The 72,089-nt window shown below is 38.8% G+C and overlaps 4 protein-coding genes across 4 annotated transcripts; 2 read left to right on the top strand and 2 right to left on the bottom strand.

Moving 5' to 3' along the window:
* Nucleotides 1-28,487: 28,487 nt before the first annotated feature.
* Nucleotides 28,488-31,451, bottom strand: LOC138881427 (uncharacterized). Its single transcript, XM_070161651.1, has 7 exons — nt 31,173-31,451; nt 30,799-30,908; nt 30,099-30,660; nt 29,618-29,817; nt 28,840-29,253; nt 28,579-28,795; nt 28,488-28,508 (listed from the first exon to the last, which is right to left on the bottom strand). Exons 1-7 carry the CDS (start codon nt 31,449-31,451, stop codon nt 28,488-28,490), a joined length of 1,803 nt encoding a protein of 600 aa, XP_070017752.1.
* A 5,950-nt stretch (nt 31,452-37,401) lies between these two features.
* On the bottom strand, nt 37,402-38,522 carry LOC104246922 (probable calcium-binding protein CML15). Its single transcript, XM_009802831.2, has one exon. It carries the CDS (start codon nt 38,224-38,226, stop codon nt 37,744-37,746), a length of 483 nt encoding a protein of 160 aa, XP_009801133.1. The 5' UTR covers nt 38,227-38,522; the 3' UTR covers nt 37,402-37,743.
* A 4,682-nt stretch (nt 38,523-43,204) lies between these two features.
* LOC138881426 (uncharacterized) lies at nt 43,205-46,170 on the top strand. Its single transcript, XM_070161650.1, has 5 exons — nt 43,205-43,862; nt 44,051-44,208; nt 44,374-44,601; nt 45,355-45,567; nt 45,727-46,170. Exons 1-5 carry the CDS (start codon nt 43,205-43,207, stop codon nt 46,168-46,170), a joined length of 1,701 nt encoding a protein of 566 aa, XP_070017751.1.
* An 8,940-nt stretch (nt 46,171-55,110) lies between these two features.
* LOC138881425 (uncharacterized) lies at nt 55,111-61,071 on the top strand. Its single transcript, XM_070161649.1, has 3 exons — nt 55,111-55,818; nt 56,205-56,432; nt 60,190-61,071. The coding sequence occupies exons 1-3, from the start codon at nt 55,111-55,113 to the stop codon at nt 61,069-61,071; spliced, it is 1,818 nt and encodes a 605-aa protein (XP_070017750.1).
* Nucleotides 61,072-72,089: the final 11,018 nt, after the last annotated feature.

Genomic DNA, 72,089 nt, shown 5'->3' with positions numbered 1-72,089 from the left:
ACATCCCAAATAAGAGAAGGATTTGGAAATCTGTTCCTGGAAGTTGGTTCACCTCATATTGTTGGACTTTGAGTCTAAATTAGGCTTCTTGGTTGTATCTTAATTTTTGATGTAATTTCACCTTTTCTTAATTCATTCTGGTCTGTACTATGTTGTAATAACTTATGGGGTTCTAGTGAAAAGGAGAGGGTCACTTATGTATGCATACGGGTAGACATCATGATCTTAGGTATTTATTCCTGCAATCACAACTTGTTTTACTTTTGCATTTCATATAGAGATCCTGACTATAGGATTCTGCAATTCTATATTTCATATAGAAATCCTGAGTATAGGATTCTGCACTTATGCATTTCATATATAAATTATGCCTATAGGTTTTCCGCACTTCTGCATATATAGAGATCATGTCTATAGGTTTTCTTCACTTCCGCGTATCATATAGATAACCCGTTTATAGAATTCTGCATTTTACATCTATCATTAGGCAAACAGTCATAGGTTAAATAATAATCAATTGCATTCTAGATACAATGTCTATAGGATGCCTGCACTTTCATAATCGTTTTAAAACCAACAACGCCTAGAAATCATGCCTATAAGAGTAACCTTTGAATCTGATTCGCTTATGTCATCTGCAAGTTTAAAATCAGTTGCAATGTTGTCTAAAATCTACGGAACTTTTGTTTTTTATAATCAGTAAGTTTTCTTCAAAATCAAAGCAAGCAATGTTTGATATCATGCCTATTGGTCTCACTTAGGCAAAACATTAGGTAATTAATTAACTGCATCAATCTTTGATAAATTACAACCAGGGAAGGCTAATTCGGACTCCTCATCTGAGAAATATGTGATGAATCAGCCTATCACACGCTTTAATTTGATTTCAGACCATAACCAGTACATGCAAGACATGCTAAACAATCTGTCTTTAAATGAGGAGGCCTATTTAAGCCCTTTAAACTGTTATGTGTTATCCCATACCTGCCTTATATGTTTTGATTGTCGCCCTAGAATTTTGTCCTTTTAAAACTCGGAAAACCAAATCTCCCTTCCCTTTAGGACTAGTAGTCCCAAATGCCTCTGGGGCTGATAGGATTGGGGCGGGTACTGGCATGCAATAAGTAACAATACTATTCTGCGCTTAATACCTTAACGGAGTGGGAAAGGGTAGATATGGATATGATGACCGGTGCGCTAATACCACGTGCAACCCCTCTTCTGAGGAGCGTTTGTCGGGTATTGCATTGATGTGATCCATATTGTTTGTAAACTAGGACCCCCTTTTCTTTTATGTTTTATTGTCCAAACTATTTCTCCTTTCCTTATTCTCTCCAAACTTTCAATTTGCTTGCAATAATATGCGAAAATTCCCTTTTATTTGAGGCCCGTAATTGCTTACTTGATTATGTGAAGTCACAATTGTAACATGGCCGGGAACCACACTAGTGGATCTTGAGGGGTGCCTAAAACTTTTCCCTCGAGATAATTTCTAGCCCTAACCTGAACTCTGGTCCTTCAAACTCAAACCCTTCTTAGTGTCCTAATGCACTTAATCATTAGGTGGCAACTCTTCAAGTTCCAAAACCCAATTCCCAAAAGGGAACGAGTTGTCCTCCTAAATGTCACAAGCCCGATTTCGCAAGAAAAAGGGGGCGCAACACCCGTGTAAGCTCTCTTCTAACCAAAGGAAGAAGCTCAAGCAGGATAGTTTGGATTTCTATTGGGATGAGTCGTACTTGTTCAAGATTTGCACAGATGGTGTGATCCGAAGGTGTATCCCAGAGGAAGAGCAATTGAGTATCTTGGAGACTTGTCATTCCTCTCCCTATGGTGGCCATCATAGCGGAGCGAGGATGGCTTCTAAAGTTCTTAGTTTGTGGGTTTTATTGGCCAAATTTGTTCAAAGATGTGGGTGATTTTGTAAACAGATGCGACAAATGCCAAAGCGCGGGTGGAATTTCGAAGAAAGATGAGATGCCTCTCAATACCATCCTCGAGGTTGATATTTTTGATGTATAGGGAATTGATTTCATGGGCCCATTCGTTAGCTCTTATGGGAACACTTACATTCTTGTGGCAGTGGACTATATTTCAAAGTGGGTTGAAGCCATGGCTTTTCCCAACAATGAGGCCCGGATTCTCAAGAAAAATATTTTTACAAGGTTTGGTACTCCTCGTGCAATCATAAGTGATGAGGGGTTTCATTTTTGCAATAGAGCTTTCGACACCTTGTTTTCATAGTATGGTGTCAATCACAAAGTTTCTACCCCCTATCATCCTCAAGCAAGTGGTCAAGTGGAAATCTCCAACAGGGAAATCAAAAGCATATTGTCAAAGATGGTCAATGCTAATAGGACCGATTGGTCGAAGAAGTTGGATGATACTCTATGGCCTTATAGAACAACTTTCAAGACTCCGATTGGTATGCCTCCGTATTGGTAGGTGTTTGGGAAAGCCTGCCATCTACCGGTTGAGTTAGAGTACAAGGCCATGTGGGCTTTGAGGAAGCTAAATCTTGAGTGGGATATTGCAGTCAGTCTTAGTGTGGAGCAGCTTAATGAACTTGATGAATTCTGATTCCATGCCTACTCCAGTTCATCCTTGTATAAGAACAAGATGAAGTACCTTCATGATAAATATGCTCGTGGAAAGGAGTTCAAAGTAGGAGATTTGGTTCTCTTGTTCAACTCCCGGTTACGTCTGTTTCCGGGAAAGCTCAAATCAAAATGGAGTGGACCGTTTGAAGTGGTGTGTGTGACCCCGTTTGGTGCTCTTGATTTAAATAATAAAAATGGCAAAGTTTTCATAGTTAATGGGCACCGAGTCAAGCATTATCTTGGAAAAATTGATGACAACCACGTGGTGGCGCTTCTTCATTTTAAATGATGTAATGGTAACCTGCGTCGTGTTGCGACGTTAAATCAGGCGCTTCTTGGGAGGAAACCCATGTGTTTTTCTAATTATTTTTATTTTGATTTTCATTATAGTGTAGGATTGATTTTTGGGCTGACTGGTTGTGAGATGTTACAGGGTTGTGCTGACGCAGTGCAAGACATAGTGGAAAAATGCATAGGTCTCTGAAGTTGCCAGTCCGGCCGCACTACATTCTGTGTGGGCCGCACTGGTGAGGGTAAAATGCAGCCTCTATGAAGTTTGCCACTATGGATGCACTACATTTTGTGCGATCTGCAGTGGACCTCTACGGCCGCAGTCCATTTTGTGCGGACCGCAGAGTGTTGCCTTCTCAAGCTTGAACAAAACAGTGCAGTGTGGACCGCGGTCCATTTTGTGCGGTCCGCACTGGTTGGTGAGACTGGGCCCCAGGTCCTTTTCTATAAATAGGACATGAGGCCCCCTTTTACCCTTTTCGAACTTTCAATTCTCGGAAGCATATAAATATTGTTCATCACTCTTTTCCCTCGTAACTAACTGCTTGAAACCGTAGTTCTTCATTTCATCTTATTATCTGATACTATTATCTTCCTTTTAGTTGTTTAATTTTGTTAATTCCTTTTACTTTTTGTTTTAACTGCTTCCCCTTCTATGCTTAGCATATGTTTCTTCAATTTGTTAGGTTAGAGTAGTTAATTTTTTCATTAAAGTAAGCCTAGGTAGTTATAATCACTGGAAAATCACTTAGGGACATTAATTAGGGGCAAAATTGTGCTTAAAATCAAAAATCATGAAACCCTAACTTAGTGCCGATATTAGTCACTCGGTGCGGACCGTAGTCATTTCTGTGCGGTTCGCGGTGCCCCTCTACGGTCCGAAGTACCATTTTGTGCGGTCTGCACTGATGAACTTCTGGGAAGCTGAACCTTGGGCAGTGCGGCCGCACTATATTTTGTGCGGACCGCACTGGCCCCTATGCGGCCGCACTACCATTTTGTGCGGTAATCCATGGTGCTCTTTGAAAGTAATTGAAAGAGTTCTTTGATGTGTTGAGTCAACTCTTGATGCTCTTGTGTCGCACTTAATCCATGGTGTTTTAAAGGGTAAATGTTGTTAATGATTCATTTGTATTGAGGGCAATTGTTAGTCCCAATTGATGCTAGTTGAGGTTGCTTTATGACAGCTGAAAATTTCTTGGATTTTCCCATAAGGGGTGGGTCTTATTTTGTTTGCTTGAGTACAAGCAAAAGCTTAAGTTTGGGGGAGTTGATAACTAGGGATTTTGATGCATTTTATACTCCTTCTTGCTCATGCTTTGATTAGAAACTCATACAAAATAGTCCCAAAAGGCTCATAAGTTGTGCCTGATTGCAGGTTTGATCAACAAAGTGACAAGATGTCAAAGATCAGCTCAAAAGGAGTGAAACTTGCACAAGTACCAAAGACAAGACAAGCTCAGGAAAAATAGGTCCAGTGCGGCCGCACACCACATTGTGCGGTCTGCACTAGAAAGTTCAGAGAGCAGGTATTCAGGCTAAAAGGCAATGCGACCGCACTAGATTTAGTGCGGTCCGCACTGGAGTCCATGTGGCGTACTATCATTCTGTGCGGTTTGCAGATCCAGGATTCAGAGAAGTTGTAGTTTGGAGCTTACAAGCCAATGCGGTCCGCAGTCCATTTTGTGCGGACCCCACTAGAAGTCACCGCAGTCGCAGTTCATTATGTGCGGTCCGCGGAGCCTGAGTTCAGAGAGCTGGATTTTGGAGCCAAGAGTCCTAAAGCGGCCGCATTCCATTCTGTGCGGTCCGCACTAACCCCGTAGGGGCATTTTTGTCCAGATTTTTTAGGTAAGTATAAATAGATCTTTTTCCATTTTTAGGTCATCAGATGTCGTAATAGCATAGTTGCGCTCGTGGGTTGACTTTTCTTAGTTATTTTGGGCAACTTTAACTACATTTCATTATTGAATCTTTGTATTTAGCTTAGAAATTAATTAATATGTGTTTATCTTCATCTATTTCTTGTTTTTCTTCTTTGAATATGAGTAGCTAGACCTCATAGCTAGGGTTGTGGCTCAACCCTAGTGTGGGTAATTGATAGGTCTTGTATTTTAGGGCTAAAATGAATATGGGTGTTTTATATTTGGGTCAATTTCATGGTTAATTGCTGAATTAGTGGTTGTAAACACTAGTTTGTATTTAGTTGACTAGGGCTCTTCTTGAAAAAGAGAGCCTAAGACTCCGAAATTGATCCAACAAGAAATTGGGGCGTACTCAAGAGATTGATATCCCCAATTAAAGGGTTAAACCTCGAGAGAGTAATACCCGACTTGAACTCTAAGTTGCTTATGTAAATTTGCATACCCAATTGGTCTTGAGAAAGTCAATTGGGCAAAATCACTTGAACCACTGAGAGGTGTAGAGTGGGTAAAGTAGTGCAACGGTTATATCATACTTCCCAATCATGTCAATTGTGCCTTAGACTCAAGTACCCGTCAATTGACCACCTATGCGGATGTCATTACCCTAGTACCCTTTAAACTATTTAAATAACCCGTAGCATTTAACTCTTAGCTTAATTTACAATTTGTAGTTTGTTAAAAGTAGAATTATAAAGAAAACCCCAAAAATGATGAGAAGTGTAATTTGGAACTCTACGCAATCCTAAGTTAAATAGATACACCACTCCAATTCTAGCTCTCTGTGGAAATCGATCCCGACCCAAAATTGGGTAAACGCTACTCCAACCCTCTCTCGCTACATAATTAGTAGTGCGGAGTAGGCCGTGATCAGAACATCATCGCTCCTGACCTGGCGGAGCGGGTAACCTTCTACAAGAAGTATTTTATGTATGTTTATATGTATCCCTTTACTTTGGGCCCGTTCTCGTTGAGCTGGGATCTTAACTCCGTTATCTTAGAGTTTTGCCTCCATTACCAAGTCTATTTGGCACAGGTGAGCCCTTCTGCATGGCGTAATATTGCTTGTCTTTTGCGTCTATGCTAGGAGATGGGAAAAGAGCTATCCCTGGCTAGACTGAGGAACCTTTATTCCCCCAAGATTTTCTGTGGGAAATGATAAACTTTAGTAAACGTGGTCACCATGCTTTGCTAATCAGCTTGGACAATGAAAACGACTGTGGATGGATGAAGCGGTTCGTTGCGGTCACCACCAGGGACATCATCCCTGCCACGACTCCATCCTTGCCTGAATCATGGAACTGCACTCGCAAGTTCATCGTCTGTCTTTCCTTATAGTTAAAGATTGTTCCATGCTATTACTGATCCTTCTTCTTTCACTATTTCAGCAACTCAGTTGACACCACCAAGGGTTGAAGGACTGGACCAATGGGTCTCAAAAATTTGGATGTCACTACACCGAGACCCGTAAGCGAAAAAAACTGGCCTTAAATACGGGTGAAAGGCCAAAATTCATGGTAGGTTGAACTTATCTTGTTTTTACCTTTCGTAAAGGAAAATTGGTTAACGTTTTCAGGTCTTCCGAAGGGATCTGTTATCGTAATCGAGGGGAACATTTTGGCTGATCCTGATGACGCAGTGAGGTTGTTGTAGGAGGCTTTCACCCAAACAGGTGATACCGGGCCTATTTTTGGTGAAAGTGCTTCTTCTCGGAGTCTCCGGCCAGAGAACAAACAACAAAAAAGGCGGTGTTCCTCCATGGCCGAGGGCAAAAATAAAAAGGCAAAGAGTGTCGCGCCCGAGCCATCCGCAGGCGCAGTGGTGATAAGCACCGCGCCCGAGCCATCCATAGACACTGTGATGATTTATGATAATGTAGGAGCTAGTGTATGAGGGAGCTTCTCTACATAGAAGATGACGACCATTATCAGCTCAACAAAATGCTCAATCTACTGAGCTAGTTACTCCAACCGAGGACGACGCCACGGCGCTCTAGGGAATATGATGTTGTGGAAGATACTAACTCTCGCTTCTGAGTCCCAGTTGCAATTTCCGGTACCGTGAGGCTGGGTATCGGGTCTCTCCCATCTTTTGTTTATGAGCAACCAACAATTAGCACTGCTTTTGCCGTAGTTGTTTCTCAACCTACAACGCCATCAACTTCATCTCCATCTTCGCCAACTTCAGCTTCGCCACCAGCAACTGCTACATCATCTACACCGATCGTAGTCACCCGAGAGGAGGATGTCCCACTTCCTAGTCCCCAGTTCATGGGAACTTGGGGCATAATTACTATGCCCCCTCCGAATATCCTTAGAGGAGGAGGAGTGTTTCCCTCTCGGTTTCTACTAGATGCTATCTATTGTCTCGGCCGGTGTAAATTGCTAATTATATTAAGCCTCTACCTTCAGAAATTGATAGGAATAAAATACAATCTCTCTCAAGAGAGTGTTTGTTGAATAATGCCATGTACAACGTAGAGGCAGTACAATCTTTGTTTCCTCTAATGTTTCTTCTATCTTTATTATGGCAGGGTTTTTAGTTTCTACTTCTATTTTGTAGGCTAATTTCCTTGCTACCGAAAGTCTTTAGAGGTTGATCCTTTATAAGGAAAAACTTACCTCCGAGCAGGATCAATTGTTAGCCGAACAGGATCAAGTTGTTGCTCGCCTCCCAGTACTGGAAGCACAAGCTGCTGAGTTGGAGGCTCGATTGCAGAAAAGCTAGCAAGAGGTAGTGACCCTCAGCCAATAGGCCGCCCTGTTAAGGGTACAATTTGACGAAGCTATGGCAAAGTAGGTCGAGGTCTAGAATGTCGTTCTTGCTGCATCCGATCGCGAGGCTGCTTCTACTGAAAGATTGAATAATTTGGAGTCTTCTTGAACTACAAAGCTGAAGAAGTAACTGCTATTGAGGAAAAGTATACCTGATTGGAAGAGAGGCATAAGAGTGTCATGGAGCACAATAAAAGTTTTTAACTCCACTGTCTGTGACCTTGATGTCAGTCTCTAGGCTACTAAATTTGAGCGGTATTACCTTTCGACCGAGGTTGACTTCCTTAAGGAATAACTTCAGCACCGAGCGACTTACCTCATTGTTGAAAAAACATATTTTATGTATAGCATGAGGAGAAAAACCTTGGAAGAAACCAAAGCGGACATCATTAACTTTGATGCCGAAATCTCCAAGGCCTGTGAGCTGGAGTCAATTGCCCGAAGGAGGCTGCCAAGCTAACTTGATGCTAATGACTCTTCTAGTTCTAGTTTCGAGTTCTCGAGAACTGAAGAAGAACCTGAAGGGGGTGATGATGAAGGCCAAGATCTTGAACCGTCGGCGGATCCGCCTACTTCTCCTGGGGGTGCATATGCTTCTCTCCCTCCGAAATTTGGGGATGCAATAGCTTAGATTTTGCTTTCTTTTCACTTTTCTCTTCTTTTCCATACTTTTTACTCGTGCTGCTTGGCACGTTTGCTATATATAGAAGTATTTTTTCGTTTAAGTATTGTGCAAGTTTTTCTTTTTGCATACTTTTTTCAGTATTGTGCAAGTTTTACTTTTTGCGTCGAGTTATGTAATGCTTCGGGTGTAATTTACCCTGATAGCATTTGAATTCCGAGCATAAGTTCTTCTGGAATCAACCCTTTACCATGAGGGACATCTGTTTATGGTGCTCTTGAAGAGGACATCTCCTGTTTATTACGGCACTAGCATTTGAAGTACTTGTTTAACATTCAAATGATAAAATTAATTCATCGATAGGACAGGATAAAAATAAAAGTACTTTACTTTATTCCTTCCATTTTCAAAAGTACATAAGCATTCGTTGTGCTAAAAAGAAATTGCCATTGCTTGTACAACTTGTTTCTATAGGGTTGGCTGCGCAGTCCCCGGTCATGATGATATAACATTATTTTTGAATTTTGTAGTCTCGGTCGATGTGGCAGTCATTATTTCTGTATTCTCATATCATTCCCTCAGAGTTTGAATGCGGAAAATGCAAATTTGAACGCTGAAGGTTTTACTCCTTTGAAGATTCCACTAGTGAATCATTGGATAATTTTTAGTTCAATAGCAAGCTTCACTTCCCCTTAGAAACTTTGCTATTGAGCCAAAGACTATCTAACAACCCCCACAGTTTCTTGCACTCGTGAACGGTGGGGAAACCTTTGGCCCGATAGCAAACTTTGCTACCAGCAAAAAACTATCTATCTGCTCCGTAGTGGCTCGTAGCTGGCATGCCTTGTTATATAGAGGTATTATTTCTATTGACGAAGCTTCCTTTGTAGTGTGCTTTTTGTTGGTGCCTCGTTAAAAACCTTGCCACAAAAATCCAAATAGGACAAAAACTGGACGAAGAGAAAACGAGTGCAGCACATACTTTCAGTATAGGTGATGCTCATCAACATTAGTACCTTGTAAGGTGTACCACATTCCAGTTGCTTGACAACTTTTCTCCGTCTTGATACCCTTTCCTAATGATAGTCGAAACTCGGTATGGGCCTTCCCACGTTGGGCCTAGCTTTCCTACATTGAGCTCTGGGGTGTTCTGAGTTTCAAGTCTCCTACTTTGAAATAACGGAGGTTGGATCTTAGATTGTAACATCTATCCATTCTCTGTTTTTTGGTTGTCATCCGTATATGCGCCAAGTCCATGCATTCGTCGAGCAGCTCCAATTTGACCAACAAAGCTTCGTTATTTTTTCTTCGTCCGCCCGTATATCTCAAGGTAGGTTCCCCTACTTCTACCGGGGTCAAGGATTTTTCTCCGTATATAAGAGAGAAAGGAGTCTCCATCGTGCTTGATTTTCCCATTGTTCGATACACCCATAATACTCTTGGTAGTTCTTTGGGCCATTTGCCTTTGGCAGTTTCCAATCTCTTTTTGAGATTTTAGATAATCACCTTGTTTATTGAATCTACTTGACCGTTTGCACTGGAGTGATAAGGTGACGATGCGATCCTTTTGATTTTCAAGTCTTCAAGGAATTTTGTGACCTTTGCGCTTAAAAGTTATGGCGCGTTGTCGCAGGATATCTATTTTGATATCCCAAATCTACAAATTATACTTTCCTACAAGAAATCTACCATTTTTCATTTGCCGATTTTCTGGTAAGGACTTGCTTCAACCCACTTAAAAAATAGTCAGTTAAAATCAAAATCTTACCTTTCCGAGTGCCGATTGTAGCAAACTGACTATATCCATTCCCCAATTCATAAATGGTCAGGGCGACAAAATCGAGTGCAGTAATTTTGCCGGTTGATGTACCAACGGTGTGTGGCATTGACCAAATATCGGGCCAACTGGCCTTAGAAAGATTTTCTATACAATGGACCTCCCTTGAAGTCGTATCGAGCTGCTTTAGCGGGCAGCGCCCAAGATGCCTTGGGATCTTCAGGTAGTTTTTCGTGCTCGAGATAGTCAATGATCTCATATCTTCAGTCCTAGACCAAATTGTTCGCATTTACTTCATAATAGTTGTATGCGTCTAATACCGAATGCGTAATCTGCACGACCATACTAGTGTCTGATCTGTTCATTTTTGTGGATGATCCCAAACTGGCTAGTGCATCTACCTTCTCATTTTCTTCTCTCGGGATATGGGTAATTAACCATTCCCTGAACCGTGCGAGCTAGCATGGATTTTCACTACATATTGTTTCATGCGTTCCACTTTGGCTTCGAAGATACCGTAGACCTGATTTACTACCAATTAGGAATCGCATTTGATTTCTATGAACTCGGAATCTAGTCCTTGGGCCAGCTCGAGTCCTGCAATAAAAGCTTCATACTCTACTTCATTGTTAGTTAGAGGAACGGTTCTTGTGGCCTGCCTTAGGGTCTCCTCCGAGGGCATGATTAGCACTATGCCGAGCCCTGACCCTTTCAAATTGGAAGCTCCTTTCGTGAATAAAATACAAACTTCTGATGTCGATTCTAACACCATCACTACTTCTTTGGTAGCCAAAGGTAACAGTCCTGGACTAAGATCGGCCACAAAGTTGCTCAAATTTGCTCATTTCAACTACCCACTTGTCCATCCTACCTAAAAGTTCAGGTTTAAGGAGGATATTCTATAGGGGAAAAGTGGTCACCACGGCTATCGGATGACATTGGAAATAAGGCCTAACCTTTCAAGCGGCGACTAAGAGAGCTAAGGCCCAATTTTTTCAGATGTAGGTAGCGAGATTCTGCTCCCGTTAAAATTTTACTACCGTAATAGAAAGGAGATTGTGTACCTTCTTTCTCACAAACTAATATGACACTTACCTCTATCTCCGAGACCGCTAAGTAGATCAGTAGTTGTTTGCCTTCATCCGGTGTTGATTGTAGTGGAGACTCGACAAATACCTTTTAAAATCCTGCTTACATTCCAGATTTCATTCGAAGTTGTTCTTCTCTTTTAGGAGTGAAAAGAAGTGATGGCATTTTTTTCCGAAAACCGGGAAATAAATATGCTTAAAGTGGCCAGTCATCCTATCAACCTTTGAGCCTCTTTCACGCTTGATAGCTGGTCAGGGATGTCTTCGATGGCTTTAATTTTATCGGGGCTGACTTCGATACCCCTTTACAACACCAGGAATCCCAAGAACTTACCAGAGCTGACTCCGAATGCACACTTCTCGGGGTTAAGCTTCATGTTGTATTTTCTTAGGATGTCAAAGGTTTCTTGCAATTGTTTAAGATGATCGACTGCATTCATAGACTAAACCAATATATCATCTATGTAAACTTCCATGGTTTTCCCTATTTGTTTCTCAAACATTTTTTTTAAGAGCTGTTGATAAGTGGCTCTAGCGTTCTTTAGCCCGAAAGTCAGCATTATAACAATATGTACCGATGTTCATTATGAATTAAGTTTTTCCTAATCCTTCGGGGTCATCTTGATTTGGTTGTACCTGGAGTAAGCATCGAGGAAACTGATTAACTCGTGTCTGGTCATTGCATCGATCATTTTATTAATGTTTGTCAATGGGAACGAGTCTTTGGGGCACACCTTATTTAGATCCTTATAGTCTAGGCACATGCGAAATTTATTATTCTTCTTTGGAACGACTAATACGTTATCTATCAAGTTAGGATACTTACCTCTCAGATTGAACCGATATCAAGCAAATAAGTTACCTCTTCATTGACGAATTTGTTTTTGACCTCGGCAATAGGACATTGTTTCTGCCTTACCGGAGGGATGTTAGGATGCAAGCTTAATTTGTGTACAGCCACTTCTAGTGGGATACCTGTCATATTCGTATGTGACCATGCAAAATAGTCAATGTTAAATTTAAAAAATTCGATAAATCCAGACATGAGCTTAGGGTTTAGTCATGTCTCCGAGTGGAACTTCCTCTCCAAGAACTTTTCGAATAACGCGACTTGCTTAAGTTCTTCTGCGGTGGATTTTGTTCTGTTCTTCTAGTACCTAGAAATATCTTGGAACCTGATAAGATTCCACGACTCCTCTCCCTGGTTGACTTTACTCAGCTTGGGAGCAGGCATCGGTTCTTGTAATTGTTATGATGTGTGCTCCTTCCCTTTGTTACTAGAAACTGAGGTTGTGTTTATCACTCTTGCTGTCGGTTGGTTACCTCTTATTTGTTTAATTCCCTTGGGAGTTGGGAATTTCAGTAATTAATGATATTTTGATGGCACAACCTTCATTTGGGGAAACCACGGTCTCCCAGGATAATATTATAGCCCATATCACCATCTACTACCTCTAAAAGGGTCGTCTTCATCACCCTATCGGCATTCGTGGGCAGCAGGATCTCTCATTGGGTTGTCACGCTTACCAAATTTAAGTCGACAAGAAGTTTTCTGGCCAGACTAATACTTCCAGTCAGCATGGTTTCTGTAGCATTCTCCACTGGATAATATTGGCCGAACTTCTTGGGCCCACCAAAACACGTTTAATTTTAAAATCTAAGACATTTAAAGAGATTACTGAGGCATCATTGTGTGGCAGCGGTAGTTCAATATGCATCTTCCTCCATGAAATTAATGTCTTCCTCAACGACATCCCGAAGTCTCTTACTATGGATTACTGACACCTTTATCTTTTTTTCTGCCGAAAATGTCACACTATTAATCTCGTTCCCCGTGAAAATCATGTTGATCACTAAACGTGGAGGATATTCTCCTACTTTCGAAGGTTCCACGTTATCACAATTGCGGACGTAATTGTTTTTAGTCTAGTCACTTAAGACTTCACTGAGATGGCTATTTTTCAGCAATGTTTCCACCTTCTCACGCAAATGCCGGTAGTCTCTAGTCTGGAGACCGTTGGTCCCATGATATTCGTACACAAATTAGGATCCCTCTACTGGGATTGAATCTCATTGGTTTCGAGAACCATGCTTCTTTAATGTTCCTCATAGCCAATACCAGCTCCACTATGCTGACGTTGAAGTTGTATTCGAGAATCAGGCCGCGATCAGCTCTCCTATCGGTAGCGAATCTATCAGCCGACCGGAAACTTCTGCCATAGCTTTCGGCCCTCTCATAAGAAAAAAATCGACCTCTTGAAGACCATCGATCTGTGCCAATTTCATCATATGACTTCTCATTGTTCTTCTCCCCGGTCCCAACCCTTAGTTGATGTTGGTAAATCAAGATTATCATCCTTAATAATTATCTTCGACTTGTACCGGTTGTGAACATCCGCCCACATCGTTGCCTAGAACTCAACCAGACTTTCTTTTAATTTTCAGGAAGCGTTGGAACTTCTCAGATTCATCCCTTTAGTAAATGCCTCAGCTGCCCATTCGTCCAGTACAGCCAGGAGCACCATCCTTTCTTTTTGAAACTTGGTCACGAACTCTCGCAGTAATCCGGACTCTCCTTGTGCAATCATGAATATGTCGGCCTTTCAGGCATGTACCTTTCTGGCCACGGCATTGTCTTTGATAAAAGAATCTGCGAGCATCTCGAAGGAGTCTATCAAGTGCTCGGGCAAAATTAAATACCATGTCAGGGCCCCCTTCGTGAGGGTCTCCCTGAATTTCTTCAATGAGACAAACTCAATCTCGTGCGGAGCTAAATCGTTTCCCTTCACGGCTGTCGTATAAGTGGTGATGTGTTCTTGAGGATCCGAAGTCCCATCATATTTTGGTACGTCTAACATTTGAACCACTTTGGGATCAATTCTGGTGTCGCGCTTGGTTTGAACGACAACTAGGTGCATTTCTTTGAGTCTTGTCCTTTCAACACCGGTGGTGCATCCAGAATTTGATCCATTCGGGAATTTATTTCCCTCATAAACCGCATGAGTTCGGTTTTAACGGGATCATTCTTATTTTTATTACCGAATCCGCTACCGTTGCCCCGGCCCTATCGAAGCCGACTTCTCCCCTCGGGGTGTTATTGTCAACCCTTTGCTTTGTTTGGTTTGCGAGAGTTCCAAGAGGAATTGGACCTCGTCCATTCACATTGTTGGAAGCACCTAACAATGCATGCCTCAACTCCGTCATGACCTAATCCTGTCGCGAGAGGTGGCCCATGGATTTTTGTTGCTCCCTCAGGATCCTTACTGTTTCAGCAATATGCTCTTCTTCAGCATCATCAGGAGTTGCCTCTCGAACATGTCGTGGATATTGCCCATCATGGACCAGCGTGGTCCACGGTGGGATCAACCCAATTACACAACTGTCTAGGCCCCACGGTGGGTGCCAAACTATTTACTCGTAAAATGGTACAGTTGAATTTATACGTAGTTTATAGACAAGTGAATCGATTTGATCCAAAAAATGATAAATAAATTAAACAAGAATGTAAGACTTAGCATTGAAATCAAGGTAAGACAACTGAAACCTTGTTTCCGAGAGCAGATCTCATGGAGGCAGCGGTAACAATATTAATAAGCAAGAAGACAAAATATTATTGAGCTTTAAACAGTGTATATCAAAAGTTTGTCAGAAAACTTATCCCCTTACAATGGTTGTTGAGCTCACTATTTATAGTTGCACCTAGTGAATAAGGTCCTGGGATCAAGTCCCTCTTAAATGAAAATTATGAGGGCCATTGAAAAATGTGTAACGGAAGACAGTGAATATCATATTCTCTATAATGGACTACGTATTTAATGCTATAGATGTATTGGGAAAATTTGAGTTTACATATTAAAGTAATTGGAAGATGACCTGTCATGACACGTAGACTGGTCAAAAGAGTTATGATTGGCAAAGAGGCACGAGTTGCAATAGATACGAGTAGAGGCACATAAAGAGACATGAGCAGTGATTCAGAAGACTCAACGATCGTACCCATTTAATCCAAAAATCAAGGAGAATGAATCTGACAGCACAAGAGAGTATAGATATAGTATTTAATAAGCATTAAATACTAAAAATGTTAGGGAATCTGTATTGAATCCCAATGATTATGTAACGTAGCATTTAATGCCTTTAATTGTCTATAATGGCCTTATTATGACAAAGGCATAACGTATAACTTGGAGATAGCTATAAAAGGAAGAGAATGGATCATTTTGTAAGGACATAAAATACTATCTGAATACATTGGTTTACTTTGTTTTCTTCTAATTATCTTATTGGCAAAATCACTTTCCTTTATTCATTCTTTGATTATCAGTAACCCGAGTTCTTCTAAATTAAGGCTTTAACCAAAATTTCACTTTTTGGTTAAATAAATTGGTTCTGTTACCGGGAATCTGATAATCTATTCTTTCTTAGCCTAACCTTTTTTGTTGCATCAACTATGTCGAACAGCAATGACAACACCCAAGGAAACTAACAACTCCAGAAGAATCCATAGGATGACCACATCCCAATCCCTTCTCCACAAAGCTCCCCTCGACGATCTCGTGAGGGCACTCCTGATGGATCTCATGCAAATGGAAATGCTCAATTTGAAAATGTTGAAGCTATTGATGAAGCTTTGCAAAAGCTAATCGCTCAACAAGTCAACAAAGCTCTTGAGGTTTTTGTTAATCAATTACCTGCCGCACCACCCACACCTACTCCAAATAACAACACTTTGGAGAACCCTCGTTCTAGGCTTGCTAATTCAGGCAGTGGTGGAACCCCCACTGAATCACGAGAAGGAGAACCAGGTAACTTAGTTAATTCTGATTTACAAAATTTAGTACTAACATTGCAGAAACAGCTCAAAGAGCAAAGTGACCGCATAGAGCAAATATCCGGGGTACCGCCCGTAATCAAAGGGATAGATATGGATAAATATTCGCAACAACCCTGGAAGCCAAGTGTTGCTCCCCTCCCAATTCCGAAGAAATTCAAAATGCCCGATATTCCAAAATACGATGGAACAACTGATCCAAAAGACCACGTGACTGCATTCACAACAGGCGTAAAATGCAACGACTTGACAAAATAGGAGATCGAATCAGTATTGGTCAAGAAATTCGGTAAAACACTCACTAAGGGTGCATTAACATGATATTCTCTTTTACCCGAAAATTCTATAAATTCTTTTGCTGAGCTTGCAGATTCTTTCATCAAAGCACACTCGGGAGCTCAAAAAGTCGAAAAAAGAATGGAAGATATTTTCAAAATCAAGCAAGGGGACTCAGAATTACTTAGAGAGTTGGTGGACAGATTCCAACATGAAAGAATGACATTACCGCGTGTACCTGACAATTGGGCAGCTATATCCTTCACAAGTAATTTGAATGAAAAAAGCTCAGAAGCTACGAGGCGTCTCAAGGAAAGTCTTCATGAATTCCCAGCTACAACATGGAATGATATTTACAACAAGTATAGCACGAAGCTGAGGATAGAGGAATATATTATCTCACGATCTCAAAAAGAAGAAAAAGTAAGTTCGAGACAGGCGGAAATCGAAAAAAGGTCCAGTAAAAACAGGTAGGAACCATACATGGGATCAGCGGGAAAAGACTGACGGTCAAAACATGAAAATCAAAGGTACAATCACAGATCGAGGAATAGAGAGTCGGGCTCGTCATCAAGATTTGAGAATGATCGAAACACGCGTGAGTTACGAGATGATGATAGAAACTTAAAAGTGAGGTTTGGCGGTTATAATTTCAATGTGAGCACTTCCGAACTTGTAGATGGCCAAAAGAGATGAGATCGAATCCAAATAGGCGCAATCCTGATCATTGGTGCGAATTTTAGAACGATCACGGGCATAAAACGACTGACTGTAGGTTTTTACGAAGTGAAGTTGATCATTTATTAAAACAGGGTTATCTCACTGAGTTATTCAGTGAGAAAGGTAAGTAAGCATACATGAAGAATAGGCAGGAGCCCCCTAAACCACCTTCTCCCAAAAGGACCATCAACGGTATAAGTGGAGGTGAAGGCATCAATGGTGTGACGTACACAGCAGCCAATAAAATTTCCAAAGTCCCCAAGGGAAATGGGTGTGACATGTCTTAGAGGAAGAAAGCATTACATTTGATAATGCAGATGTGGATGGCGTATTATCTCCTCGTAATGATGCACTGGTAATATCTCTAATTGTACATGATACTAATGTAAAACGAGTTTTGATTGATCCAGGTAGTTCCGTGAACATTATTCTATTAAGAGTATTACGTGAGATACAAGCTAAAGATAAATTAGTACCAAAGGCGCATACTCTATCTGGATACAACAATTCCAGTGTCGTGACAAAAGGAGAGGTAATGATTACTACATTCGCATAAGGAGTTGTCAAAGATACAAAGTTTCAGGTAGTACATATGGAGATGGCTTACAATATGATCCTTGGGAGACCATGGATCCACGAGATGGATGTCGTTCCGTCAACCTTGCATCAAGTTATTAAATTTCCATCAACATGGGGAATATGTCAAATTTGTGGGGGCACATACATCCAGGAACATTAACTCTGTAGTGGTTTCAAGTACGAGAAATGAAGAAAAATAGCAATCACAGAATCCAGTTGAGGGTACCACAACACAAACCTCAACTGAACAAGGGCGAACAGATGTGGACTCAAGGCCAGATACCATTCAAGAACCAAAGGAAAACTAAAATATCAAGACAACAATTGAAGAACTAGAGGTCGTGGTGTTATTTGCACAATGGCCTGATAGGAAAGTCTACGTAGGGGCCAATCTAAGCCAGGACATGAAAGGTAAGTTGATTGAATTTTTGAAAACTAACGTGGATTGTTTTGCTTGGTCCCACTCTGATATGACAGGAATACCACCGGAGGTATTGACTCACAAATTAAATGAAGACCCATCATATCCACCTGTCAAACAAAAGAGGAGAAAGCAAGGAACTTTCAAAAATCAGGTGATTCAAGATGAGGTTCAAAAATTACTAAAGATTGGGTCTATTCGTGAGGTAAAGTATCCTAATTGGTTAGCCAATACTGTTGTGGTACCGAAGAAGAATGGTAAGTGGCGAGTTTGTGTAGATTACACAGACCTTAACAAAGCCTGCCCTAAAGATTCTTTTCTACTACCACATATAGATCAACTTATTGATGCTACTACAGGACATGAATTATTAAGTTTTTTAGATGCGTATTCAGGATACAATCCGATCAAAATGGATCCGATAGATGAAGAAAAAACTTCCTTCATAACTGACAGGGGGACTTACTGTTATAAAGTAATGCCTTTTGGTCTCAAAAATGTTGGCGCAACATATCAAAGACTAGCGACTAAAATGTTTCAAGAACATTTAGGGAAAACTATGGAAGTCTATATAGACGACATGCTCATCAAAACTCAACATTCAAGGGACCATATATCACACTTGTCTGATGCATTTCAGACTTTGCAAAAATTTAATATGAAATTAAATCCTGAGAAGTGTGCATTCTGTGTTGCATCAGGTAAGTTTTTAGGTTTTCTTGTCTCTAACCGTGGTATTGAAGTGAATCCCACATAGATTAAGGCCATTGAAGAAATCCCTGACTTACTTACAAGTAAGAAAGAAGTGCAGAGGTTGACAGGAAGAATTGCAGCCTTGGGAAGATTCATTTCTAAATCATCAGAAAAGTGCTTTAAATTCTTTTCAGCTCTTAAAAAGCAAGATCATTTCGAATGGAATGAGGAATGTCAACAAGCACTCAAAAATTTGAAGACGTGCTTATCAAATCCGCCACTGCTCGCAAAACTAAAGGTTGGGGAAAGACTGCTCATCCACCTTGTCGTCTCAGAAGTAGCGGTAAGTGCTGTTTTAGTCCGAGAGGACCAAGGTAAACAATCTCCGATCTATTATGTCAGCAAATCTTTATTAGATGCGGAGACACAGTATCCTCAATTAGAAAAGCTTGCACTTGCATTAATCATGGCATCTAGAAAATTAAGGCCTTATTTTCAATGTCATCGTATTGATGTAGTAACTGCTTATCCATTACGCAATATATTACACAAGCATGAGTTATCAGGTAGGTTAGCCAAGTGGGCAATAGAATTAAGCAAATATGACATCGCATACCAGCCTAGAACCGCAATAAAATCTCAAGTGTTAGCAGATTTTGTGGCTGATTTTAGCCAAGGAATGCAATTGAAAGCAGAAAAAGAATTGCAAGTGTTCAATGGCTCTAATCCGGGAATTTGGACCTTATTCGCTGATGGTTCCTCTAATGTGAAAGGTGCAGGCTTGGATATTTTTTTGGTACCACCTATGGGTGAAACCATTCGACAAGCCATTAAATGTCATTCTATAACTAACAATGAGGCAAAGTATGAAGCTGTGATTGTAGGTTTAGAACTAGCACGAGAACTCATCATTAATCAAATTATGATCAAAAGCGATTCGCAGCTCGTAGTTAATCAAATGCTGGGGGCTTATACGGCTAGGGAATCACGAATGCAGCAGTACTTAGAAAAGGTACAGGATCTGATAAGGCAATTCCAAACCTGGAAAGTTATGCAACTATCAAGACATGAAAATGTCGAGGCGGACGCCCTAGCCAATCTCGCATCTGCAGCAGACGTGGCAAGCAATGAAAATGCTTCCGTAATTCATTTGTTTCATTTAGTGCTCGATCTAGACAAAAATGAGGTAAATTTTAATAACTTAACCTGGGATTGGAGAAACGAGATTGTTGCTTTTCTGCACTATGGAACCGTCCCTGAAGACAAGAAAAAAGCTCACGCGCTTCGGAAAAAGGCTGCTCGATATTGTTTAAAGAAGGCAATCTTTATCGAAAAATGTTCGGTGGACCCTTAGCAAGGTGCCTCGGGCCTTCACAGACGGAATATGTAACGAGAGATATACACGAAGGGCATTGTGGAAATCATGCCGGAGGAAGATCACTGGTAAGAACCATGATTAGGGCAGGTTATTACTAGCCTAAAATGGAAGAAGAAGCGGAATATTTTATGGCTAAATGTGATAAGTACCAAAGATACGTTAATAACATGCATAGACCTGCAGAGTTGTTACATCTGGTCATTACACCGTGGCCATTTATGAAATGGGGAATAGATATCATGGGTCCACTACCATAAGCAAAAGGACAAGTAAAATTCTTGCTTGTACTTACTGACTGTTTTACTAAATGGGTGGAAGCAAGAGCATTCAAACAGGTGCGAGAAAAGAAGTTAGAGATTTCATTTGGCGAAATATCATATGTCGATTCGGTGTGCCAAAGGAAATCGTGTGTGATAATGGCCCTCAATTTATAGGCACGCAAATCACAGAGTTCTTTCAAAGTTGGTAGATCAAAAGAATTACATTCACACCTTATCATCCGGTGGATAATGGGCAAGCTGAGTCAACAAACAAAATCATTATCAACAATTTAAAGAAACGTTTAGAGGAGTCCAAAGGTAATTGGCCAGAAGTGTTACCTGGTGTTTTATGGGCATACCGCACAACAGCAAAAACAAGTACAGGAGAAACACCATTTTCATTGGTTTATGGAGCTGAAGCTTTAATTTCAGTTGAGATAGGAAAGCCAAGTACAAGATTTACACAAGTGTTAGAAGAGTCTAATAACGAAGAAATGCGCATAAATCTTAATCTACTTGAAGGAAAAAGGGAAGCTGCACTAATAAGAATGGCATCACAAAAGCAGGTCATAGAACGATACTACAACCGAAAAGCACGCCTAAGATTCTTCAAAATTGGGGACTTCGTGCTCAAAAAGGTTTTTCAATCGATGAAGGCAGCTAATGCAGGGAAATTAAGTCCAACATGGGAAGGACCCTATAGGATTCATGATATTACAGGTAAAGGAGCATACGAGCTAGAAACAATGGATGGCAAGATACTACCTTCACATTGGAATGTTGTTCACCTGAAGAGATACTATTTCTAAGAAATACCTATGGTTAGGTATCCGTATTTTAAATGATAGGCAAAAATCTAGCCCGTACTAAATGATGAGTCACGACCTGACATGGAATAAATTAAACTTCCCGGTCTAGGGTTACAATTATTCTGATAGAAATTCAAACGGGTTAAGTAGTCTTCATCTATAATCGCACCTCCGAGTCCCGTATGTTTTTTCTTTTCAGGGAAAGGATCAAATGAGAGGAACAATCAAGTGCTCGAGGCTTCATACTTCAACGCTCAAACACTAGGGGGGACAATATAATATACACAGGCATGTGCATAAAGAAGGCAAAGAAGATTGGGGAATAATCAAAGATTAAGCCTGAAAAGTTCACTCAATGAATGAGTCAAGTACAGAGCAAAGTCACGAGTTAAGCCTAAAGAAAGACCTTACCATAGCTAGGGTAAAGGCAATGTACTGAAACGGATTATAAATAAAAACCTTGTGTTTATTTTTCTTTTCTTTTTTAAATCTGTTATAAGAAAAATAGTTACGAGAAAGTTATAGATGTAATTCAAATACATGTAAAGTGTTATTCAAAACTAGACAAAGTTCAAATAAAAACTTATCAAAGTTATTTCAAGAAACATATGTATCCCTATTTCTTTTATCATATATTAACACCGTTATGAAGTTGAGACGTCTTCTTCATTAAGTGTCGAATATAAAAGGGCCCTCTTTTATAAAATTCATGATTAATTTAAGTATTCATGAAGTTAACAGAAGTATTTTTTGAAGAGTAAAAATGCAAGTTATTTAGTAAGTCCTTAGAAATAAAGGCAAGAATAAACAAAACAGAAGTACAAATAGTAACGAAAAACTTCTTAATATTAAAAACCTTAGACTAAGTATGAGCTTAGTCATAAACTGAAAAAATTTTATACATAGTGCCCCATAAAAGGTCTAGGGACTTAAGTTTCAAAAACAAACCCTCAAATGAGACCAAGGGTTTTAAGCACAATTTTCCAAAAAGAAAAAAAAGAGACACAAGGGAATTCAAACAACTTAAACTTGTCACTGAGAGGATGAAGGAACTGAAGCAGGTACATCGATAGCAGCGGGTTCAACTTGGATTGAAGGAGTGGGGATACCCGTATCATCTTCGACATTTGCGGAAGCTTCGACCACGGGAGAAGGAAAATCTTGGTTCTGCTAAATCTTCTCAAAAGTTTCATTGATCTTAGCCAACTCAGATTCCAAGTTAAAATTCTCTTGGCTAGCTTCAACAAGGGTATCATGGCGAGAATTCAAAAACGCCCAACTCACTTCAATAGCAGACTTATCTTCAAGGATCTCATAATCTCTTTCCCAGTCAGCGATTTCGTTCTTTAGCTTTTCATTTTCAGCCAAGGCAGATTCATAAGAAGCTTGAAGAGAGGCGTTGGAATTTTCTAAGGAATAAACAATCAAAAGAAACCCGGAGGTCTTCTTGGGCTTGAGTCAAATTCTGCACGAGTTTACCAGTATAGGCTTCTTTTACGTCTAAGAGAGCCTTCAACTCTCTAATATTTCACTTGCCTTGGAAAGTTTCTCGGAAAAAGAAGTTTCAAAACGAGCCTTTTCCTTGTTTGCTTGACTGGAGGAAGCCTTTTCAACTGCCAATTCCGAAGTCAAAGCCCGCACCTACTGCTCCAAGGTACTTTTACTTTCTTTTAAGTACTCCACGTCGATCTGAAGGCTTTCATATTGTTCTTTCCAATTATATGCCTCTAATTGGTAATCACGCACTAACTACTCTAAGAGGGTAACCCTTTTCATCATCTCTGTGCCGATGAGATTGGCCTAAAAATGGGGAAAGGGAAGGAAATGAGAATCCCAAAGATAGAAAAATTGCAAAGTAAAAGTTACAAAAAAGGAATACCTTTAAAGAAGCATGCACAATGTCATTAATCAAAGTCAAAGAACTATGGCTCTCTAGCTTGGCCCTCTCAATAGGACCAATTAAAGGCTTTAGCCATACATCTGTTTGACCCGATTTTCTTAAAAGGTTGTCCTCAGCGGGGGCTTCAATAATCACTTGCCTCATAGAACCACTCCTACTTGAGGAGCCAACCTCAGCACGGTGAGCAGGTGGGGGAGGAATTGACGAAGGAGTAACAGTAGAAGTAGTAAAAACATACTGGGGAGGAACGGAAGCAGCCATAATCGGCAAAGTAGGAGTCACAATCACGGGAGGGGAAAAAGAAGCCAAGGGAGCTTCATTAGAAATGGGACCTAAACTTTCACTACCAAATCCGCGGTCAAAAAGCTGCTCAACAGAATCATGAGCAGCAGCGGGAGCATCATCAACATCATCACGGATCACTACCAGAGCTTCAACAGATTCGGTAAGAGGAATAGAACGGCAGGGGGACACTTCTACTTCATTGTCGGAAATAATGCGTCTACGAGCCCGTGGCCTTATTACCAAGGAACCCCCATCTTCCTCTTCTTCGGAATCTTGGTCATCAACGGCTTTTCTTTTCGATGAAGAGCCCAGAATTATTTCTTGAGCTCTTTCCAAAGAGATACGAGAAGCCATAACCACCTCAGCAGTAACTCCTCGAATAGCAAATCCTAATAGAAAGAAGGATTGATATAAGTTCAGGAAAAAACAATATGTAAAATAAAATAAAAGCTCTTACCATGAGTTTTTACTTTCCAACCAAAACGTTGGGAAAGAGTCTTCCAAGATATATCATTCATTGGTGCAATACTCAACAACTTTCCTACCCAATGACGGAAATTGGGAACATCTTCCACAACTCCCATGGTTGCTAGAAAAGAAAAGTAAAATTAGAAAAATCAACAAAATTGAAGAAAAGGTTACAAGAAAGTTAGAAGACTCACGTGCAAAATTCCACTTCTCAGGGAAGGGAACGTTCTCATCACCCACTAAACCAATAATGGGGGCAGCAACAAACCTAGCATACCAGCCACGGTCTTTGTCATCATCAGGGCTAACTAGAACTCTTTTGCTCCTGGCTACTAGTGTAAAAACACCATTGCGAAAGAGTCTACGGGAATAAAGATGGATTAGATGTGAGAAAGTAAAAGGCACACTGGCTATGTTGGTCAAATGCCTCAAACAAGCAACAACCCTCATATTATTGGGCCAATTTGACCTAAGCAAACATCAAAGAAACGACAGAACTCGAGAATAACAGGATCAATAGCAGGTTTGAATCCTAATGTGAAAGGTTATGTATAGACAAAGGAAAAATCGATTAAGTAAGAGGTAATTCTTTGATTCGGATTGGGAATAATGATAGGAAAGTCATGACTCCAATGGCAGTCTCTACGAACTAAAGAAATCAAACCTTCAGTGATTTGAGCGGGATAGATATCAGCACGATCTAAGGAAGATACTTGATTTCTAAGAGATTCTCTGTTATTATAGAAAGATAGTTCCGTAGGCACTATCTCCTCTACTAGAGGTTCACGAAGAGGTTCAGAAGATTCCTTACCTCTAGAAAAAGATCTGTGTGAAAGAGAACCTCTATTTCTAGAAGAAGGGCCAGAACTAGGTGAGGGAAGAGAAGAACCATGCAAGGATGAAGATCCTAAATTACGAAGCCTACCTCCTCTTCTGCTCCTACTGGGGGCATTACGGAAGTTATCAACTATGGAGACCCTTCTAGGGTTAGGGTTTGATGAAGACATGATAGTACGAGGAAGAAGCAAACAAAGATTCAAGAACTGAATATTTTGTGAATTTTTATGTGATAAAGACAAAGAAGAAAACTATATTTATACTGCAAAGCAACCATCAAAGGAAAAGGTGCAATGATGTAAAAGTCATAATGAGAACTGATGTTTCGTGGTTAGCGAAGCCGTGAAAAAGCCCTAAAAAGCGCTGCAAAGTTGCAGAACCAATAAAAGGGGTGCCACGCGTGAAGAGTATTAAATGGAAGTGACAAATGAAGCGTTGATTCTGCTATAACATTAATGGTGATAAAAATTCCCGTTTTAATGAATTCTACTTCCCAAATATTCAATTGATGAATAAATGGCAAGTGGGGGGACTATCTGTATTGGCAAAAATTGAGTTTACATATTAAAGTAATTGGAAGATGACGTTTCATGATACGTAGACTGGTCAAAAGAGTTATGATTGGCAAAGAGGCACGAGTTGCAACAGATACGAGTAGAGGCACATGAAGAGACACGAGTGGTTATTCAGAAGACTCAACGCTCGTACCTATTTAATCCAAAAATCAAGGAGAATGAATCTGACAGCACAAGAGAGTATAGATACTGTATGTAATAAGCATTAAATACTGAAAACGTTAGGGAATCTATATTGAATCCCAATGATTATGTAACGTAGCATTTAATGTCTTTAATTGTCTATAATGGCCTTATTATGACAAAGGCATAACGTATAACTTGGAGATAGCTATAAAAGGAAGAGAATGGATCATTTGTAAGGACACAAAATACTATCTGAATACATTGGTTTATTTTGTTTTCTTCTAATTATCTTATTGGCAAAATCACTTTCCTCTATTCATTCTTTGATTATCAGTAACCCGAGTTCTTCTAAATTAAGGCTTTAACCGAAATTCCACTTTTTAGTTAAACAATAGAATATTCTCTATTAAATGCTACCAGATGACAGACATTTATCTCGCTTTCATGAACATCATTCCCTTCGGGAACAAACGAGATTGTTGTCTTCGCACCTGATTGCCTTCAGCCTTCTGCTCCACGTGTCGCTTTATTATGCGAGCATTTAATATGAACATCTTTTACCCTATACATACCTTTTTTCTAAATTTAATCAATTCAATAATATTATTTTCATTCTAATTAACTTGGAGATCACTGAAGATCAAAGGTGAAAAATAGCACGGAAATATCCATACAATGTTGAAGAAACCATACTTGCATAATATTTTTAAGGTTGAAACTTCGTATAGGCAAAGACTTATGGAGCAGTTTTTGCTGAAGTGTCCAACACTGCAGCCAAAGGGTGTAATAAAATATTGAGTTTTCGCTCTAATCTTAATCAACGGTTTTGAGTTTGAATTTATTTGATATAAATTTAAATTAATGAGATCAATAAACACTGTCTCATCGAAAAAGAAGAAGGTGGAATACTTGGATCGAGTCATATGGCTTAATGAAAAAGGAAGGGTACAGTGTTGGAGTACGGAAATTAAGAAGTGTGTGGAGCATCTTAATTAGCATGAAAAGTAAGAGGGAATGTAATGTACCCACGTACCGTTTAGTACGATTACAGCTAATATATGTTCTTTTGGAGATGTTGACCCCTAAAGGCACAAAGCAAAAGACAAGAAGGCAAATGCATGTGACATAGATCCGTAAATCCTACCATCCTGACAAAGTCACCAACCTTGATCCATGGCACAGCCAAATCGTCCCCTTTAATACCTCACCCATAACTCTGGAGTAATAAACATTATTTGTTTGACATATTGGTTCGAGGTTTATCAAATCAAACCAAACCAACTATATCAATTTGGATTAGTTTGATTTTATCGGGTTTTTTGAATTTTTTTTGTTACATGATATTATTTCAATCTTACTTTATTAAAATTATAAATAAAGTTTTGATAAATAAATATATTTTTAGTAAAAATTGTAAAAACTGACAACATCTATTAAAATATTCTTACGGGTAATTTTTTTAGTAACACATGATAGTTATAAAATATTTTCTTAATCGTCTAATAATAATTTTTCGTTAATGTACGCTTTCAAGGTTAATCGCTTGTGTCCGGATTAACTCGTGAAAGGAAGGTTCTTCGAATTCGAAAAAGATTTAAGAATTTAACAGATTTTGACATATGAATATGGAAGAAAAAAGAGATTACATATTTCAATAACACTTGATAAGAAAGTGATGATACATCCTATTATTTAAAGTAAATAAAAATGGGCGTACTTCATAGATCTATTAAATATTGCACCCATGAGAGGATCCCAAATATTTCTAGATATTTTTTTAAAGAAAATTCTATATAAAGTCTTAAAGTATATATATAAATTATACTTTTATATGTTGGTCTCGTTTGGATTTTTTAACTCAATACCAAATCAAATTAAACAAAATCTAATCGGTACTTTTAATCAGTTGAAAATTGTAAAGGTCAATAGGGATTCTGTCAAAATTTTGGAGCATTTAAAAATGAAAAGAGCGCCATATAAATCGACAAAGAGATAATACACACACATGTATGCTTGTATTATTGGAGAGCCAGACAATAGGTGTAACCACATATGCTGCTAATGCTATATCCACCACAGGAGTCAAGTATCTTTCTCGACATGAGTTTCTTTCCTTAATTTTCCATCCATACATTCCTTTTTTCTCTTTTCTTTCCCGTTGCGGATGGTAGTATATGCTGAGTAACAATTGGTACAACTACTCATTGTGGATGCTAAAAAATTCAACAACAATCATTAGAACTGACACTAGCAGGGATTAATGGTTGGACGATCGACAATGTATGGGATTGGAGGTTGTTAGACATGACTTAGTCAACAGTGGCATGGTCAAATTGAGCAAGGTAAATGTAACGTACGTAGCTGAGAGCTGAAATTATCACGCGTATATTATTTTGTCATGTGATGATGTCTATATGCTAAGCAAATTATCATAATTATTTTGTCATGTGGCAACGAGTATTAACAAATTACTATAGATAATACTAACTAACTATAATGGATGGAAGAAATTTGTTTACTAGTAATCGAATAGAACAAAAACCTCTCATTTGTTTCTCTTTTATTAGGGGCAAATTTAAGCTCTCGTCTGGGCCGTGGCAGTGGATGGCTAAAAGGATATCATCCACATAAACTACCAAAATAATAATGGAGGAGGAAGTGATTTTGGTGAATAAAGAGGAGTCATTCTTGCTAGGGAAGTAACCTCTGAAAAGAAGAGATTGGGAGAGCTTTGGAAACCATTGTTTAGAAGCCTGCTTTAGACCATAGAGAGATTTCTTCAATTTGCAGGCTAAAGAAGGATCAGAGGAAGAAGGAGCAATAGTCAAGCCCAAAGGGATTTTCATGTACACCTCTTTATGAGATCACCATGTAGGAAAGTATTGTTGACATCCAATTGGTGGACTGCCCAACCATGCTTGACTGCTAAGGTGAGAAGGCACTTAATAGTTGTGATTTTGACAACTGGATTGAAAGTTTCAAAATAGTCTATGCCCTCTTTCTGAGAATCACCTCTAATCATTAATCTTGCCTTGTATCTCTCAATTGAACTATTAGACCTTTGTTTGATTTTATATACCCATTTTCATGGTATGGCCTTCTTTCCTAGAGGCAAAGGAACAATGTCCCAAATCTGATTTGCCTGCAAGGCTTGAAATTCTTTAACCATAGCATCCTGCCAGGCAGGATGGGGTGCTGCTTGATGGTAAAACTGAGGTTCATGCATATAAATCTTAGTAGAGGTAACCTTGGAATTCACAGGAAAAGTGGGAATGGCTGTGTAGTAGACATAGTCTTGAAGATAGGTAGGTGTGTTAGAATATCTAGTGGATCTCCTATCGGGTACTGTAGAAAGGGTAGGAGTAGGAGGAGGAGAAGAGGAATGAGGAGTATGAGAAGAAGAAGAAGCCACTAGTGAAGCAGCTTGAAGAACCTGAACAGGTGAAGGTGCAGAAGTTGCAGTTGTAGGGGAAATGTCTATAAAGGGATCAGGTGAAATGAGAAAAGCAGGGGAAGGAGATGAAGAATGATAAGGGAAGATATGCTCATGAAAAATGACATCCCTAGAAAATAGGATGGAATGAGATGTAAGATGAGCAACTTATACCCTTTCTTTCCTAAAAGATAACCTAGAAAAACACATGGAGATGCTCTAGGTTGGAATTTATCCATACCCACCTTTGGCAAGGTAGCAAAGCAAAGACAACCAAAGGTTCTTAGACGAGAATATGTAGGAGGATGACCATGAAGTTTCTCAAAAGATGACAAGTTGTGTAAAACACTAGAGGGAAACCTGTTGATCAGGTAGGTGGCAGTAAGCACACAATCACCCCAATATTTGATAGGTAGTTTAGATTGATATAAAAGTGCTCTTGATGTTTCCAAGAGATGCTTGTGTTTCCTCTCAAGAACCACATTTTGTTGAGGAGTGTGGGGAATTGTGGTTTGGTGAAAAATCCCAGAATCAGCAAAATAGGATGAGATTTGAGCATTGGAGCCTAGCTCAAATGCATTATCAGACCTAATTATTTGAACTTTAAAGTTAAAATAATTATGGACCATGGAAACAAAGGCTTTGATAATAAAAAAAAACATTACTCTTACAAGAAAATAAGTGTATCCAGGTCACTCTTGAAAAATCATCAACAATAGTTAAGAAATACCTAAACCCATTATATGTCCTTGTATGATAAGGACTCCATAGATCAATATGTACAAGTTGAAAGGAGTGAGTGGACTTGATAGTGTTATTAGGGAATGAGAGTCTTTGTTGCCTAGATAAGGGACAAACATGAAAAATAAAGGATTATTTTGAAGACAATTTATCAGAAAGAACTGAAATAAATTTCATTCTATTAAATGGCATATGCCCTAGTTTTTTATGCCAGAAAAGATCGGCTTTATTGATAGAAGAAACATGATTATAAGTAGTTGTACAAGCACTGTAATCACATTTAAGAGATGAAGAGATAGCTGATATGGTATTTACAGATGAAATAGACTGTCCCACAATGAGATCTGAATGAATGATATACAACTCATTAGCATCTCTACCAATTTCTAGTGGCCTCTTCAGTGAAGGGACCTGATACAACAAGAGATATTGGTAAATAGGGTTGTACATTGAAATTGATCAACTAACTGTGGCACAAAAATTAAAATTGAACTGAAAGGAAGGAACTAAAAGAACATTTACTAAAATGAGATCATTACACAGTTTTAAAGAACCAGTGCAATTGACTTTTACTTTGTAACCATTTGGTAGTGTTACTAAGTAAGGACAAGGTAATGGTTGAATATTGTGTAGGAGTTCTTTATGTGGGATCATATGGTTGGTAGCTCCTGAATCTAGAATCAAGTATTAACCTTTAATTGAGAAACACAACATAAAGCAACAGAATACACAGCAAAACTACAAAATACACTTGCAAAAGCTCCCATAGCACAAAAGGCAATACTGGGATTCTGAGTTGCAGCAGAAATTTGAGACTGTTGGAATAGACTCATGAGATGTTGATACTGCTCTTTACTGAACCCATGAACTGGACTTCCAGGTAGAGCTTCAGGAGCTGAAAAGGAATCAGTTCTAGGGTCATCAAGCTGAACACATGCTACAACCTTCTGCCCTTTGGTAAATTTGAAGTCATGAGGGAACCCATGCAGCCTATAGCACTTGTCAACAGAATGACCAGGTTTTCTACAGTATTTGCACACAATGTTTGACCTTTTATTCTCAAAACTGATTTTCTGAGAGTAGGACTTATTTGTTGAAGTGTTTTGAACAAGAGTGCATTTGGCATGAAAGGAAGTTGATTCAGAAAGAAATGGAGATCTTGAAACTTGAACTTCCCTTTGACTTTCATCATGTAGTAACATTGAATGGGCTTTACTCAAAGAAGGCACATGAATCATCATGAGGATGTTACTTCTAACATTGGAGTATGTTTCATTCAACCAAGTAAGAAAATGAATGAGCTTTTGTCCTTCATTGCACTATGGTTCTGCTCCACAGGTACAAGCTGGCCCAAATGAAGTAGTTTTTAACTCATCCCACAATTTTCTTAACCTAGTGTAATAACTAGCAATGTCACTAGAACCCTGAGAGACTCCACCAATTTCTCTTTGAATTTGGTAGTATCTACTAGCATTAGATTGACCATATCTCTCCTCTACATCCTTCCAAAGATCCGTTGTAATGTCACACATTACAAAAAAAACTTGAATTAGCTACGAATGTCGTCGCTAATCTGTCACTAAAATGCTTTTAGCTAACATAAATTCTTGATAATCTGTTGTTAATCCGTCGCTATATGAGATTAGCGATGGATTTTTCTATTTAGCTACAGAATTTGACCATAGCTAAAACCTAATTTTTAGTAGTGACGGTGAAGTACACTGTCAGCAATTTCCCTAGACTGAATTACTCAACCATGCAAAGACCATGTTATTGCATCTTAGCCTGTGATCATACAAAGGAGAGTCAGGAGATGACTGAGTGATTCTCCCATTAACCATACCAGTCTTGTTCTTAGCAAATAGAGCAATAAGAACATTCTTTCTCCAAGATACATACCCAGTACTAGAGAAAGGGACAGTTACCAGTGTAACTCCCAGATTATCTGATACATGCACATACAACGGATGAGAAGGATCAAGTGAGGTGTTAGGGAGAATTGTAGTAGAGGTAGGTGATGAGGTAGGAGTCAAGTCTAGGACCATGTGTACAATTCAAAGTTAAAAATAGAGATTGAAACTATTTGACATATACAACAAAGTCTCAAACCCAACGTTTCATATCAAGTACACAGAAGATCAGACACATATATGAACAATTATCAAAATTAGGGCACAAATTTGAACAATCTATCAATTACTGTGTGGAATCGAAGAAATGTTACCGGAATTCCTTGATTGAACTCAAGGAAAGTGAAACCTGATCTTGCAGAGGCAAAATTTGTAGAAAACCCCAAACATTGTCTGAACCATCAAAATTGTCGGGGAAGATCGTGACTGACGAAACTAAAGAAAATAAATCGATGAAATGATGAAGAGCATTGCGGACAACTCGGATCGACGTTCTGATAACATGTTAACCTATGAAATCAATAAGGAATTTGAGAGTTGGATCAAGTTGAAAACCCTAATCGCCTAAGTCGGTGAGAGAGAAAAACTGAGAGACAACAGAGTAAATAGAAATTGATCCATTAATTAAAAATAGAGTCAACTAACTCTATTTATATGTACAAATGAATGTTACTAAAATTGAAACTATCCGGGCAAGGGTCGCTTTCCTGAAATATAAAAAGAGAAATTTTCATAAAGCACCATCTTTTAGTAGTAATTAGCCATCTATAGATATCATTTACTATATTACGGATTATAGATATATTTTTGTAGTTATAAGATGTATTTGATGTATTTAAGTTATTGTATTCATGAATACGATAGCAAAAATAGGCGTGAATCAGGGAAGTCTAGCTAATCAGGTGTTGTATTCGAGTGTATTCGACTGTATTCATGGAGTGAAACATGGGATTACAGCTGGACAGATTATTGTATTCGACTGTATTCACGACGTGAAATAGGGGATTACACTGTTTTTAAAACGGAAAGTAAATCAATTAAATAATAGACTCCTAATATAATTCAACAAACTCAATTATAACACACAAATTTTGTATTTTCAGTTATAAAAAAGATTCTCAACCGAAAAATACCCCCAAAACATAGCAATCTTCAGAGAAATTATATAATACATCTAAATACATAAATTATATTAATTAAAAAAACTTATGAATACATTCATGGCATATAGCGAGATAGTGAATACAATAAAATACATAGAATACAACGGGATACATTGAAATACAATGAAAAAAAGACAATGAATACAGTGAAATACATGGAAATACAACGAGATACATTGAAATATATTAACAGAAAATTCAAGTTGCTCAGCCCCAAACTCCGTCGTCTTTGTTCAACAACAACCCTAATGTTGTCTCGTCGAGCTGGAGGATAAGTAGAACCAAATCAAGAACCCAAAAAAGAAAAGGTCCTTTTTTCCCTAGATTCCCTCTTTTCCTCTCAATTTCTACTCCAAAATGGAGAAAATCGCTATTTCTACTCATTTGTGCCCTAACCTTAAGCCTTTCAATTCTAATTCAAGTTCAGATGTAGGGTTTTCCTTGCCTTGCCTCACTTCTGTACTCCCAAATCAATGTAGAAAGATATTGGCTTGAACAGCTTCAGTTGAACAGCTTCGTTTACTCCTCTTGGTCTTCGAATATTTCGTAAGGAATTTGGTTGTTTTATGAAAGGGAAAGAATTGTTGGCTAGACAGAGAAGAGGAAGAAAATTGGAAATTTTAATGGGATGGAGGAAGAGAATGGGATGTATCAAAGTAGAGAAAGAAGGAAAATATTGTAACCGATTAGCGTATTTAGTGGCTTAGGACTAGGAGGTAACCAAAATTAAATATTTTGCTATAAACCTTAAAAGGTATCTATAGAATATAATTTATTTAAAATAAATAAGGCGTTAACCTTTGATATAGGAGGTAAAAATTTCATATAAAAATGAAAGATGGCCCAATAAGGAAAGGCCCAACACTTATTAAGCTCAACCACGATCTGGACTTGGTATTAAGGCTCTATCAGGTAAAACGTGTCTCACTTTTAAATATTGCTGCATTAGGTTGAACATGGACTGGACCCATTTTAATCGCTGCTTCGGCCTTCAGTAACCTAAGTTGATTGGTCATACAGACAGAAAAATCATATCACAAATTGGGATATTATTTGGTTTTGATTGTCTTTCATTACATTGTCCAATAGATGCAGTTCCACTGGAAAAAATGGGTGAAATGAACAAATAACCATTTTTAGGACCCCCGTACTTAATGAATAGTCAAAATTTAAAAAGTGTTTAAAAGTTTAGTTGTCTCATAATGAATATCAGACATGTCGGTATGAAGTTGAAATCACGAATTTAAAGTTTTGAATTCAAACTTTCGAATCTTAAGTTGGACTCTGTTTAAGCCTATCTTTCGAGCTTTTATAATATTTCTCAAGGGAAAAATACAAGGAATTGAGAAAAGTGTGGACTCTTTACTGTTATAGAAGATTCTCAATTTCTTTGCCCATTTTCTGGGGCTTTACTTGAAGTCTTTGGACTAATATATTTGAACACTTCATCAGTACTTTAGTGTCTAGTTCAGTGTGTGTGTGTTCTAAGAAAGAATGAGTCAGAACTCAATCCTCTTCAAGAACTCAATAGACCTCAGGTGTGAAGAAGTTCGAATAATTTAGATATGAGGTCTGAAGTTAGACTTTGGCAGAGTCTAATTTCATAACCGAATATCTCACTTTAAATATGAAGTTAGATTTGATGAAGCCCAACTTCAAACTGAAGGTCCGCAGAAATAGAAGAAGAAAACAAGTTCAATATGAAATTATCAAAATTGACTAAACTTTAAATAGTTTTTAAAAAATTATTATGCTTTAATAGGGGTTCTACAAGGGGCTAGTCATAATTTCTACGGAAAAGTGAAGTTTTAATTAAAATTTAAAACTATACTGATGTAGTGGCGGATCCACCATTCGTGAAAATATTACATAAATTACATGTAAAATGTGTATATATATATCAAATCTTTGATGATTTCATAGTTTATGATTTGTTGGTACAACTTCTGAATTAATATGTGTCTTACTACTGAACTCTTTCTAGCTAAAGAGATGTCTCTCTTATAACTATTATTTTGCATGAGCAACTACTAGGGGTTGTTATTTTCCTTTTCCTTTGTTTTTTTTCCTTTTTACTAACTACTACGTAAATTTTATAATTGAGTATTTTATTTACATAACCTTTTTGTTGTACTATCTTGGAATTCATAATTGTTTTGCTGATCAGTCGGCCTTTCTATATAAACTTGGAATCCAATAAGTTTTATAGTAATTAATATTAGTAAATTAGATAATGCTAACAAAAGTCCAAACTAAAATCAATTCTATATTAATGCTAACAAAAAACATTCAATTCAGTACTACAAACGGGAATGTATTGAATATCTATTTTTTGTTTTGCAATAATTTAGACAAAAATGCATAACTTATTTTTATTTTTTCTTTAGCGTTTAGTCATGTAACTAATACTTCCTTATTAGTCTACTTATTTTAGCATGACTTAATACTTTTAGATTATGTTTATTTTTATTATTTAATTAGCAATATTTATATTACATAATTTAGTATCTTTATTGTTAAATATTTTAGGATAATGTCATGATACATCTCATATTTTGTATTATTTTCTTGAAATATACTTTAAATAGTTGTATCTTACACTAGGGTTAAAGAAATATTTTAAGCAAAAGTTATACGTTTTGTTCTACGAAGATTTTACGGGGAAAAACCCGAATAATCTTAAAACCCGAAAAAACTCGAGATTGAAAAATCCGAATTTTATTGGTTTGCCTTGGTCTTTAAATTTAATAACCCGACACAATTGGTTTGGTTTAGTAATTGTAAAATCCGAACCAACCCAACATATGTACACCCCTACTTCGAACAGTTATACACGAGAAGTTTTATTGTGTGTCTCACACAATTGATATTGGCACAACTGACATTAGTTGTGTGAGACTCCTTTTTATCTCACAAATTTATGAACCACAATCTTACACTTCTGAGTTGACAAAAATCTGAACCACAAAAAAAATATCTTATATAACTAGTGTCAGTTATATGAGTCACAAAATAAAAAAATTCTTTATACACTTTGTTTTACAAAGTGGCGTTACTGTACCTTTTTTTGTTTCAATTATCTTCTGCTTGCCGGTGGCATACATACACTACAATTCTACAACGGTTCCACCTTTCCTTTTGCCAACATAGGAGAAAGATTTTTTTATATATATATATAATTCCTTTTCTTTTAGGAAAAAAAGGGCGCAACATTACAAGTTTTTATTATATAAAGGGGATTCAACAAGTTTCATATATACATAAAAATAAAATTTCTTTTACCTAAATTTGCTGTATAAGTTTTCCATAGGGATTCAATTAAACTCTCTTCACCATATATAGCTCTGCGCCATGGGTTAGGAGGACCAAAATTATTAAGTGAGAGATTAAGATATTAAATGAAATTCCCGTTTCTTTGTTCTCCAGCTATACCATGTGCATTCTTTTGTAAATTATTGCAGATTTCAATAATAAATCCAGATATATAGGGAAATTAGAAAGATGATTCCTGCGGCGGTCAAAGAAGAGTAGGTTACAGTTTGAAATTTAATTTGTTTATCTCGATCGACGGCAAAAGGAATCTTCAAGAACATGTAATTAATATCTCCGGAAAAGGTTCAATAATATCCTTAAATTATTGGATATAGCTCAATTTTGTCCTCCGTTAGCAAATTGGGCCATTAATATATGGACCAATAATGCCTTCATTTTAGCGGCAGTCCACATAAGCCTTCTCAAAGGCATTAATTAGCTGACAAGGCATCCACGTGGCATCCACATAAGCGGATCTCTCTTAAGCCTGTTCCAATAACCCATTAGCCCATAAAACAAATACTCAGTTATCAATCAAATATTATTGGACCTTTTTCAATTGTTAAATGGGTTTCTAAATTCAGCACAATATTCTCCCCATTTTCTTTTTCAAATCCAGTCTTTACCTTACCTTGAAAGTTTTCATGAACAGTGAGCTTTGACTTCTTTTTTGATGATCTCTTTTCTTGTTCCTCTTTTTCTGAAGATGATGATACTGTAGCATCTGAGTCTGAATTTTTATTCTTATTTTTCTCTGGATTTTGATTGATTGTTCTTCTTCTTGTTGTTATTTTTCATTCTTTTTTTTCTGTAATTTTGGTTTGCGATTTCATGATCAGGCTTATTTGTTATATTTGATCTTATATTTTATGATGGGAAAAATGGGAAAAGGTCCAATAATATATGATTGATAACTAGGTATTTGTTTTATGGACTAATGGGTTATTGGAGCAGGCTTGAGATCCGCTTATGTGGATGCCACGTGGATGCCACATCAGCTAATTAATGCCTTTGAGAAGGCTTATGTGGATTGTCGTTAAAATGAAGGCAATATTGGTCCAGTTTGCTAACGTGAGGGATATTAATGGCCCATTTTGCAAACAGAAGACAAAATTGAGCTATATCCAATAGTTTAAGGATATTATTGGACCTTTTCCGTTAATATCTAAAATCTAGTTATATTATCATTAATTTACGTCCAAAATATCGAGTCACTTACTAAGATCTAGAGGGGAGGAATGTTAGTTTCATGATGTACAAGTAGGTCCAAAATAAATTAAAACACCCTCTTATTTTTCATGCATATGCCCATAAAAAGCAATGACAAAATAAGTGTTATTATCCTTCTCTAATACACAAAAGCTAAAAGAAACAAGAAAAATAAAAACTAAGAGGAAGATGCTAGGAAAAAATCAATGCACAAATTAAATACAACCAGTACCTGTTAAGATGTTGAGGAGATGAATGTACGTTTGTCTTATGTCATACAAGTGGTCCAAATGAAACCCCTCTTGACTTTTCATGCATACCCATATAAACAAATCCATGTCGATAAAAATAATGACAAAAGTTAAAAAGATAAATTTTGGCGAATCTTCTTGAATCATATATACACGTTAATTGAGGCTCCCATAACCTCAAAATACTTTGACATTGACAAACCTTGGTCATTACAAGGATCCAATAATTATTTGACCTCAAAAATACACAAAACTAAAAGAAAAAGAAATTAAGAAGAAGACGCAACGAAACAAATCAATCCAGAAAATACAATAACACACCACAAAGGTCATCAATTAGACCGAGTCTAAAACTATCAAAATCATCTTCTACAAACGGATCAACCAACAACTTTTAACGTTAATTAATGATACCATGTCAGACGAAAATGACCAAAAAGCCACATTATAATTAACATACCGAAAAACCGCTCTAAATAAACCACCATTTAATTAGGAGACAGTTAAACCAAGAACATCAGCTGCAGATCTTCCCATAATATTAGCAAACTCATTAAAACTAATAACACCATCACCATTCGTGTCAGCTTCTTGCATCATATCAGACAACTCTTTATACGTTAACGGACGACCCATTTTAGCCATTGATCCAGCCAACTCAGCCGCCGTGATGTAGCCATTACCGTCACGATCGAATGATCGGAAAACCTCCATGAGTTGTTCTTGATTTATCAAGATTTCTGCATTCAAGTCGGGTAATATGGCATTTAGGAGCTCGTCGAATTCAATGAATCCGTTGCCATTGTTGTCCATGTTGGCTAACAATATGTGGATTTGATCTCCTGTGGGTTTGAGGCCTAATGAACGGAGGAGAGCGGCTAGTTCTAGCTGAGTGAGGCTGCCATCACGATCAAGATCAAATCGCGTGAATATTTCCTTTAGCTGTTTGTGTTGATCCGATTGAAGAGTAGCCATAATTACGCCGTATATATTGCGCTCGTAATAATATCTTATTATTCAGAATAATGATATATATTGAACTCGTAATGGTAGCTGAGTATTCAGAAGAATATACCTATGGTGTGTGAGAAATTAAAGAGAAAGAAGAAAGGAGAGAAGAAAGCAAGATGTGTGAAGTTGTGTTTTTTGTTTGTTTTGGATTTAGTGATGTAAAGACAAACCGTGTGAGGAACTGGGAAAAGAGAGCAAGTGGAGGAAAGAGAAAGGAAATAGTTGACGTTGGGGATGGGGATGGGGTGGGAGAAGGAAATTCTAGAGGAAAATACTTGCCTATATATTTATTTATTGTGATATAAAAGAGTGTGATTATTGGTTTAACGTAATTCTTGGATCTAGGTAAGTTTTATTGGAACTCTTAAACTACTAGTTTTGGATAAGATCAAATTTCTTATCATAGATGTTAACCTGTTTATTTTTATGTTCTTTTTCTTTTTACGAATTAATGATCACTAACTTACGGTATTGATTGCATTCTTTCCTGGCTGCTGTTTAAAATGACAGGTTTGTCATTCAATATGGTTGGTGAAAACGTTAACGAACACGCTCACGAAGGGTTGGGAGAAGGTCACACCTCAAGGAATATGTACACGGTCAAAATCATATGCCCCCGATTTTGTAGGCTCAAAAGGTCGCATTCAGAACAAGTTCAATATAGACCGAGCTCGAGCTCGAAGGCAGAATACGAGGTTCGAAGATCTAAGTGCTCAAGGAATATCGGAGCTGGATATGACCAACCCCGAGATGATGATATTATGGGTTTGTAACAGAAAGAGCAAGATTCCTGCCACGGCTCCAAGATCATGGCGTAAATTCCGAAATAGATTTGTACGGGTTAGTACGAATCCGTACTAGGCGGTTAGATAACTGTCCCAATAAGATTCCTTACTGTAAATAGAAATATACCTTATTTAGGGTTTCCCTACTATATAAAGGGGACCCCAATCATTTTTAATTATCATCAATCATTGGCAAAAGAATATACTCACTTACTTTCTTGTTCATTACTCATCATAATTGTCTCTTTACTTGATTGCTCTTACTTTATTATTCTTGACCAACCTCGAGGCCACCCTAGCTCGAGATCGAGATTGTCTTGCATAATGGTTTGATTTTACTTACTTCCTTAATCTATACGTTAGATTTCTTGGTTATTAATTAGTATTGAATTAAATCACGTATCTTTAAAATCACCAACAAGTTCAATTGTTACTCATATTTTCGAGGTAAACAATTTGGCGCCCACCGTGAAGCTAAAGATGATAATGGTTATTTCAGTACTGATTCTGATAACACATGTTATTTTCACACTTGTTCTTGTCAAGAATTTTTGTTCTCAGGATAAAACATGTCAAACTCACAAAACGCACACGTACACGACGATGATGGTCTTGGATTTCATGGGGAAAACAACAATGTAGCTGCTTCGGGAGCCAGTGTACCACCGATTAACCTTGGGGAAGTGCCAAATGTGAAACTAGTAGATGTTAGTTCACACATTTTTTTGAATGCGGATTTAGACGCAGACCCCGGGGGAAGTGTACGCGGGGAAGTCCAATCTGGTGGCCAAGGAACACAGGGTATAGGAGACGGGGGAGTTACCCTCCAAGTAATATTCGAGATGTTACAAGCTCAACAGATTGCTATCACTCAGCTTCAAAGTCAGCATAAAACTCTAAGTGTGGTTGAACCAGAAGTCACTCGCCGAACTGAGCCAGTGCCAGAGAGATCAAACGGTAATGGCTCGGGGGTTGATCCCACGATTATGAGCATGCTCGAGGAACTCACCAAGAGAATCGAGTCGGGGGAGAAAAAGATTAAGGACAATGACAAAAAAGTGGAGACTTATAACTCCCGTGTTGATCAAATACTGGGGCACCCCCGGTCTTGAAAGGTTTGAATGCCAAAAAATTCGTGCAAAAGCTATTCCCTTCGAGTGCAGCTCCGAAGCCCATTCCTAAAAAGTTTCGTATGCATGATATACCTAAATACAGCGGGACAACCGATCCGAATGAACACATTACCTCGTACACTTGCGGGATTAAAGGAAACGACTTAAATGATGATGAGATCGAGTCGGTTTTGTTGAAAAAATTTGGGGAAACTTTGTCAAAGGGAGCAATGATTTGGTATCACAACTTGACGCCGAATTCTATCGATTTGTTTGCTATGTTAGCAGACGCCTTCGTAAAGGTACATGGCGGGGCTATAAAGGTTACGATAAGGAAATCAGACGTTTTTAAGATAAGATAGAGGAATGATGAGACGCTAAGGGAGTTCGTATACCGATTTCAAATGGAGTGAATGGAATTACCATTAGTCTCGGATGATTGGGCAACACAAGCTTTTATGCAGGGATTGAACGAGCGGAGTTCGATCGCATCATGACAGTTGAAGCAAAATCTAGTCGAGTATCCAGCTGTGACTTGGGCAGATGTACATAACCGTTATCAATCGAAGATCAGGGTCGAGGACGATCCCCTCGGGCTCAATTCATCCAAAAACATTGGCGGTTAAAGCTCCGAGGGATACAAACAGGGAACCAAAATCAAATAGGGAACAGTATTAGCCATATGTCTCGAATCGAAGAAACAGCAGTTTGGGGTGCAATCCCCATTGAAATGATCGGAGAAATGATCGAGGATAGAATTCTCGGGGACTCATGAGTAAGCATGGTTTTGATAAACATCCCGATCCCACAGAAGCACCTCGGTTGTCGGAGTATAATTTCAGTGTAGATGCATCAGGGATCATGTCAGCAATTGGAAAGAACAAAGACACCAGATGGCCCAGGCCTATACAAACCGATCCTTCTCAAAGGAATCCAAGCTTGATGTGTAAATATCATGGCACACATGGCCATAAGACTGAAGACTGCAGGCAGTTGAGGGAGTAAGTAGCTCGATTGTCTAATGAGGGTCATCTTCGAGAGTTTCTCAGTGATCAGGCTAAGAACCACTTCAGGGAAAGAGATGCAAATAGAAAAAATGAGTAGGAAGAACCGCAACATGTAATTCATATAATCTGTTGGCCCAAGTAAAGGTGAGTTTTGAAGACTGACAAAGGAACTCAAACATGGACCAGGTCTATCCTAGTAAACCACAGACATGGTCAACTCAAGCATGTGAGATGCACGAAAAAGAGATAAACCTCACTTACCAGAAATGATATCTCCTGATCCTGATTGAAAAGGTTGCATATTGGATAAGGAGAAAGACTCCTTACACAAAGAGAACACGGTTTAAGAAATAGATAGAGTTAGAGGATGATACCAACTAGAACTCTTCCGCCAAGGAAGAGTAGCATCAGTATTTTAGTCAATCTCTAATTACTAACTCCATAAATGTTAGTGTTGTTCTCTTTTACAGGTAATATACATAAGCAGAAGTTAAACGTGAACTGAGAGCAAAATAGCAACGCAATTTTGCAAGCAATTTATGTGTGATTCAAGCGTGCAATCCTGAAGCTACTTGAACCAGATAGAAGAACCAGTTCCAAGTGTCTGTCTTTTATTCTAGTTCAATTGTAGTAGGTGTTTTCATATTGTACCTTTCAGCTTTATCTAGAAGCAATTGTATTAGGTACTCAGAGTTTTCAAGTTAGTTTTAACTTAAAGTTGTCACAACAGTTGAGGTTGTGTGCTACAACAAGATTAGAGTTAATCCTAGGTTTACAAAAAAGTTTTTGTAAATGCATTTTTTGGCTCAGTATTTTAGTGGAGAATTTGGGAAAATCCTACTGGAAGGTAGGTCATGGTTTTTTCACCTTTTGAGCTAGGTGTTTTTCACATAAAATCTCTGTGTTCTTTAATTTCTGTATTTATAATTCCGCAACATTAGTAGTTGGAACACATAGAAGAACCAGGTCCTTCTATAATCAGATTAAACGAAAAATTGGGCACCACATAAATCACCCCCCTTTTGTGTGGTATTGAAGTATCATTAATTGGTATCAAAGCAGGTTATCCTTAAAGAGGTTAGCACCTTAGGAACAGATCAAGATGGGTGCACCACCTGGAAACTGGGAAGGATAATCCACTGCGAGGCCTCCACTCTTTAATGGCTAGTACTACTCCTGGTGGAAAAACAGGATGGGAGATCATATCATCGGAGAGGACTATGAACTCTGGGACATTGTTACTGATGGTCCCCTGGCCACCACGAAGAATAATGCTGAAGGAGTGGATGTGCCAAAGACTAGAGCTAATTATACTGGTGAGGACTTGAAGAAGTAGGAAAAGAATGCTAAGGACAAGAAATGGCTTATGTGTGAACTTGGTCCAGATGAGTACAGTAGAATTCAAAGTTGCAGTACTGCTAAGGAAATTTGGGACACTTTACAAGTGGCTCATGAAGGAACTCTTCAAGTGAAGAGATCAAGAGGAACACTGTTGTATTCTCAATATAAGAATTTCATCATGAAGGAAGGAGAAACCATCCAAGAGATATATATAAGGTTCACAATACTAACAAATGGACTTAAGTCTCTTGGAAGGATTATCCTTGAAGAAGACAAGATTGAGAAAATTTTGACAAGGGTTCTGCCAGTTACTTGGGAAAGCAAAATTACTGCTATTCAGGAATCGAAGAACATTGCCACTCTCAAGTTGGACGAGTTGATTGGAAATCTCACTGCCTATGAACTGAGAAAGAAGACCATGAAGATGGATACTCCTAAGAAAGAAAGAAGCATGTCTCTCAGAATTGTTGAAGGTGCAGATCTAGAGGAAGATAAAATGGCTATGATCACGAGGGATTTCAAGAAGTATCTAATGAGAGGAAAGGGTTCTTCAAGAGGTTAAACTTACAACAAGCCAAGGGTCCTTGAAAAACATACCAACGAGAGTTGTTACAAATGTGGTATGACGGACCACATGATCAAAAACTGTCCTCAATGGAAAATAGAATGGAAGAAGGAAAGGGCCGAATAAAGGAATATGAAGAAGGAACATATTCATCCCAAGAAAAAAAAAGGATCAACGAAGGCTATGGTTGTTGCCTGGGGAGAAAGCTCAAATGAGGATTCAGAAGATGAAGATGGAGATGAACAAGCAGTTATGGCCATTGGAGAATCAAATGATGAAAAAGAGGTAAGTGTGATTCATCTCAAAGACAAGATTAATTTTTTGTCTAAAGAAAAGCTATCTGAGTTACTTCTAGATTCCATTGGTGAGTCTGAGATCATAAATAATGAAAAGAAACAGCTATCTAAGGAATGTTTAATCTTGAAAGCTAAGTGCAAGAATCTGAAACGCAGGGCTAGTGAAAGTGATAGTAAAAATACTGAATTGAAGAACCAGGTTCTTGAACTTGAAACCATTGTGTTAGAGCTTAGATCTGAAAATTTAAAACTGAAATTAGGAATAGGTAAAAAGAAAGTTGATCACATACATCTCACCAAAGAAGATTTAGGTAAGGTTAAGCATGAACTAGACAGAACTTGTAAATGGAACAAGTCCTCTGATGCACTATCTTGGCTACAAGAACATTATAGTAGCAATAAGAGAGGACTTGGCTATGGGACCCCTGCACCTAAGTGGGGTCCCAAAAGCAAGTATATCACACTTTCCGAGAATAAAATCTGCACACACTGTGGTAAGACTAGTCACTTTAAAGGTGAATGTAATGCAAAGAAAAGGCCAGTCAAAAGAACAAAACCTTTGTTCAAGGGAAAAATAGGCTGCTAGGATGGGTTAAAAAGAATTTGATTCACCATTTTGCCTATAGAAAGGGACCCAAACTAGCTTGGGTTCCTAAGACTAACCCCTGATTTTCTCTTGTAGGTCAAATGAAGGGAAACAGCCAAATATGGTACATGGATAGTGGTTGTTCAAAGCATATGACTGGAAGCAATAACCAGTTCCTTTCACTTGAGGACCTCAAAAGAGGTAATGTCTCATTTGGAAATGGTAAGAAAGGTGAGATCATTGGGGTTGGAAAGGTAGATAAGACAGACTCACATTCTATTGAGAATGTCTACTTGATTGATGGCTTGAAATATAGCCTAATAAGTGTATCACAACTGTGTGACAAAGGTAATTTGGTAGCATTCACCTCTACCAAATGTTTTCTGATAAATCTTACCATTGACAAGATTGTTTTGCAGGAAAAAAGAGTAAACAATATATACATTGTAGATCTGTCCACTCTTTCAGAAAATGAACTCACTTGCCTAAGTGTGTTGGACAATGATCCCTTCCTTTGGCACAAAAGACTTGGACATGCAAGTCTAAGTCAACCCAATAAACTAGTCTCCAAGGACCTGGTGATAGGTCTTCCTAACATCAAGTTTAAGGAAGACAAATTTTGTGAGGCTTGTACAAGAGGGAAGCAGGTAAGATCCTCTTTTAAAAGCAAGAAAGTGGTAAGCACGACCAGGTCGATGGAACTGGTTCATATGGATCTTTGTGGTCCAATAAGAACATTAAGCAGAGGTGGTAAGAAATATGTGATGGTGCTTGTTGATGATTACTCTAAGTTTACTTGGACATTATTTTTAACATCTAAGGATGAAACATTTGACATGTTTACTGCCTTTGTTAGAAAAACACAGAAACAACTAGGTAATCAACTTGCATCAATTAGGCCTGATCATGGAACTGAATTTGAAAATGCTAAGTTTACTGAATTTTGTGATGAGCATGGTATAAATCATAATTTTTCTGCCCCTAAGACTCCTCAACAAAATGGAGTAGTTGAAAGAAAGAATAGGACTCTTGATGATATGGCTAGGACTATGCTTCTTTCTAATGAACTGCCTCATAGCTTCTGGGAAGAAGATGTAAACACTGCATGTTACATCATTAATAGGTGCATGACTAGACTTCTTTTAGAAAAGACTCCCTATGAGTTACGTAAAGGGATAAAACCAAATATATCCCATCTTAGGGCATTTGGATGCAAGTACTTTGTGCACAAAAATGGAAAGAACTCCCTAGGTAAGTTTGATCCCAGAAGTGATGAGGGAGTACTCTTGGGATATTCTTCACATAGCAAAGCTTATAAAGTGTACAACAAAAGAACTATGTGTGTAGAGGAAAGTGTACATGTAGTTTTTGATGAAACTAATATTCTTTCTGAGAGACAGGAACATGAAGATGAAGCTATTGGGATGGTAAAAGAGTTAAATGAAGCTGCACCAGAAGAAGGAACAGGTGATGGAACAGGTTCTTCCAGCCAGGGTAACCTGACAAGGGGAACTGAACAAAGAAGAACTAAATCTAATCCCCAAATGGAACCTGTCCATGAGCCTGTTCCTCAGCAACAGAATATGGGAGAAACATCAAACAGAAACCAGTTGGTTGTGAAACCTTACAAGTATCAAAGTTCTAATCCCATTGAGAACATAATTACTGATCCAACCTCTGAAATTAAAACTAGATCTCAATTAAAGAATTTGTGTACTTTTGATGCTTTCTTATCTCTTATTGAACCTAAAAATGTTGTTGAGGCTTTGCAGGATGCAGACTGGATAAATGCAATGCAAGATGAACTCAATCAGTTTGAAAGAAGTCAACTTTGGCATCTGGCTACAAGACCCAAGGACAGATCAATAATTGGCACTAAATGGGTCTTCAGAAACAAACTTGATGAAGATGGAATTGTTACAAGGAACAAGGCAAGGTTGGTGGTTCAAGGTTACAGCCAGGAGGAAGGCATAGAGTATAATGAGACCTTTGCTTCAGTTGCAAGATTGGAAGCAATAAGACTCCTCATAGCCTTTGCAACACACATGGAATTTATTCTTCATCAGATGGATGTTAAAAGTGCTTTCCTAAATAGCTACTTAAAGGAAGAAGTGTTTGTCAAACAACCTCCAAGGTTTGAGATCAAGGAATGCCGGGAACATGTATACAAATTAGACAAGGCTCTCTATGGACTCAAGCAGGCTCCTAGAGCATGATATGAACAACTGTCCAAATTCCTGCTTGAACATGGATACAAGAGAGGAAAAATTGGCAGTACTCTATTCATGATGGAAAAAGGTAAGGACCTTCTTGTAGTACAAATATATGTTGATGACATAATATTTGGGGCAATCACTGAAAATTTAAGTAAGGAATTTGCAAAACTTATGGGGAATGAATTTGAAATGAGTATGATGGGTTAGCTTAATTTCTTCTTAATCTTGCAAATTAAACAAAACTCAAATAGAACTATGATCTATCAGCAGAAATATGCAAAAGAGTTTATTAAGAAGTTTAAAATGGAAGAATCAAAAGAAATAGACACTCCTATTGCAATAGCTACAAAATTGGACATAGATGAACTTGGTTCATCTGTTGATCAGAAGTTGCATAGGGGTATGATTGGTTCACTTTTGTATCTTACTGCTAGCAGACCTAACATTGTTTTCAGTGTAGGGCTTTGTGCTTGATTTCAAGCAAACCTAAAGGAATCCCACTTGACTGTTGTCAAGAGAATATTGAGATACTTGAAAGGCACTACTGACCATTGTCTTTGGTATCCAAAAGGTAGTAACTTTAACCTAGTAGGATATACTAATGTTGACTATGCAGGTTTTCTGGTGGATAGGAAGAGCACCTCAGGTATGGCACACTTCCTTGGTTCATGTCTTGTTTCATGGGTTACTAAGAAGAAAAATTCAGTGGCCTTATCCACTACTGAAGCTGAGTATGTTGCTGATGCTTCCTGTTATGCTCAATTACTATGGATAAAACAATAGTTAATGGATTTTGGTATTGAAGTTGGTTGCATTCCCATTTTCTGCGATAACACTAGTGCTATTAGTATGACTAAGAACCCGGTTCATCATAAGAGAATTAAGCACATAGATGTTAGACACCATTTTCTTGAGGGACAACTATGAGAAAGGACTGATTACAATAGAATTTTGTGCTACTGATAAACAGACTGCTGACATCTTCACTTAAGCACTGAGTAGAGAGCACTTTGAAAGGAACATGTTAGAATTAGGGATGATTAAGATCACCTAATGAGACCAGTTCAGAATACACAATGAAAAAAATTGAGAAAAAAATGGAAAATGAAAAAAAAAATTGGTTAGAAACCTGGAACTTGTGTAAATATCTAGATTAATCGTTGCTCAGTCTCATACTGTAAATAGTATACTCATGTGACATGTGTTGATATGACTCACTGATCTCTAACAAATTTTCTCTATTTTGGTAAATTGAGGCATGATCAAGAGGATTCTTAGTGAAGAACCTGGTTCATCAGTATTGGTTCATTTGAATAACGAGGTATATTTTCTACACTCTGCACAATTAGAAACATTAATATTTAATTCATGAGTAGATTCCTACCCATGTTCAAAATCATCACAAAAACTTATCCCTCTAAAGTTTGAACCAGTCCCGTCTCTAATAGAATCCTCACCGTATAAAATGCCTAGAATCTAGGGAAGCTTAACCACTCATTCAACCTGAAATTTCAGGTTGATTGGACTTCTAATTGACTACAAAAAGCTACGGTTAGTCATTAATTAAACCTCTCTATTTTAAAATCCATCATCACAATCACTGCTTCACTCAAGATTCTCTAAACCGTTGAATTTATTCTACTCTCCATTCTTCTCTCTTCCAAAACCCCAATTTAGAATTCCTCTTCCAAAATTAGCAAAGATGTCTAACCCCCAAGATAAACCAGGCACTCTTCCACAACCTACCCCCTCTGATTCCTCCACCCCTCCTCAACCCAGCACAACCCCCAACCTAGGAGAAGGCGAGTGAAGATGCTTGCTCGCAAAACGGTGGCTACTGGTGCACTTTCAAAGAAAGTGAATGCGAAATTAAAGGCAAGCCAAGCCCAAGATTCTGAAAACTCAGATGACTCCTTCAAATCTGCGAGTGAGGGTGAAGAACTGGGTCTTCTGACTCTGAGAAGGATCAAAATTTCCTTTCTGAGATATGTTCTATTTTAGTTGAAAATTTAGACAAAAGGTTTGTTCTGATTGGGTCTGTTAGGAATGTGGAATTTCCTAAGTCAAGAAGGAGAGGTGGTTAAAATAAAAGTGAAAAAGAAAAAGAGAGTAAGGGTGTGCGTAGTGATGTAAGGGGCAAATGGACAAAAGTGGTTGATTCCTCACCCACTTTTGCATTGGTGAGACCGGCTATCGGTGGGGTTGAACATAAAACTGTAGAAGAGAGTAGCAAGAAGACAGGGGAAGTGGTTCAGGGGAAGTTGCTAAGGGGTGGTTAATCTTAGTTCACAGGCAGATGAACCTGGTTCATCTATTGAGGATACCCTAGCAGACATTCTGAAGAAAGTAGGTGCAAGCTATGATCCAAAGAAAAGGAAAACCCCAAGACCAAAAGCCCCCAACATTACAAAAAATTTCAAGAAAAGAAAGGCTTCTTCTCCAACAACTGCTGAGATTTCTCTACCAAAAGGAAGGGCCACAAGAAGTATGGTGAAGCAGAGTGAGATTGAGTTACAAAAGGCTATGATAGAAAACAAGAAGAAGAGGGTGGATAAAGGGAAAGCTAAGGTTGCAGAGCCTACTGAGGTTGTTGATGTGGATGAGATGGAACAGGTCCATCAGGAAGAGCACACAACTTTGGAGGTTTAGACCCCCAAGCCCAAAATGACCAAGACTTCTTCCAAGAAGTTTTCATCTGTGTCTAAGACTGTTGAACCTTCATTGGCCAAGAGGACAAGGTCTGCTTTGAAAAACATGCAAGTTAGAATTACTAAGGAGGAGGAATAGAGTGGTGAAGAAGAGAGTGAAGCTGATGATGAACAAGACAAGCTGGCCAAGTTTGGAAAAAAAAAATCTTGAAGGGTAGACTTCTGAAGGACTTGGTGGAACCAGGGATGCTTCGATTAGTTGATGCTTTAGCTGCTCAGGGCTAAAAGGACAAGGTCCTTCAGTTGGATGGTAGGCTGGCCAGAAATGAAATCATTGAATTCATGGCCAATGCAAAGGTCAAGGATGCAGAGTTACCAGCCAGGTGAAAGGGGTCCAAGTAACCTTTGATGCAAATAAGCTGGGTGAGATTCTTGATATCTCCTCTGAAGGATATGATGATTAAACAATGCAAAGATGACCAAGTCTGGACTCCCTTCCTACTGCCCTTGCAATCACTAGGAGATTCTGTGATGTCACAGAAGTGAATGAGGCCAAAGTTTTGCATAAGAGTGAAATAAAGCCATGCCACAAAGTCCTGCTTGAATTTGCCACCAAGTGCTTGCTGCCTAAGCAGGAAAGAAGTCACATTGCTAACTATATGGACTTGGTGTTGATGGAGTGTCTTGAAAGTGGAAGGTAGATCAACTGGCCTGCATTTATTATCAAGCTATTGGACAGGGTTATCAATGGCTCCAAAGCCTGTACCATTCCTTATAGGTTTATTTTGACTACTGTTCTTGATCGTTGTAAGGTGCCACTGAAGAAGTGGGAAATGTCCACAAGCAAGGATCATTTTGGAATCAACACTTTGATTGATTGTGACTATGAGGTCACTGCCATTCCCAATGAACCTGGTTCATCCAAAAATACACCTATCAACAGCAAAGTCAGAACTCTAGTACAGGAGAGTGGAGAAAAAGATGTTGAGATAGCTAGGCTAAAGGCTCGTTTAGCAAAGATTGAATCTGAGAGAGATGCTCTCAGAACTGAGCTCACAAAGGCAAAGGAGAAGAATGATGGCATTCTTCAAGATATGTTGCACCTATCCAAGCCAAAACCCAACCCTCTAGTTCTTCCAAGCCTTAAGTTCTTTAGCCTTCAGTTCTTGAACCTTGTCTAGACATTTCAGTGACCCAGATTTAGGATTTTTCTTGTTTTGCTCATGGTTTGACTATTTTTGTTTATTTTTGTGGATTGTGGTAGACTCATATTTGCTATCAATGAAGTTTATTGTGTTTGATCTTGATTAATTGTTTATTTTTCCTTCATAGTTTAAATATGCTTGGTTAATTACTGATGATTACTCCATGATTGAACTTGTAGTTGTCCCAGTGGCCATGAGTAATTGTTAAAATTCTGGGAATCATATTGTATTTATGCAACTTTTTGATGATGCCAAAAGGGGGAAGATATTGTGCTTTTTTACATTCTGAATAAGTGATGTTTATAACCTAATGAACCTGGTCCTTGATGATAAGTAAAAATTCTCTAACTTTGCATTGATGAATAAGATGAGTTCTGACAGGGCTGAAGTGAGTAAAAAGCATAGAGTTTGTCATCATAAAAAATGGGGAATTTATTGGCCCAAGTAAAGGTGAGTTTTGAAGACTGACAAAGGAACCCAGACATGGACCAGGTCCATCCTAGTAAACCACAGATATGGCCAACTCAAGCATGTGACATGTACGCAAAGGAGATAAACCTCACTTACCAGAAATAACATCTCCTGATCCTGATCGAAAAAGTTGCATATTAGATAAGGAGAAAGACTCCTTACACAAAGAGAACACGGTTTTAGAAATGGATAGAGTTAGAGGATGAGACCAACTAGAACTCTTCCACCAAGGAAGAGTAGCATCGGTATTCTAGTCAATCTCTAATTAGTAATTCCATAAATATCAGTGTTGTTCTCTTTTATAGGTAATGCATATAAGCAAAAGTTAAAGGTGAATTAAGAGCAAAATAGCAAGGAAATTTTGCAAGCAATTTATGTGTGATTCAAGCGTGCAATCTTGAAGCTACTTGAACAAGATGAAGAACCAGTTCCAAGTGTCTATCTTTTATTCTAGTTCAATTGTAGTAGGTGTTTTCATATTATACCTTTCAGCTTTATCTAGAAGCAATTGTAATAGGTACTAAGAGTTTTCAAGTTATAGTTAACTTGAAGTTATCGCAATAGTTGAGGTTGTGTGCTATAACGGGATTAGAGTTAATCCTAGGTTTACAAAAGAGTTTTTGTAAATGCAGTTTTTGGCTCAGTGATTTTAGTGGAGAGTTTGGGAAAATCCTACTAGAAGGTAGGTCGTAGTTTTTTCACCTTTTGATCCAGGTGTTTTCCATGTAAAATCTCGGTGTTCTTTAATTTATGTATTTATAATTCCGCAACAGTAGTAGTTGGAACACATAAAAGAACCAGGTCCTTGTATAATCAGATTAAACGAAAAATTGGGCACCACACAAATCACCCCCTCTTGTGTGGTATTGAAGTATAGAACATCATGATCGTTGACGCTGTCGATGTTCCACAAGGGCCTATATTCAAACCCACCAAGGTGTCAATCACCAGAGAAAAACGGACTCGGAGTTATGTCCCCGAGGGCATCCTATCGTTCAATGACAAGGAAGCAGAAGGCATTTCCCAACAACACAATGACACCCTGGTAATTTCTATTTTGTTAAACAAAATTCAAGTTAAACATGTTCTATTGGACTAGGTAGCTCAGTGAACATAATCAGATAGAGGGTCGCAGAGCAGCTCGGCCTGCAGGACCAAATTGTACCTGCATCTCGGGTCCTAAATGGCTTCAATATGGCAAGCAAAACAACGAAGGGGGAGATAATCCTACTAGTGAACGTGGCAGGGACCATCCAAGATACAAAATTCCACGTCATTGAAGGCGACATGAGGTATAATGCACTACTCGGGAGGCCATGGATCCAAAATATGAGGGCAGTACCGCCGACCCTTTATCAGATGATGAAATTCCCAACAGTGGAAGGGGTGAAAACAATTTACAGGGAACAACACGCTGCAGAGGAAATATTTGCAGTCAATGAGGTGACACCGATACCAGCACCTTCGACCTTGGAAAAATCGAGCACCAAACATAAGTAGACAGCCATATACCAATCACCATCCCCAGTCCCGACTAAATCGGAGAAACAGGTAATCAAAGAAGAAGAAGAAGAGGATTTCCTTGCACCTTGAACTTTCGTTGTTCCCAAAGAGTCAGATGCAACCAAGTCTACGGTCGAGGAGTTGGAGCAGGTCATACTGATCTAGTATATGACCGAAAGAAAGGTATATCTGGGAACGGGGTTAACCCCCAAACTCAGGAAAAAACTCATTAAATTTCTTATCGATAACATGGATTGTTTTGCTTGGTCCCGTTTAGACATGACAGGGATCCCACCGGAAATAACAACACAATGGCTAAGCCTCCCAGGTTCAAACCAGTAAAGCAAAAAATAAGGCCCCAGTCCGAGGTAAATCATACATTCATAAAGGACGGGGTAACTAAACTTCTTAAAATAGGGTCTATTCACGAGGTAAAATACCCCGAATGGTTAGACAACGTAGTTGTAGTCCCTAAAAAGGGGAAAAACTTAGAATGTGCATAGATTATAAGGACTTGAACAAGGCATGTCCTAAAGACTCCTTTCCACTGCCTAATATCGACCGCATGATCGATTACACGGCCCTCCATGAGATCCTTACCTTTTTTGACACCTACTCTGGGTACAATCAAATTCAGATGAACTCGGAGGACCAGGAGCAGACCTCGTCTATCACTAAGTTTGGAACATACTGTTATAACGTAATGCCCTTCGGGCTAAAAATGCTGGAGCTACATACCAACGTGATAGATCTTAAATACTCATGCCTTATGTTTTGATGATCTAACAAACTCACTGTTAAGAACCAGATAGGGAACCTGACCTACTTGGATTACTGCATCATTTTAAATGGATTCCAGCTAAAGGTGAACTGCTACAGCTTCAGGAGCTAGGAACCAACACAAGGACCTGATGCTCTTGTGGTCTCCTCATAGTAGTATAAAATCATTTGGACACAGCTGGAAATGAAGTGAATGACGGCATTGTTTCTACCGTATTGCACTATACTGTTAGCCCACTCATTCTCTAACTAAACAAAGTACACACATCATTTCAAGTAATGTGATGAAGATGTGCCCAATGAGCTTTATACAAAAACATCACTGGAATGTTTCTGTTTCTTAATCAAGCCTCTTGCAAAAATAGAGAAATCATCCTCACAAGCTTGAAGAACAAGGTTGAACGCCACTACAGACCAGTTCCTAAAAGATAGATTGTCGCTGTCCTAGTTGAGTTGTAACCTTGTTATTGTACTTACTGTATCTCTTAAACCGCTTACCTAGAAGCATTCTGATTAGGAATCCTCTTGTAAATCCATAAACTCGTTGAGTTTATGTTGTGACTAGATTTAATTATAAGGAAAAGTCTTTGTAATCGTAGAGTTACAAAGTGGCTTGTGGTGATAGCATCACAAATTAGAAAAAGCCTTTGTAACTAGGATAGCCACAAAGTGGCTTGTGGTAAAGGTACCACAAGTTAGTTGAGTAAATCCTTTGTAATAGGAATTATTGTAAAGTGGCTTGTAATAGGTAAGATTACAAGTTAATGAAGTTAAAAGCCTACAGGTATAGGTCGTGGTTTTTTGATCCCATTGTGTGGGATTTTTCCACGTAAAAATCCTCTGCCTCATTTACTTACTGCTTTATTAAGTACTCTCAGTAGAATCTTGTAGAGGACCAGGTACTCTACGTTTTGGTGGACCCATACAATTTAACAATTGGTATCAGAGTTCGTTCCTCCTATCAGGCTAACATCTAGGAAGGATCCCCATGCCGGCTCCACTAAATTTTGAAGAATGTCAATCCATATACCACCTCCCCAAGTTTGATGGAAAATACTATTGGTGGTGGTAAGCTAGAATGCACGATTTCATCATGGATGTGGATTGTGAGCTATGAGATATCATCTGCAATGGTCCTTTTGTTCCAGTCAATGTACTAGATGAATTTCCATTTCCATTAAAAACACAGCAAAGAATACACTGAAGCAGATAAGAAAGCGGTGGAGAAGAATTTTAGTGCCAAGAAAATTCTAGTATATGGATTGGATCCTAAAGAGTACGATAGAATCTCTACTTACGACACTGCAAAGGAAATATGGGAGGCTTTGCAAACAGCTCATGAGGGAACTACACAAGTAAAATAAGATAAACCTAATACTGGTGATAGTTCCATGATGGTAGTTGAAGGCGAGGAGATTGGATATGACACAACGCTTGCTTTGATGGCTCAATCAGATGATGATGAAGACAATAGCAATGAAGAGGTAAACTTCAGGGATGTTCAGAAAAATTTGAAATCCTGTTTTCCAAAAAAACTCATGTGTTTAGCTGATGTTTTAATCACTGCCTTTTGTAATCTTGCGGAGGATAGGGATTCCTTGTTCTTAGAACTAGAAAAATCTGAACATACTGGAGAAGACTTAGTGGCTGCAGTTACTAATCAAAAGAAAACCATTAAAATTCTTAGAAAAGAAAAGAGTGATCTGTTGGTAGAAACTGCAGACCAAAGGGAAATAATAGTAAAGCCATTGACTAAGTCAAAACCTGAAAGCTCTGAAAAAGGAAAGGAGATAGTTAGTGAGGAATACCTTAGGCTTGAAGATGAGGTGAAACCTTTGAGATGTAGGATGTGTGCTGAAATTGAGAAAAACAAGCTCCTCCAAGCCAATCTAGAAAAAGTAATGAATGATCTTGAAAGGTCTCGAAAGTGAACCTGGTCCTCAGAAACTACCACTGCCTTGCTCACTAATGATAGTGAAAAAAGGCAGGGAGCAGGGTTCCAAAGGGAGAAAATTTCTCACAACCCTCACGGTAAGAGCGCCACTACATCTGATAACTGGCCTCGTACCCAATGTGGGAACACTGGGCACCTCAAGGAAGGTGTCCATGCCAAGAATCAATCAGTACAGAAAGACAAAGTGGTTGCTGAAACCGTGATCACAAAAGAGGGACCAGGTTCCACTCATAAAAAACGCACATTACCTACTTGGACTAAGAAAGCTCTTATCCATCCTCTTGCTTACTACAAGGGATCCAAACTTGTTTGGGTTTCTAAAACTAACTCCTAATCTCTTGTGCAGGGTACAGTGAAAGGAAACGGTCAACAATAGTTCATGGATAGTGGATGTTCAAAACACATGACTGGGAACACCACAGACTTTCTTTCACTAAAAGCCCTGCAAGGAGGGAGTGTATCCTTTGGCAACGTTAAAAAGGGTTACATTCTTGGAGTTGGAAAAGTTGGAAAGTCACTCACTCATTCTATTGAAAATATGTACTATGTCAATAGAATTAAGTACAGTCTCCTGAGTGTCTCTCAAATTTGTGAAAAAGAAAACAAGGTGGAATTCTTGTCCAAAATATGTATAGTTACTGACCTTGTGACCGGTAAAATAGTTCTGGTGGCCAAAAGATACAAGAACATCTATGTTGCTGATTTTGAATCTTTACAGAGTGGTGATCTGAGTTGTCTGAAGGTGGTTGACGATGATGCTAAACTATGGCACAGAAGACTGGGCCATGCAAACTTTTCCCTTCTGAACAAACTAATTCAGAAGGACCTGGTCCATGGTCTGCCTATGTTACAATTCAAAACTCAAAAAGTCTATGATGCCTGTGCTAGAGGAAAACATGTAAAGTCCTCCTTTAAGTCAAAAAGAGATGTGAGCACCTCAAAGCCGCTTGAGCTCCTGCACATAGATCTGTGTGAACCTATGAGGGTGCAAAACAGAGGAGGAAAAAGATACATTTTCGTAATCGTGGATGACTACTCTAGATTCACATGGACTCTGTTTCTCAGAACAAAAGATGAAACTGTTGAAGTATTTGTGGCCTTTGTGAAGAAAATCCAGGTGAAGATGGAGTCTAGAGTTGTATGCATTAGATCAGATCATGTCAAATTTGATGAATTTTGCAATGAAAATGGCATCACTCACAACTTCTCAGCCCCCAGAAATCCCCAGCAAAATGGAGTAGTAGAAAGGAAGAACAGAACTCTAGAAAAAATGGCAAGAACAATGTTGATTGACAGTGGACTTGCAAAGAACTTCTGGGCTGAAGCTGTAAACACTGCCTGCTACTTAGTGAACAGGTGCATGATCAGATCACTTCTAAACAAGACCCCGTATGATGGTTGAATGGAAGAAAACCCAAGCTGACTCACCTAAGAATATTTGGATGCAAATGATATGTTCTCAACAATGGAAAGGATCAGCTTGGTAAGTTCGATGCCAAAAGTGACAAAGGAGTATTTCTTGGCTACTCTTCTCAAAGCAAGGCCTACAAGATATATAACAAGCGGACTCAATGTATTGAAGAAAGTGTCCATGTTATTTTTTATGAATCTCATCCATCATTTGAGAAGAGTGCTGAGGAAGATCAAGATGGAGAACCTTTACTTATTATTGGTGAAGTCATTGACATGACAAACGGAAAGGTAGATATGATGAGTCAAGTGAAGGAGCCAAATAAAGACAATGTCGCCTCATCATCAACAGAACCAAGTGTTGACATCCAATTTTGTCACTTCTTTCTTCTAAAATATTTCTTTAAGCTTCTAATATTACTAATAGTTTAAGAACAATTATTTTACCATTGTCATCCCAAAAAAGACCTAATTAGTATTATTATTTTCATTATTGTTATTACCTCTATTACTGTTATTATTATTATTTTCTTTCGAAAAATCTATTACTTTCGTTCATTTAATCAAATAGTAGTATTTATTTTAATTCTATACTTTACAAAATTTTACTCTTTATTTCACAATTAGTGTAATAGTTATTGTGCAAAATTAAATGCTAGCAAATTATAAGTTTTGATAAAGCGAGTCGAACAATTTAAGTAGTTATTTAAATAACGTGATTAATTAAGAGATTTTTAATAAAAAGTAGAAGCCCAAAGAAATACCCAAGAAGAAAGGAGGCTAAAAGTCCAAAGATTACATTCTTAAATCAGCTAGCCCAACTCCACAAATAGCCCAAATCGTAGGCCTGCTCCCACCAGCCCACTTACTCTACTATGTGTCATGTCATCTCCACATAAGCTCCACGTAACTACCATGGTAGTGCCAACTGTGCGCCAACAGTAAAAAAACACACGCCAAACTCACGCTTACACACTAAGCCACACGCTACCCCACTCATTTGTCCTCTTCTCCATTTTTTTCACAAAAAGTCAAAAGATGTTTTCTTTCACCAAGAAAATAAATGTTCCCCTTCCCTTTCCCTCCTTTTCAATCCTTACCCCCTTTTCCTTTCATCTTGACTTTTCCTCCATTTCTTTAGCCAATTCTTAACTTTCAAACACCTACGTACAAGAGCATATCCCATCATTTTAGGTATAACTTGAAGCATATCAATAAAGAATCACGCGGATATTGAATCCATCCTAAGGTTCCAACGATAATTTAATAAATCTGTTTGTCTTCTTTTGAAATCCGAATTTCAAATTTCCGCTCAAATGAAGCAAGAACCTTAATTTTACACCTATAAATATCAGACTTTGTGACTATTTTCAGCACCTTGGTAGCCGCCGCTCGATGACTCATAAAAGCTACTGCTCTCATTTGTTCTCATAATTTTGCCTTGCCAAAAATCTTCTCTTTTCTCTTGCCTCTTGATTCTGTTGGTTTTAAATATAATAGAGGTGCTGGATTTTGTTGACGATTGCATCGTTTAACAATCATCTGAGTTAGCAAGTTTGAGGTCAAAGTTCGGTAGATCCAAAGACGACGCCTCAGTTCACTACCCCGCAACAGGTCAGTGACTTTAAAGATTTTTCTTCTTCTTCTCTTTCTTATTTATTTTTCGGATTCGAAGTTATGTTTGTTACAGCTTAAAAACCTATTTAATCTGAATGACTTGGCAAATGTGATACATAATGTTATTTTACTTCTCACTTACTTAATTGTTATGTAAAATAAAAATTATTTTCTGCTAAAGAGGGTTAAAATATTAGTTGTCCATCTTTGAACTGGTGTGTGATAATTATTTCTTTATTCATCTAAAGAAGATTCATGATTTGCTTACATGAAGTAAGAAACTTGTTTGGATATTCAAAGTGAAGTCTCGTTGTTTTTTTCTTTTTAAAAAACTTCTTTTGAGATTTTTATGTGCCGAGGATATGATTTTTGTTTTTCCTTTAAAAGCATCTATAATAATTAAGGTCATATAGAAACTATGCCTACATGCTTAATAGATTTTTATTTAATTGAAAAGGGATCCCTTTACAAATTATTTCTATAGAATACTTATTTGACTTTCCTATAAATGATTAGAGTAAATCCAGATTTTACTAATTATTATTTTATAAAAATATTTGTTGTTAGGCATAGTTAACTACTTGCTCTTTCAATTTGTTAGTATGAGACTGAGTGATTAGAAAGATAACTCTTTAAGTTTCAAATGACATAGAATGGGCCATCCTGAATGCCTATGAATAATAAAAAAAATATAGACTTGTTTCTGATTTGGTATTGATTCTCTTAGTTGCACCTCTTCACGTATTTTATGAATAGGATAATGTTTCTTTCTCTAATTCTATTTTTCTCTCTCTTTGCATGTACACTCTGGAGCAAATGGGGTCTTGATTCGAGACTCTCGCAGTGGAGTCTCATAGAGACTCTACGCTACTACCATCACATGGAGTCATTGTATACCATATCCCATAGATGCATCGGATAGTCAGAAAACAAGCGAATTGCTTGGGGTCGCCTATGGCAGCCTTTTGTTTTTTACTTACTCTATCTGATGTTGTTAATTTATGTGATTTGTTTTGTTTGAACCTATGATTGTTTATTAATTTTACCATTTAAAGTTACAACTTTAGTTTTTAAGCAAAGTATTTTTTAATAAGGACGTAAAAGGATACAATGCACTTAACGATTTGGAGGTAGTATTTTTATATGAAACCTAAGGAAGTAAGGAAGGAAATTGATTTCTCCTCATCATGTCTTAATAAGTTTGAAAAGTTGGACTACTTTTCATAAAAAAAACATGAGTCTTCAAGAATTGAATTTGGCCAGCTTTTTTTGTAAGTTATTTGATTTAGAACTTTATCGCATTTGGAGTTAAACAAAACTGTTTGTTTCAAAGTTTAACTCTAAAGGCCGTTTTTGCTTATTGTATAAATTTTATTTAGGTACTTACTTAGTAATGCTTTCAAATTTAATTATTTTATTATGTCTCAAACACTTTATTTTTCTTAATAATTAACCTAAGTTTTGCCGGTTAACCATTTTTAATGGATCTTAAAAGGTACCTTACCCCTTCCTTTTGAGATAACTAGAACCCTTACCTAGAATTTTTAAAACTAAGCAGACCATATAAAACAGAGTTAAATTTAACCATTATTTAGTTAATAGGTGTCCCAATTCACCTTTAAAATAATTTGGTGGCGACTCTTTTTAATTAATTAAACCTTCAGAATTTACCAATATGTTATACTCTAGTTTGACCCATGTTAAAATGGGGTATAACACCAAGCACTTCAATTACAGCCACTGAAGCTGAATAAAGAGTGGTTGGTGCAGTTCAGGGAACTCCACTAGCACATGAGAGAAGGATAGAGAAAAATCATCCAAACATACCTTCGTCCTCTCAGAATGAACTTTAGACGTCCAACTGGAGACATCAAAGCTCTCACCCTATAGATAACATAATCACTCCTATAGATTCCGGAGTTCAAACCAAGTCAAGAGCTAGAAATTCACTTGCCTTCTCAACCTTTCTCTCTCAAATTGAACACAAAAACATCAAGGGAGCCTTGAAAGATGCAGATTGGACTACAACCATGCAAGACGAGCTGCATCAGTTTGAGAGAAACAGTGTGTGGCACCTGGTACCTAGACCCCCAGATAGAACCATTATAGGAACCAGGTGGGTATTCAGAAACAAGCTAAATGAACATGGAATTACCACAAGGAACAAGGCCATGCTAGTGGTCCAAGGCTACAATCAGGAGGAAGGGATTTACTATGATAAAACGTTTGCTCTAGTGGCTTGCATGGAAGCTATCAGAATTCTAATCGCTTTTGTATCTCATATGGAATCCACCTTGTTCCAAATGGATGTCAAAAGTGCATTTTTGAATGGACTCCTTAAGGAAGAAGTCTATGTGAAGCAACCCCCAGGGTTTGAATGTCATGAGCACCCTGAATATGTGTTCAAACTGGACAAAGCTCTGTAAAGCAGGCTCCTCGAGCTTGGTATGAAAGATTGTCAAAATTCCTCTTAGAAAATAGTTTTAAGAGAGGAAAAATTGACAATACTCTTTTCTTAAAGAAACGAGGAAGGAACCTGCTCATTGTTCATGTTTATGTTGATGATATCATTTTTGGAGCAATATCTGACTCTCTGTATGAAGAATTTGAACTTATGGGAAGTGAATTTGAAATGAGCATGATGAGGGAACTAAACTTCTTCCTGGGTCTTCAAGTAAAACATCCCCCAAAGGGTACTTCCATTTGTCAGCAAAAATACATCAGGGAACTCTTGAAGAGGTTTGACATGGAAGCATCAAAGGTGATAGACACTCCCATTGCAACTGCGACTAGACTGGACATGAATGAAATCGGATCTCCTGTGAATCAAACAATGTATAGAGGCATTATTGGGTCTCTCCTCTATCTCACTGCCAGTCGACCTGATATTGTCTTCAGTGTGGGGTTGTATGCAAGGTTACAATCAAATCCTAAGGAATCTCATTTGAAGGCTGCCAAAAGGATACTAAGATATCTCAAGGGAACACAGGACCTGGTGTTGTACTATCTATCAGGTAACAATTTTAATCTAATTGGGTATGCTGATGCAGACTATGCAGGTTATCTTGTGGACAGAAAAAGCACTTCTAGAATGGCTCACTTCTTAGGATCATGTCTTATCTCTTGGAGAACAAGGAAGCAGAATTCAGTGGCCTTGTCAATAGCTGAAGCTGAATATGTAGTTGCAGCATCCTGTTGCGCTCAACTTCTATGGATTAAGCAGCAACTGGAGGATTTTGGGGTACTCACTGAAAGTGTGCCCCTTGTATGTGACAACACCAGTGCACTCAATGAAAAATCCAGTTCAACATAAAAGGACCAAACATATTGATGTGTGGCATCATTTTCTGAAAGATAATGTAGAGAAAGGGTTGATATGCATGAAGTTCTGCAGCACAGAAGATCAAATTGCAGAAATTTTCACCAAGTCACTAAGTAGGGAACAGTTTGAAAGAAACAGAGTAAAGCTGGGACTGTTGAGGCCAAATTAAGAACCTGATTCCTCTTTGGTTGGCTCGTATTCTTAAGAAATAATTAGTTCAAAGTTTTTTCTGGCCCTGTCTAACTCACTTCAATACCATTGCAAGTAAACATGCATGATGAGCATAGAAGCAATAGATGCAGTGCATGACTGATAAAAGAGGATTAATTCTTTTCAAAAAAAGGGATGAAGAAAATGTTTTTTCAAGAACCGGGTTCTTGTACTAAAGGTAGTAGTTCTGTGCATCCCTTTTAATACACATCTTAAAAAGGGTACAAAATACAATTGCCATATCATCAACTTTTCAGATCCTATTGTCACATCCCTTCAATTCAAACGTTTCATTTCCCTCTGAAACATTGCAATTCTCCATGCCTAACCGCCATTTCAAAACCGGTACCTATTCCTCTCCCGTTATAATTATCCTTTCCTTTTAAAAACCCTCTCTTCTGTTCTTCTTGACCATAAGCCCTACTCTAGATTCACCCAAAAGGGAAGGATTGTCACACCTCTTCTTCCAATGGCCGAGAAAACTCCCGATCTCTCTGCCTCAGCTGTTACCACCTCTGACCCATCTATGGAACCTCTCGCTTTTACTGAGACTTCGTCGCCCTCTATCACTCCTATTGCTGCAGCCACACCTTCCCCAGTATCCAAATCTCTTCCCAACTCAGAAACCCTTAAAACTGTTGTTCCGTTTTCCCCGACATCTGTTGTTCCCACCAGACAAACTCTAAGTGGAGAACAAGGTCAAAATACTGAGTTCACAAAAGGTTCCGCCATCGTTGTCGTTGATTTCATGGTTGTGGAAGCACCGGTTGAAGAAAAAAAGATTGTGTTTGTGGTATCCGCTGATGGGGTATTTCATGAAGTTATTTCCCAGAAACATGAGTCACAAAGCATGTGGGAAGAAGGGTTCATTATGGCTATTGAAGGGGATGCAGTAGCATACACTACTGGGGCATCATATGAGGAACCTGATCCCTCTCCGGAGGACCCAGGTCAGGACTCTCATCCCAGGACAGTGCTATTCCTGCATTCGATGTTGTGCCCCTAGAAATTCAAGCACCAGAAATGCGATCTAGTGATGAAGAAGACTTGGACAACGTGGCCCTTGATGCATTCATAAATAAGCGAAGGGTTGTCTCCACCCCTGAGTCTGAAATCAAGCGACCTACTACCAGGCTTCAAGTCAAAGTGTCCTACGATTCTGCACTCCAAAAGAGCAAGAAAAGTAGTAAGAAGAAAAGAAGAAAGTTGGTGAAGGATGGTGTACCTGTAAATGATGAAGTTATCCATGTAGTTGAGGTGGAAGAAGGAACTCCTAAGAAACCTGGTTCCCTTGTTAGGCGGTCCTCGAAAAGGGCTGAGCCTGTTTCAATGGAGAAAGGGTCAACATCTAAGTCCAAGATGAAGGAGGTAATGAGTCAGTGGAGAAAAGCTTAGGAAACGCAAGTCTGAAACTGTTGAAGAACCTAGTTCTAGAAAGAAAGCAAGAAGTGAGGTCTGCATTGGCTCTGATCGCCTAAGGCATCAAAAAGTTCTGTTGGGTCGTACGTTTGACCCAACAATCTCGGAAATGGCCAGAATGCGCCAAATTTTGGAAATGATGGAGTTTCAACAATGGGTGCATTTATTTTACATTGATGCCCCTAAAGTGTATGAGGAGGAGGTATAGAGTTTCTTTGCCAGTCTCTTTCCAGTTGATACTGACCATGTCTGTGCTTTGGTCAATGGGGTAGACATCGTCTTTGACGTGCAATTGCTTGGAGAAATTTTGCAAGTTCCTACAGTTGGGGTGTCGAGTGTACGAGATGTTTGTTAGTATAATTTCAGAAATGCAGTGGTGAAAGACAATGCTAATTAGAAAGGGGACCAAATTCATAAGAAAGCACTATTTCCTGTCTACCAGTTGTTGATTGAGTTGGTTAACAAAGTCTTGTTGCCTCGAGCAGAAAGGAGATCTGTGACTTCAAAATCTGACTTATTCCTAATGGAGCAACTAGACGGTTTCAACCCTGTGAGTCTGCGTGTCATAATGATTAAACACATGCAGAAGGTTGCCAATTTCAAGGACGGTAATCATAGGCTTCCCTATGGATTCTTGCTTACTCCGGTGTTCAAGTTCTTTAAGGTTCCACTAGGAATAGGTAAAGTGGGGACCCGAAAGTAGTCAATCTCATAGACAACCTTGGAAGAGTGTGAGTGTATTGAGAAGTATGGAGGTAGGAAGTAAATCAACTGTGTCTCAGCTCATCAATGCCCAGAACAGTGCAGCTGAGGAAGTTCGTCGGTTGAAGGCCAGGAATGCTATCCTGGAAAGTCAGCAAGCTCGAGCGGTTCCCATGTCGAATGATGGAGTGGTCTGTTTGACACAAGAAAATGTTGATCTCAGGGCGCAAGTTGAGAACCTGAAGGCTGAACTGCTCAATGAGCAAAAGTCGGGAAACGCCCGAATAGACCTTGTTCTCCAGACACTTGCTGCAGCTTCCAAGCCTTTTCCTCCTAGTGCCCCTTAAAAACCCCTTTAGTGACCAGTTTTTTGGATATGTTTCTTTTTTCTTGTTTCTTTGTTGATGGTTGGTGGATGTTTTTTTGTGTTTTTTTTATGGTTGGGATGTACTACAACTGCTCCTGTGAACAAGTCCAATGTTGCCTCTTCCTTTTTCAAAGGAAGAGGCATATTAAAAATTATTAATTTGAATCTTTTTTATTATGTCTAGTACCTTCTCTCTGTGTTCTATTATTTCTCATGATTGTGTGCATATATGTGGCATGAGTTAGCTTTGTTGGACTTCTTTGTACTGTTGTTCTTTTTAATGATGCCAAAAGGGGGAACAAACTCAGGGGGAAACACATTGGGGAACTGGTTCTTATGCTCTTGTGCTCTATTACTCTGACCATGTAAGATAAGACATAGTCTCAGGGGGAATTAACTTTTTGAAACTGGTTTGAACTACTTATGATTGTTTAAGTTTGTCATCATCAAAAAGGGGGAAATTGATAGATCTTAAATACTCATGCCTTATATTTTAATGATCTAACAAACTTACTGTTAAGAACCAGATAGAGGAACCTGACCTACTTGGATTACTGTATCATTTTAAATGGATTCCAGCTAAAGGAGAACTGCTACAGCTTCAGGAGCTATGAACCAACACAAGGACCTGATGCTCTTGTGGTCTCCTCATAGCAGTACAAAGTTATTTGGACACATCTGGAAATGAAGTGACTGACGACACTGTTTCTGCCACACTGCACTACACTGTCAGCCCACTCATTCTCTAACAAAACAAAGTGCACACATCATTTCAAGTGATGTGATCAATATGTACCCAATGAGCTTTATACAAAAACATCACTGGAAGGTTTCTGTTTCTTGTTCAAGCCTCTTGCAAAAACAGAGAAATCATCCTCACAAGCTTGAAGAACAAGGTTGAATGCCACAACAGACCAGTTCCTAAAAGATAGATTGTCGTTGTCCTAGTTGAGTTGTAACCTTGTTATTGTACTTACTGTATCTCCTAAACCGCTTACCTAGAAGCATTCTGATTAGGAATCCTCTTGTAAATCCGTAAACTCGTTGAGTTTATGTTGTGACTAGATTTAGTCATAAGAAAAAGTCTTTGTAATGGTAGAGTTACAAAGTGGCTTGTGGTGATAGCATCACAAGTTAGAAAAAGCCTTTGTAACTAGGATAGTCACATAGTGGTTTGTGGTAAAGGTACCACAAGTTAGTTGAGTAAATCCTCTGCAATAGGAATTATTGTAAAGTGGCTTGTAATAGGTAAGATTACAAGTTAGTGAAGTTAAAATCCTACAAGTATAGGTCGTGGTTTTTTGATCCCCTTGTGTGGGATTTTTCCACATAAAAATCCTCTGCCTCATTTACTTACTGCTTTATTAAGTACTCTCAATAGAATCTTGTAGAGGACCAGATACTCTACGTTTTGGTGGACCCATACAATCTAACACAACGCCTAGTTAACAAAATGTTCGAGGAACAGATAGGTAAATCAGTGGAAGTTTACATTGACGATATATTGGTCAAGTCCCTGCACGCAGAGGACCATTTGACTCATTTGTAGGAAACATTCAAAATCTTGAGGGAGTAAAATATGAAGCTAACCCGGAAAAATGTGTCTTCGGGGTCGGTTTGGGCAAGTTCCTTGGCTTTATGGTATCAAATCGGGGAATCAAAATCAACCCCAACAAGATCAAGTCCATCGAAGATATCACTATCATAGACAATGTGAAAGCCATACAAAGTCTAATAGGACGAATAGACACCTTGGGCCGATTCATTTTGAGGTCATCAGATCGAAGCCACAAGTTCTTTTCCTTACTCAAAAAGAAAAAGGATTTCGCATGGACCTTGGAATGCCAGCAAGCATTGGAGAAATTGAAGCAATACTTATCGAGCCCACCTCTGCTTCACACTCCTAAGGTAGATAAAAAGCTTTACAAGTATTTGGCAATGTCCGAGATAGCGGTAAGTGGGGTACTGGTTCGAGAAGAGCAAGGTATGATGTTCCCTGTTTATTACGTAAGTCGTACTCTAGGAGATGCCGAAACTAAATATCCACACTTAGAAAAATTAGCACTTGCATTAATAAGTGCATCTAGAAAGCTAAATCCATATTTCCAGCGTCACCTGATATGTGTGTTAACTACTTATCCTCTCCAAAATATTTTGCACAAGCCCGAGTTATCAGGCGATTGGCCAAATGGGCCGCCGAACTTGGCAGTTATGATATAGAATATCCACCCTGAATGACCATCAAGTCTCAAATCTTAGCTGAATTCGTGGCTGATTTTACACCAACCCTCGTGCCCGAAGTAGAGAAAGAACTTTTGCTAAAATTGGGTACATCATCGGGGGTATGGACCATCTTCACGGACGGTGCCTCAAATGTGAAAGACTCTGGGCTTGGCATCGTTTTGAAGCCACCTAAAGCTAGCACTATTAGACAATCTATTAAAACTTCTAGGTTGACTAATAAGGAGGCCGAGTATGAGGCCATAATTGTAGGTCTCGAGCTAGCTAAAAGCTTGGGGGCCGAAGTCGTTGAAGCCAAGTGCGATTCTTTGTTGGTGGTGAACCAAGTAAACAAAAGCTTTGAAGTTCGAGAGGATAGGATGCAAAGATATCTAGACAAGTTACAGGTAACCTTGCACCGCTTCAAGGAGTGGACTCTAGATCATGTCCCTCGAGAACAAAATAGTGAGGCCGATGCACTTACTAACTTGGGGTCATTAGTTGAAGAAGATGATATTGTCCCGGGAACTGTCGTCCAATTATCGAGATTTGTTGTCGAAGAGGTCATGCCAATATAAATTCTACAAGTTTGACTTGGGATTGGAGGAATAAGCATATCGAATACTTGAAAAATGGAAAGCTCCCATCGGATCATAATGAGTCGAGGGCTCTACGAACCAAGGCTGCTAGGTTCACATTGGATGAAGATGGAACATTATACAGGAGGACATTCGATGGACCATTGGTGATATGTTTAGGGTCGGGACACCGATTATGTTCTATGAGAAGTCCAAGAAGGCACTTGTGGGAATCACTCCGGCGCCGAGTCTTTGATTCGTAAAATTGGGCTCTAAAACTCTTAAAATTGTGATCCAACACCTTAATTGACTCATTTTAAAATAAGATAAAAATACTACACAATGCAAAAGCTAACATGAAACTATTATATATTTTTTTTGTATTTTCAAAATTATATAAAGATAAAAATAAGGTACTATTTATATATTTTTTTAAAAAAAATTATGAAAGATACATACTAAAATATTATTTTTTTTGTAATTTTCATTTTTCTTGTAATAAAATAAAGTAAAAGAGTAAAAATGAGTTGAAATAGCTATATTAGGCCTAAATTAAATAATTACGTGCTAAATATGAAAAACTCTTGGGGAGGGTCAAAAATCACATGTCTACAGCTGCCCCTCTTTGACTGGAAAGACGAAGTATTTTCAAACAAAGAACGACTAGACAGGTTTTTTGACCCGACCCTTATTTGGAGAGACTAAAACTAAGAGAGAAGGGGAATGAGACTGAGCCCTGGTATCTGAGCTGCCTACAGTGGTATGTTTAGGGACGGTACACCGATTATGTTCTATGAGAAGTCCAGGAAGGCACTTGTGGGAATCACTCCGGCGCCGAGTCTTTGATTCATAAAATTATTAGAGCAGGGTATTACTGGGATAGCATGGAAAAAGACACTAAGGAGTTTGTCAAAAAATGTGATAAATGTCAAAGTTTTGCACCGATGATTCATCAGCCCGGAGAGCAACTTCACTCAGTCATGTCCCTGTGGCCTTTCATGAAATGAGGAATAGATATCGTCGGCCCTCTACCAACGGCCCTAGGTAAAGCTAAATTTATTTTGTTTATGACTTATTACTTTTCTAAATGGGTGAAAGCACATGCCTTTGAGAAGGTCAGAGAAAAAGAAGTTATTGACTTCATTTGGGACAACATCTTGTGTCGATTCAGGATACCTGCCGAAATCGAATGCGACAACGGCAAGAAATTCATCGGCAACAAGGTAACGAAGTTCCTCGAAGTACACAAAATAAAAAGGATTTTATCAACGCCATATCATCCGACCGAGAACGGGCAGGCCGAATCAACAAACAAGATTATCATCCAAAACTTGAAGAAAAGGTTGAACGACGCTAAAGGGAAATGGATAAGTTCTGCCCGAGGTTCTTTGGGCATATCGAACGACATCAAAGTCCAGCACAAGGGCAACCCCATTCTCCTTAGTATATGGCTCTGAGGCCTTAATTCAAGTGGAGCTTGGGGAACCCAGCGCCAGATTTTGACATGTGTCGGAAGAATCAAATCACGAGGCTATGAATACTAGCCTCGAGCTATTAGATGAAAAATGAGAAGCTGCACTTGTTCGGATGGCCACGCAGAAGCAAAGAATCGAGAGATATTATAATCGAGGACCAACCTTCGACACTTCAAAATCGGGGACTTAGTTTACGGAAAGTCACCCTCAATACTCGAGACCCGAATGAAGGGAAACTAGGCCTGAATTAGGAAGGATCATACTGAGTCATCGGAGTTATTGGTAAAGGATCTTACAAGCTTGTCACAATGGAAGGCGAACAATTGCCAAATAATTGGAATGTATCATTACTCAAACGGTATTACTACTAAGGTACGACCTTCTCCTTTTCTCCATTTGTATTCAAGACTAACTCATTGAAGGTGTTTGATCGAAGACGTCGAAGGCACCTTTCTACACGAAGACCTTAGGTTTTAAAACACGTGTTGCACTCTTTTTCCCTTAGATCGGGTTTTATCCCAAATGGGTTTTTCCGGCGAGATTTTTAAGGAGGCAACAACTATGTGCTACCTAAGGAGAATTCAACAGTATCCAAGGCTTCTTTTCAATCAACCTCGAATACTGGGGGGCATCACCCTCGGAGGTTATATTTTCGAGGAAAATACTTCTCGCCAAAGAGGGCCTCGATAAGAGAACTTTGTAATGGGCCAAACGGTCAGATGAACCGTGTCCATATAGAATAGTCGAGCCCCGATGGCAAAACATATACGCATGTATAAATTATTCAAAGAAGCATTCTTTCTATATCAAAACACTTGGTGTCTCAAAGAAATTTGTTACTATACGAACTCTATACTTATGATTATGTGAGAAACGGCTCAAGGACCAAAACGCAAATACACCTCGAATACTCGGGGACTGTCATAGATAGTCAACACATTCCAATATCTAAACTCGAATTTATAAGACCTCAAAGAGGAATCCCTCGACACAAAGGCCAAGGCCATCATACTCGGGGACTAACCTTTCGGACAAGTTCAAAAGGTTATCGGGAAACAAATCCAAAAGACACACCCGAAGGCTATGGCCATATTAAAGACTACGGTCATATAAAAAGGCTACAGCCGAAATAATGCGCCTCGGAGACGTCCGACTTCCGCCATAAGTTAAGGGCCTTCAAATACTTTGAAAAACCGGTTAAATAAGGCTACCTTCGACAAAAGCAAAAGTGTTTCGATAAAATCAGCCCTCGAATAATTTAAATGCTTCAATAACATCAGCCTTCGGAAAAGCCTCAAGAGGTATTAAATTATCTTAATACAAACGGATTACAAATTGGGTTCTGATCGATTGAAACCTCAAAAACCCAACAGGTACAAAAAACACATGCTAAGGCATAAAGAAATTTTCACTAAGTCTTTTAGCCAAAAATAGAGAAAAATTATAGCCACTTTAGAGGCCGAATTGGCCCAAATTAAAGAGCCTAAGGACCGACCTAAAAGAGCCTAAGGGCCGACCTAAAAGAGCTTAAGGGCCGATATAAAAGAGCCTAAGGACCGATTTGGTAAGACTAAAAGGTCAATACAATTAGAGTTCGAGACCTCGCTCTCACTCAATTCGAGCCCAAGGGTTCGATTATCCCAAACCTAAACAAATAATGGCTTGATCATGGCTCGGGAACTCACCATTATCCGACATGAGCCCGTAAAGATCTATGCCCAAAAGTTTGAACTTATTCGAACTCGACCATGGAAATTTCGAAGAAAACATCTGAGATAAAATCTCAAACACACAATTAAAAAGAATGAAGTCATTACAAGAATTTTACAAGGCAAAAAATATTGAGAAAACGTTCAAGGAAGTTCTTCTTTATATACTTGAAAAAAGATATATACAAGAGACCGATGAAAGGTCTTACAAAAAAGAACAATACAAAAAGAAAGGAAAATCCTATCTATGCCCAAGGCTGGTCTCTCCCTCGGGAGCAGCTTCTTCTTCGTGCCCAGCTTCCTTATCGGACCCGCTTTGGATACCTTCGGCATCATCATCGTCGGAGGAGGAGACGAGGAACTTGGCATCGGCCTCGAGCACTTTTGCTTGGGATATCTCCTCGGTGAGGTCGAAACCTCGAGCATTAATATCTTCGAGGGTCTCCCTCTAGGATTGGCACTTGGCCAAATCACTGATCCTTTTCTCTCGGTGGGAGGCTTCCCTTAGTTCTATTTGAGCAGCCTCGACATATTTTAAATACATAGCAATGGTCTTATCAGTCGTAGCCTTCGTCTTTTCGACCTCGGCCCTGGCCTCAACAACCTCAGCCTCGATTGCGGAAAATTTGGCCTCGAGCTCATCGATCTCCTTGGCTTGGGCCAGATTTTTCACTTTGGCTCCCCGGAACTGGGTCTCAGCCTAGGCCAGGTTGGCTAGAGCAGCCTCTTTATCAGCAGCAAGCCGATCCATATTTTCCTTCCACTGGTTGTAGTCGGCCTTAACTTGGTCGACCTCCCCCCGAAGTTGCCCGATCATATCCAATTTTTGTTGTAGCTGAGACACTGAAGTGTTAGCCTTCTAGACTATACTCTTGCAAAATGATGGTTACCTGTTTGTCTAGATCGACCTCATTTTAATGAGCTTTGGCAAAATATTCCCGAAGATCCTTGAGCTCCTTCTCCTTTTGGCTGCAAAGGAGCCTCAGGGCCTTCCCTTCATCCGAGGATCTCTTGAGCTCGGCCTCACATTGACTCAGCTCGGCCCTAAACTTGGTAATGGCCTACACGGAAAAAAGAGATGTAAGTTAGTGTAAAAGGAGAAGAAAAAATTACAACAATAAGAGCTAATGCTTACCTGAGAGAAGAGATGATGAGCCTCTTCAAAGAGGGTAGATGCGTCATTAAGGTCGGCAGCATCATCGACCCCAGTAAAGCAATCCTAGGAGGGATCTTCTTCACCGGGGACTCTGCTCGGGTCAGTCATTTGCAGAGCTTGAGCTTTATTTATTGCCTCCTTAGAATAAGATGGTAGAGGAGGGTAGTGACCTATTTTCATGGCCCCGAGCAAGTCACTCGGGGAGCTCTATTTAGCCTCGGGGGTCTCGGTACTTGCCCCCTTTGGTGTACCTGTTGAAGGCGGGGGAATGATCCCGATCTAAGGTGATTTAGGGGCTTTGCCCGCGCTTTTCTTTGGAGCCTCCTCTTCACGAGGCAGAGTTTTCGGTTTGAAGGACTTGACGGCCTCAATTGGCTTCCTCGTTCGGGTCACCAACGCTGATTCTTCGCCCTCGTCCTCTTCCTCATCATTCAGTTGGTGGATTTAGTCTATGTCCACTTGAATGAGTTTCTTCCTCTGTCTTCGAGCAGGGGCTCTCTTCTCTTAGGAGTCTTCGGGTTTCGAGGTCCTTTTTCTCTTGTTATCTTTCCCCGATTTTGGAATCGAGGACTCGGTCTCTTCCCCGGGCGGGGCTGGCCTCATTTCAGAGGCATCTCCAATACCTACATAAATGAAAAATTGGCATAAGTGAGATAACATCTCCAATAAAAAGAAAGCATCAAAGACCTGGGAGAAGAACTAACCGTGGTGCTTAGCCTCCCATTTGCCCTTCAACAAGTCACGCTATTTGCACTCATCATACGAGGAGGTCGCAACTAATTTTCAAACCCAGTCCTCAAGGTCGAGGATCGCATGAGGCATCCAAGCAACAGCTACAAAAAAGGTAAAGACATTACAAAATGCGTAAATGGAATATGAGAGGATATTGGTAAAAGGACTTCACTTACGATTGGGGTTCCATTTCTCTGGGAATGGCATTTGTCCCTCAGGGACGACGTCCGAGGTCCTCACTCGGACAAACCGACTCATCCAATCTCGGTCCTTATCCTCGTCATTGCTAGCGAAGAAGGCTTTGCCCGATCGACGTTAGATCTTGATCAACCCTCGATAAAGTTGAGGCCGATACAATCGAATGAGGTGATTGAGGGTGAACTCTAGTCCCTCGGCCTTGCTAGAGAAATAGCGGAGCATAATCACTATACGCCAGAAAGA

Source organism: Nicotiana sylvestris, chromosome 11 (assembly GCF_000393655.2).
Source record: "Nicotiana sylvestris chromosome 11, ASM39365v2, whole genome shotgun sequence".
Taxonomy (NCBI): domain Eukaryota; kingdom Viridiplantae; phylum Streptophyta; class Magnoliopsida; order Solanales; family Solanaceae; genus Nicotiana; species Nicotiana sylvestris.
This window is presented reverse-complemented; position numbering and strand designations above follow the sequence as displayed.

What these genes read in the sequence shown, in the direction of transcription:
- LOC138881427 (XM_070161651.1), bottom strand. Translation starts at nt 31,451, where the DNA reads ATGGTCCTAGACTTGACTCCTACCTCATCACCTACCTCTACTACAATT. An exon ending in GTTGTGTTTCTCAATTAAAG is followed by an intron (nt 29,818 to 30,098) that starts GTTAATACTTGA and finishes TTGTTGTATCAG; the next exon opens with GTCCCTTCACTGAAGAGGCC. An exon ending in AATAAAGCCGATCTTTTCTG is followed by an intron (nt 29,254 to 29,617) that starts GCATAAAAAACT and finishes TCAAATAATTAG; the next exon opens with GTCTGATAATGCATTTGAGC.
- LOC104246922 (XM_009802831.2), bottom strand. Translation starts at nt 38,226, where the DNA reads ATGGCTACTCTTCAATCGGATCAACACAAACAGCTAAAGGAAATATTC.
- LOC138881426 (XM_070161650.1), top strand. Translation starts at nt 43,205, where the DNA reads ATGAAGAAGGAACATATTCATCCCAAGAAAAAAAAAGGATCAACGAAG. An exon ending in TAAAATCTGCACACACTGTG is followed by an intron (nt 43,863 to 44,050) that starts GTAAGACTAGTC and finishes TTTCTCTTGTAG; the next exon opens with GTCAAATGAAGGGAAACAGC. An exon ending in CTTGTACAAGAGGGAAGCAG is followed by an intron (nt 44,602 to 45,354) that starts GTAAGATCCTCT and finishes TCTGAGAGACAG; the next exon opens with GAACATGAAGATGAAGCTAT.
- LOC138881425 (XM_070161649.1), top strand. Translation starts at nt 55,111, where the DNA reads ATGGATAGTGGATGTTCAAAACACATGACTGGGAACACCACAGACTTT. An exon ending in CAAAAGATGAAACTGTTGAA is followed by an intron (nt 55,819 to 56,204) that starts GTATTTGTGGCC and finishes AACAATGGAAAG; the next exon opens with GATCAGCTTGGTAAGTTCGA. An exon ending in TTGACATGACAAACGGAAAG is followed by an intron (nt 56,433 to 60,189) that starts GTAGATATGATG and finishes TCTGTAAAGCAG; the next exon opens with GCTCCTCGAGCTTGGTATGA.